Source organism: Lethenteron reissneri, chromosome 10, assembly GCF_015708825.2.
Source record: "Lethenteron reissneri isolate LAM-NWPU_2019-01 chromosome 10, ASM1570882v1, whole genome shotgun sequence".
Classification (NCBI taxonomy): Eukaryota; Metazoa; Chordata; class Hyperoartia; order Petromyzontiformes; family Petromyzontidae; genus Lethenteron; species Lethenteron reissneri.
The window spans coordinates 6221470-6292562 of record NC_083788.1 but is presented as its reverse complement, the minus strand read 5'-3'; the positions used below and the strand labels follow the sequence as shown (position 1 = coordinate 6292562).

Genomic DNA, 71093 nt, shown 5'->3' with positions numbered 1-71093 from the left:
GGTATGTGTCTAGGTGTGACTGCAAAGTTTAGTCCTTTAGCTAAAACGGATTTCAAACCTTCAGAAATAGGACTGTTACTGCGATTAATTACGACTTTGTTAACATCTAGCTTTTCAATGTGTGGGTCCGGTTTCTTGTTTGAGAGGCGGTTGAATTTGGAAATCAAGTTGTCCTTACATTTAGTCGACATAGCGGCAGCTGAAGAGGCAGTCATTTTTTCCACATGTTCCCAATCCGATGTGGACATTGTTACACTCAAAGATAAGTGTGATTTGTAGAGTGTCTTGTCTAACTGATCTAGTTCGGTGCGCGTAAGTCTGATTTTCTCTGAGATAAGAGCTAAACTAGTTCTAGACAGAATTTGTTTCGTATTAGAAGAAGTTACAGCAGCAGATGTTAGTGTAAATGCGTTTGGTATTACCTTAGAGTCGCGGCATCTCTTCAGAAAGGTGAGAGACTCGATTAGCTGAGCCTTCTTATCCCGGAGCTTGTTGAAGGATCTCAAAGTTATGTGGAAACCCTCCCCGTAGAGGCGGTTAAATTTCGATTTAAAGCTTTCGTGACTGCAGGGATTCATCTTCTTGGTTCTTTCGGTAAAGTCACGTAGAAGGGAAGTAATAAAATAATAAAAATAAAACATAATAAAACAATTCTCACGACGTTTCGGCCACAACGCAAGCAGCCGTCCTCAGGTGAAAACCAGGTCCGTCGAGGCGACAGAGTCTGAATGAAACAGCACACGAGCTTGGAGCATATATATAAGCTGGGCGCATTGACAAAGGAATTTGCATATCAAAAGGAATTTAGCATATTTATGGGAAATGCAGGAATGTGATTAGTACTGCATATGCATGTGCATTATGCAGGATTAACAGCATCAAAGGGAGCTGCAGTTACTGCTGCTGCAGCAGTTGCTGCTGCTGCTGCAGTTTCTGCTGCTGCTGCAGTTGCTGCTGCTGCTGCACTTGCTGCTGCTGCTGCAGTTGCTGCCTTATCCATTTTAATATAACACTATGTATTATTCTACCCACCCTAATGTGTATCATACTGCTATATGTTTACTGTACAATTACGACACCATACATTATTTCAACCGCCTCTCAAACAAGAAACCGGACCCACACATTGAAAAGCTAGATGTTAACAAAGTCGTAATTAATCGCAGTAACAGTCCTATTTCTGAAGGTTTGAAATCCGTTTTAGCTAAAGGACTAAACTTTGCAGTCACACCTAGACACATACCAGTTAATGATATAATTGCTCGAGTAGATGTAGCTCTCAGGGGCTTGAGTCACATCGCTGCAGACGTAGCAAGATCTGAAATCTCTGTAACCCTAAAAAAACGCTAAGATGCCAGCTAGCAACATCAGCAAAGATGAGCGTTTTGAATTAGCTCAATTAAAAAAGAGGGATGACATTGTCATCCTCTCAGCCGACAGAGGCAATGCCACTGTCATCATGGACAAAATAGAATACAACAACAAAATTCAAGAACTACTCAACGATGGCAGCTATACAAAAATAAAAAGAGACCCCACCAACAGCCTCGTCTCCAAAACCAACAGCATCATTTCTGCTTCAACCGCATTAATTGATCAGACCAAACAGTTCTCGTTGAAACCTTCTGCAGCCAGGCCACCAAGATTGTACGGCTTGCCAAAGATACATAAAGAAGATACACCTCTTCGTCCCATTGTCTCTACTATCAACTCCCCCACTTACAAACTGGCTCGTTTTTTGTCCGAAATCCTACGGCCTTTCACTGGAAAAACCACCTCTGCAGTACTAAACTCTACTGACCTGGTATCGACAATCAAGGGGATTGCCCTGTCCCCAGACGACCTGCTTGTCAGTTTTGATGTGGTTTCCTTGTTCACCAAGGTGCCTGTGCCTGACACCATCGCAATCATTGAAGACTTGGTTCATCAAGGACTGAATGCTGGGGTACCCCCCCTGGTGAGACACTGCTTAACCAATACATACTTCACCTGGAATGGAACCTTCTACAAGCAAATTGAGGGCACCCCAATGGGCTCTCCCCTATCTCCGGTTGTAGCCAACATCTTCATGGAGAAATTTGAGACGGACGCCATCCAGACTGCCACTCTACGCCCGACCTTATGGAAGAGGTACGTAGACGACACTTTTGTCATCTGGCCACATGGCCGGCCTGCTCTAGACCAATTTCTCGACCACATCAATTCCATACACCCAGCCATCAGATTCACCATGGAAGTCGAAAATGATGGCAAGCTACCCTTTTTGGATGTCCTAATCAAAAGGAGACCTGATGGTTCAATGAGCCACTCTGTCTACAGGAAAGCCACCCACACGGATGCTTATCTAAAACCGGATTCCCACCACCATCCATCCCAGAAGAATTCCCTCATCAAGACTCTATATCATAGAGCCCAATGCATCTCCGACCATGAACACATTTCCAGTGAACTCAAACACGTACGCCAAGCTCTTAAGGCTAATGGTTACTCCGACTACACAATCCGCAAAGCCATCACTCCAACCATCAAGAAGGATCCTGTTGAGGAGCCTTTCAAGACCATCACCTTACCCTACATTGCTGGGGTCACAAAAAAGATCTCCAAAATCCTGATTAAACACAAGATCCAGGTCCGATTCAACACAGTACATAAAATCCGTGATCTGGTCCCGTCTGTAAAAGATGTGGTTCCAGACATACAGTACCCTGGCGTCTACAAACTAAGTTTCCTCTGTGGTAGCAGTTACATTGGAGAAACCAAACGACATGTCTCGGACCGCATCCGTGAACATAAGGCAGACCTGAAACACGGTAGGACAAACACCTCAGCCGTGGCAGATCACTGTTACAATTCAGTGGGCTCACATGACATTGACTTCTCCAAGACAGAGGTTCTCTGCAAGCCATCTGGCTATCATGAGAGATTCGTTCATGAGGCGATCCACATATACAAACACAGAGACAATTTCAACCGAGAAGATGGATTCTGGCTTAGCAATCATTGGAAGGACGTAATAAACCATTTCGGATCTTAACTGATTGTGTTCACGTTTACGGTGACTTTCAGACCATGTTCCACTCACTGGCATGGTGCAGTGTGCAGAGTAATGTATGGTGTCGTAATTGTACAGTAAACATATAGCAGTATGATACACATTAGGGTGGGTAGAATAATACATAGTGTTATATTAAAATGGATAAGGCAGCAACTGCAGCAGCAACAGCAAGTGCAGCAGCAGCAGCAAGTGCAGCAGCAGCAGCAACTGCAGCAGCAGCAACTGCAGCAGCAGCAGAAACTGCAGCAGCAGCAGCAACTGCTGCAGCAGCAGTAACTGCAGCTCCCTTTGATGCTGTTAATCCTGCATAATGCACATGCATATGCAGTACTAATCACATTCCTGCATTTCCCATAAATATGCTAAATTCCTTTTGATATGCAAATTCCTTTGTCAATGCGCCCAGCTTATATATATGCTCCAAGCTCGTGTGCTGTTTCATTCAGACTCTGTCGCCTCGACGGACCTGGTTTTCACCTGAGGACGGCTGCTTGCGTTGTGGCCGAAACGTCGTGAGAATTGTTTTATTATGTTTTATTTGTATTATTTTATTACTTCCCTTCTACGTGACTTTACCGAAAGAACCAAGAAGATAGTAAGTGTTATTTTTTAATTGGTTATGCCTAAAGAGTAGAGAAAATGGCTATTTCGATTTAAAGCTTTCGTGACTGAAGGGATTCATCTTCTTGGTTCTTTCGGTAAAGTCATCACGTAGAATGGAAAGTAATATTTTATTATGTTTTATTTTATTTCATTATTTCCGTTCCACGTGACTTTACCGAAAGAACCAAGAAAATGGCTATTATTTCCCACAAACTTTGCTTTTGCGACCAAGACTTTATGTGAAGGAATAGCAGAAATTCACATGTTTTCTCATTGAAAATATGTCAATTTCAAAATATCACTGTCCTGGTCACAAAATAAAAGTTTGTGGGGAATAATAGCCATTTTCTGTACTATTGAGGCATAAGCAATTAGGAAATAACACTTACTACCCAGGGTCAAAAACAAATTGTTACACAGTGTTATCACATCATTGGTTTTTTTACCCTTTTATCTGGCAACAAAACTGACACCTTTTTTATGAAGAGTCATCTTTGCATTGACCACAATACCTGCAGTCGGAATGCAAACAAAAAACATAACTCTGATAATGTATGCACTGTTGTTGTTGCCAGTTAAAAAGGGTAAAAAACCAATTATCATATTTTATTACTGGCAAATGAGGTTCCAATAGTGTTATCACAGTTGGTTAAGTACGGTGCGAAAACAGTTCAAGATACATACATTTGCCAACATGTAGAGAAAATGGCAGCTGCACGCTACCCACAATGAGGTTACTGGGAGCAAATCAATAATGAAAGTAAGGCGATGCACGGTTATTGATGAATGCGTTGAGTTTTTCTTTTTAAAAATGTTTAGATTTATCAACTAGCACTGCACACGCATTGTCGCGGGATACACGGGCCCGGGGCACAGGGAGGCGTGACGTCGGCCCGATGCACGAAACCCGCGCAAAGCTGTGGGACGCAAACTTTCCCGCACGGCCGCCAGCCAGCCAGCAAAACTTTTTTCTTCTAATACCGCGTGTAAGGAGGTCGGATATGTGAACATCGATGTATCACCATGCGCGGATACTGCAACTGGGTGCAGGCGGTTAAATGGTTCGGGCGGATGTGTGGTGCGTAGTACTGTTTTTAAGTTGTGATTTTGTTTGTTTTCGTTGTGTCCTAGGCTCGATTCAAGTGACGCGGGTGGTGGCGCTAATCTTCATTCGCGACTCTGAGCGCGTGGTGGAAATTCCACATTCGCAAGACAGGAGCACGTCCATCGATCAGCCGATTTACTGTTGTTGTTGTTGTTGTTGTCTCAAAGTAGTAATCATTTGTGTATATCTCTATATATATCAAAGGCAAAGTTGTGAATATGTGTGTTTGTTCAAAATGTTTAGCGTACTTCCCGACATGCAACGAACTGGAAATTTGCCATGTGGGTACTTTCCAAACTGTACATCATGCAAACATTATGAAAATACACTTTTGCATTTTTTTTGCACAGCAAGTGAGCTGTGACGTCAGATCTGTCACGTGACCCGCGCACGTGGCAGCGTCACGCATTGTAGTGTAGCGGGTAGCGCGCCGCGCTACGAACCCGGCGACCCGAGTTCGATTCCCGCTCACGGCCACCACCGGTGACGATTATTTAAACCGCTCCTGGGCCCTCCCCTCGGTCGACTCAGCCTCAAGCGAGTAACTGGTGTGGTGTGTGAACATCGCCACTGGGGAGACAAAGGCGGCCGGGCGTGGTGAATCCAAGTCCCGGGCTGAAGCTGGGTAGGAAAGCTCGTATACAAATAAAGATATGTTTTAATGATTCCTTTGTCAATCCACTGCTGGATGAATCATGCCTCCCCACACACACCATTGCCTGTCATTGGAGTTGCTTGACCATAATTCAACACGCAGCTCAGTTCGGCTTGGAGCCTCTTAGATGATGGGCAGGCATGGAGGCGGCCCTTAGAAAAAAAATATCTGTTGAGCTCAGTTGGGCTCAACTCCATGAACACAATTCGAGATTTGAAGTTTTCGTGACTGCAAGGGTCCATACTCTTTGGTTTTTTTTCGGTAAAGTCACGTGGGTTAAAAGAAAACAAATCAATTAAATCACGACGTTTCGGAGGCAACACAAGCTTCCGTCTTCAGCAAAATTACTGTGCCAAGCGAAGAGGGCTCTAAGAGACACGGACCTAAAAGGACGGAAGCTTGTGTTGCCTCCGAAACGTCGTGATTTAAATTTATTTATTTTCTTTTCACCTACGTGACTTTACCGAAAACAAACAAATATCATCCATCAACGCAGTCTGGGTCTAAGAAGGCGGAGGGTGGGCCAGAACTCGGTTAAGATATCAAGAGCCACTGAGGTTAGCCGTGGAATCGAACTCTGTGTCCGGGTTCACAGAGCAGTATGCAAACCACGTGCGTGCGCTTGTGTGCATTGCTGCTCGCTAACAGCACTTGCTCTAACAGTCTGTTTAAGGCTACACGGGCGACCTTTGTGAGTGTGTCCGTCGGGAAAGCGGTGTTCGTGTCCAACTCACGGCTACTAACAGCACCGCCGATTATCTGAACCGGTCCTGGGCTTCCCCGAGGTAGACTCAGCCTTAAATGAGTAGCTGTTTGCGGTGTGTAAAAATCGTCACGAGTGAGACAAAGGTGGCCGGGCGTGGTGCTGGCCAGCTCCACCACCTTGTACTCAATAACCGTGATTTAAAAAAAAAAAAAAGATGCCTTCAAACAAGAACACTGTGTTGTTGTTGTCTACACGGTGTGGTTTGCATACGCCGTCACATTATGCGTCTGTGTGTGTGTTCGTCTACATGTGTTCAGAGTGTGCGTGTGTCTGTGTGTCTGCTGTAGAGGGAGCGGTGGCGTAGCAGTTAGCGCGCTGCGCTATGAACCCGGCGACCCGAGTTTGATTTCCGCTCACGGCCACGAACATCAGTGACGATTATCTTCACCGATCCTAGACCTCCCCCTAGGTCCACTCAGCCCCAATTGAGCACGTGGTGCCATGTGCAAACATCGCCGCAAGGGAGACAAAGGCGGCCGGGCGTGGTGCTGGCCACCCACCCCCTCGTGTGCCGCGCCGGCCTTCATAGGTGCTCGCTAACAGCACTTGCCCCAACAGTCTGGTAAGGCTACACGGGGGATCTTTGTCTTTATTATTGTGTGTGTGCAACCTCGACACCAACGTGGGTGAGATCTCAAGCCCCCCCACCCCCTTCCCCCCCACCCCTTCCCCCCACCCCCTTCCCCCCACCCCCTTCCCCCCACCCCCTTCCCCCCACCCCCTTCTCCCCACCCCCTTCTCCCCACCCCCTTCCTCCCCACCCCCTTCCCCCCCACCCCCTTCCCCCCACCCCCTTCCTCCCCACCCCCTTCCCCCCACCCCCTTCCCCCCCACCCCCTTCCCCCCACCCCCTTCCCCCCACCCCCTTCCTCCCCACCCCCTTCCCCCCACCCCCTTCCCCCCACCCCCTTCCCCCCACCCCCTTCCCCCCACCCCCTTCCCCCCACCCCGCTGTCTCCCACGTCGTTTCCAGTAAGTGATGTGACTCTGAAGCAGCCGTCACGTGATCACTGAGGTGGAGGGGGGGGGGGCATGCCCCTCCCCCTCCACCCCCCCCCCCACCAGGTGTCCTCCCCAATCTGGCCCCGCCCCTCAGCCGTGAACTCCAAATCTATTCCATAGCGGCCTCTAGCGGTGTTCTGAAACTAATCAACTATCCGTGATAGAGAGGTTTTTTTTCTTTGTGTTGGGTTAAATCGCGTAATTATAAATGTGTCGGTAAACCCGCCACCACCCGACACGGCCAATTAGCAAGGTTTAGTGTCACGTGAACAGGACGTGCCAATTCGTCACTAGTACAGCACTAGTGTATAGTGTAGTATACTAGTACAGCACTAGTGTGTAGTGTATAGTGTAGTATACTAGTACAGCACTAGTGTGTAGTGTGTAGTGTATAGTGTAGTGTATAGTGTAGTGTATAGTGCAATATACTAGTACAGCACTAGTGTGTAGTGTAGTATACTAGTACAGCACTAGTGTGTAGTGTATAGTGTAGTGTATAGTGTAGTGTATAGTGCAATATACTAGTACAGCACTAGTGTGTAGTGTAGTATACTAGTACAGCACTAGTGTGTAGTGTATAGTAGTGTAGTGCATAGTGTAGTGTATAGTGTAGTGTATAGTGTAGTGTATAGTGTAGTATACTAGTACAGCACTAGTGTGTAGTGTATAGTAGTGTAGTGTATAGTAGTGTAGTGTATAGTGTAGTGTATAGAGTAGTATACTAGTACAGCACTAGTGTGTAGTGTAGTGTATAGTGTAGTATACTAGTACAGCACTAACCGGTTTTGTGTTGGAGAGCAAATCCACAACATTTGCAATCCGAGTACGACGTTTCGCCAGTAATTACAACTAGCTTCATCAGGCGGCAGCTGGATTTGTGGAGAAATCCTCCGGTTTCGCTCCTTAATTTAGAAGGATAGATGTGATCACGTCACTTGTTTTTATTTGAACAGGTAAGGCACCCACTGAGATGCACGTAAATGATAGCTCAACGAAGTGGGTTATCATCGCGTGGAAATTTACAGCCGCCAAATACTCTAAACGCGTGGATGTTGAGTCGAAATGTGGAGGGAAAAACCGAAGGGTCTGGAGAAACATCCACGCGACCACGAGGAGAGAGAGAGAGACGCAAACTCCAGATATACAGCAGCAGGCGTCAGGGTCGGGATCGAACCCACAAATTCCTGTATAGCAGGCGAGGTAGTTAACATCTCCCCATCGCGGCGCCCCATTTACAAAACAGTACTGCACGTTGGTCATGGAATTAAAAGACTCAAAAACGCCAGCGACAAACGGCACTGGTGCACGAGATAAGGGTGAATACGTTTTTTTGGGTCTTTCGGGGAAAAACACGTAGATAGGTTCAAAGAAAATAACACAAAACTACGACGTTTTGATCACAACACAAGCGATCGTCATTAGGAGGCAAAAAAAAGAGGGGGAAAGATTTTTTTTGCCTCCTTTTTAAGACATGGGTCCTAGTTTGACGCAAAACTATAAAACGCATGACTCAAAGTCAGGTACATATGTTGAAATCATTTAAAACCGTAGGTAGCCAACTGTTCTCATGGGAGGTGCGGGGGGAAGAACAAGAAACGAAAAACAAAAATGAGTTCTCAAGAAATCCGTTTTCCATCTAGACCAGGGGTCGGGAACCTTTTTGACTGGGAGAGCCATAAAAGCCAAATATTTCTAACTATATTTCATTGAGAGCCATATAGTATTTTTAACGTATAATAAATTAAATATGTCTTACTTTTAATGTGACTTCTGGTCACGGGATCCGTGACCCGAGAAATGTAATCTTCAAAACTAATTTCTGTTTACTTTAAAATGACACAGTATTATTAAGCAATATCACAAGTATTTTAAAATCAGTTCCAAACTGATTTTATTTTTAGTTTTTTATTATTCAACTCAAATTTGTCTGGGAGCCATATGCCGTCACCGGAAGAGCCATATATGGCTCGCGAGCCATAGGTTCCCGACCGCTGATCTAGACGATGATTTAAGAGTGCATAGCTGCAGTGGCTTCCCAACATCGGAAGGAAGAGCGTTCCAGACGGCCGCGGAAGCGCATCTGAAAGCGCGCGATGCGGTCACCGTCTTCGTTCAATGGGCAGCCAAAAGCCACCACTGCGAGGATGACCAGAGAGCGGAGTTCGTGTGATGGTTCAAGCTCATTTTTTTCATATGATTTTTATTACAACCAAACGCGACTCCGACGACAACACGCTGAAATATTCCGGTGACGGGGTTACATCAAATGCGCGATAATCCATTCCTGCGCGACGGAATCACACGATAGGGGGAGGAGAGAATGGATAGAGGAACTCCTGCTGCCCCAACCAAATGGGGACCTCGCGTTGGGAGAAAGATGAAGATTTCAATGGGGAGGAGAAAAAGTGGGGGGGGGGGGGGGATAACCAACACGCTCAGGGGAGACCAAGGGAAGAGGGGGACGTATGGGGGGAGGGAAAGAAGATGGGGGCCCCGCCCCCTCCCCCCTCCCGATACGTTCTACGTAGCACTTCGTGCCTTCTTTTAGCTCTGCCCCCATCCCTCCCGATACGTTCCATTCATTGGCTACCACATTCTGATAAGCTGCCCCCCCCCCCTCTCCTCCCCCCTCAACTTGCATTTAAGGGCTTACATCTTGAATCCTTGCCTCACTTGATGCAGCAAATCTGGCTGTGACGGTCCCACCTGATGACGGAGAATTGTGTTGCCTCCGAAACGTCGTGATTTTTTGTTTTTTATTGTTTTATTTTTATTCATTTTTATTTCATTTTTTTACCTACGTGACTTTACCGAAAGAACTAAGAGTATGAATCCTTGCAGTCACGAAAGCTTCAAATACAAACCGTAGAAATCAAATAACATACATGCAGCGAGTGGGCTTACAAGGAGGCCTTCCACCGTTCCTAAGTCTGCTCCCGCTTGACCACTGAAGGGGCTCTCTGCCCCATCGAGTAATGAGGAGCGTCGTGGCTATGAGATGTTAACTACCTCGCCTGGTATACAGGATGGTCGTGGGTTCGATCCCGATCCCGACCCTGACGCCTGCTGCATATTTGGAGTTTGCGTGTCTCTCTCTCATCATCATCATCATCACGGTGGCTATGAGATGTTAACTACCTCGCCTGGTGTGCAGGAGGTCGTGGGTTCGATCCCGACCCTGACGCCTGCTGCTGTATATTTGTAATTCGCGTGTTCTCTCTCCCCGTGGTTGCTTGGATGTTTTTTCTCCGGGTCCTCCGGTTTTTCCCTCCACATTTAGAAACATGCCATTGGAGTTATTTGGCTGCTATACATTGCCACGTAAGCTACTTCATTGGGTTATCATTTGTGGCTAGGTCGCTTATGAAAAAATTAACCCGTAAAAACAAAGTTTTTCACTATAAATCCCTTATATGCGTGTTCAATGGGCCACAACCCAGCCCACATTGGTCTTTGAAACGGGCGGCTCGAGTCCTCTTGTCCTCTGGCTTGAGATGGCTGCCACCTATGGGTCAGATGATTGCCTGCCACCATTAAGCAATTGGTAATTAAATATTTTTGTTTTTTTACCTAAAAAGTTTAAAATTTTGGAGAAAAAATTTCACGAAAAGAAATTATCACGCACAACGAGTCTGTGTGCAAAATGTCAGCTCGATTGGATCACGGGAAGTGGGTTAAAAAAACGACCGAAAGATTTGCACGGTCGTAAGCGCGCAAGCAAGTGAACTTACAGTAATATAAAGGATTTAAAAAGAGCTATGTAGCTCAGTGGGCCTTATCTGGTAAAATAAAAAAAAATGTAAAAAGTTCGTTTGTTTCGCGACAACGCTCACTCTTGTCGAGGCAACGCGGTACAGCTCTCCCCTGCCCCCTGGTGGTGCGTGCAGAGAGTTACGCCTGCACGTGGCCACTCGGATTTCGCGATGCCGTACTTCAAATGTGCGCAGGGTTTCCCTCGAACTCCGTTCCTCGCGACCCAACCACGCTACATCTTTCCGCCAGAAGGCGGTACAAGCAAGTGTGGACTAATCTCCATCTGTTGTGCTGTCCGTACGGGGACAGAGTGATGTCCTACCAACTTTTTTTTTTTTACCGTGCGGTCAATTTACTCCGAAAGAAACGCGTTCTTATAGCACCAATGTCACAGCGGTAAAATGTTAAATTTACTCTTTGGTTCTTTCGGTAAAGCCACGTAGAAATGTATACGTGGCTTTACCGAAAGAACCAAAGAGTAATTCCTGCAGTCACGAAAGCTCCAAATCATGTTAAACTTAATGTCATCGTGTTTGTGATGTCCTACCCTCTCACGCGCGTGGGTTTCCTGCTTGTGCAGTGCTCCGGCAGGTTGAAAACATCTTACAATAAAAAAAACCCAGTGTAACTGAACCCTCCTCGTAAAAAAAGAGTAATTCGACACAGTCTGGTATTCCTTGATTGGACGCAGTCTGGCATTCCTTGATTAATAAGCAATGATAGTTATTATATCAGCCATGGCCCTCCGTCGTTGCCGGAGGGCGCCTGCCTCCGACTACCCCAGTAGCAGCGTCCTTCACGAGCCTCCCTTCTCCTCCACAGAGGCCGATCTTGAACACTGCTGGTGGCAATCATTTACTTGATACAGCTGTCGTGGCTGTGACGGTAGCACCTGAAGACGGAGACTTGTGTTGCCTCCGAACCGTCGTGATTTTATTGTTTTATTTTTATGAATTTTTATTTCATTTTCTACCTACGTGACTTTACCGACAGAACTAAGAGTATGAATCCTTGCAGTCACGAAAGCTTCAAATCTAGAATCGTTGAAGAGTCCACTCAGCTCCCCCACCCCCCACTCCCCCCCCCCCCACACGCACCACGTGCCTCACTCCCAACCAATTGCGTGCAAGCAGCGCATATATAAGGACCCCCCCCCCCATCAGTCCCACACGGCAGAGAGCAACTTAGGATACACACGGGTTTGTTGTCGAGTGTCGGCAGCGGCTAAAACATCGCTCCTCGCAATTTGAAATTAATAAAGCCAATTACACCGATTCGCAATGCTCAAATCCGGCGTTCGGCTCGGTCTCTGGACGGCGAAGCGACCGGCCGTAACAAAACTCGATTTGACCCGGGACCCCGGGTCGGGCCTACGGTGCTACGCGCGGCTCCTGCGGGAAGAGGCGCACGTCGGCGGGCAGTGGGTTCCATCCGAGGGCGGCGCCTCGTTCGAGGTGGACGACCCGGCCACGGGGCGTCGCGTGGCGCGAGTGGCCGACTGCGGGATGGTGGAGGCGACGCGGGCCGTGGAGGCGGCTCACACAGCGTTCCACACGTGGAAGAAAACCACGGCCAAGGTTGGTTGATGTTGTGTGTGTGTGTGGTGGTGAGTGGTGTGTGTAGTTGGAGGCAGTCGCCCTCACAACAACAACGGAGGGTAGAGGAGCGACGCTCACAACAACGAGCGGAGAGCCGGGTGGATAAAACACAGCAAGTTGACACAGTAGGGGGGGGCACAGGTGGTGCATCAGCCAGTCGTCTCGGTCAGTCGACCCGTGGCACCTGCTGGGTCTGCCCCGTGACCTACTGCCGGCGGGCGTTCGACACTTCACGTGGCAGCCTCAAGGTGCACCTAGCCTGGCACAAGCGTCGTGGTGATGTCACCGCCACTTAGTGGCGAATGGCGGTTGTTGTTGTGTGCGTGATGAGTGTAGGGTCGGTGATGCGTTGTGCATGTTGATGGGTGTATGTGATGTGTGTTTGTGTATTGAGGTGTGTGTTCATGTGGTGAGCGTGTGATGGTTCATGTGAGCTTCCCAGTTAATGTGCAACATTAACCCAACGTTGCACGTGTACTGGTGGTGCGGTGTGTACATGTACTTGTGAGTACTGTATTGTGGGGAGCGGTGGTGCAGCGGTTAGCGCTACGCTGCGCTATGAACCCAGCGACCCGGGTTCGATTCCCGCTCCCAGGGACGATTATCTGAGCCGGTCCCGGGCCTCCCCTTAGGTCGACTCGGCCTCAAATGAGTACCTGTCGCCGTGTGTAAACATCACCACCGGGGAGACAAAGGCGGTCGGGCGTGGTGCTTGCCACCCACCCACTCGTGTACCGTTCAGGCCTTAATAGGTGCTCGCTAACAGCTCTTGCCCCTACAGTCTCTTAAGGCTATGCGGGGGAACTTTGTCTTTGTGAGTACTGTATGCATGTGTTTTAGATGTGTGCGACGTGATGATAGGTGTAGGGGAGCATGCGTGTCAGTCGATATGCATACACATTCCTGTGCACAATCGTACAAATGGTTGATAAACATGTATGCACTCCTTGTACACATGGAAGCACTGAGAGAAAGCACACATACCGTCGCATATGCAGTTGCACTTGGATGACACTTATACAAATGGAAATAGACAAAGACCCTCCTATAGTTTCGATTTAAAGCTTTCGTGACTGCAGGGATTCATCTTCTTGGTTCTTTCGGTAAAGTCACGTAGAAGGGAAATAATAAAATAAGATTGGAGAGTATATTTAGTATATCGATGATACTGATGTAGTTTAGATTTTAGTTTTTTACGTGGTGGTTTAGCTGCTGCAGCTCCTTACTATTAAAATTCCTTCCCTCTTACTGCTAACCCGACTCCCTCCCTTTGATGCTGCTAATCCTGCATACTGCATAATGCACGGGCTTTGACCCCCCCACCTCCTACGCATTCCACAAGTAGTGACTAATCCCATATCTACATTTTGCCATAAATATGCTTAATTCCTCTTGATATGCAAATTCCTTTGTCAAGGCGCCCTTCCCCCTCCAACCCAGCTTACATATACGCTGCCAAGCCTGGTTGGTGTTCATTCAGACGCTGTCTTTCTGACAGACCTGTTCTTCACCTGAGGACGGCTGCTTGCGTTGTGGCCGAAACGTCGTGAGAATTATTTAAATTTTTTTATTTTTATTATTTTATTATTTCCCTTCTACGTGACTTTACCGAAAGAACCAAGAAGATGAATCCTCCAATAGTCTTTCGCAGGCTGTTGGCAATCACCTGCGGACGGCCATAAGGGAACATGCCCGTCCAGAGCACGTCTGCCGCGGAGATGGAGATATGAAAATCATCCCTCGTGCATGGCGAGACCGTGACATGGCGATGGCTTGTTGGTGATGGTGGGCGTGTGGATGCCTTCATCCAGCAGTGGATGGATCATGGCTGATAATGACGATGACATGCATGCTCACGCATGTAAACTGCGCAAGGAGGTGGGGTGGGGGGTTAAGGAATGAGCAAAGAGGTGACTGCACATCTCTGAATGACATACGGTAACACTGTGGCCTTAAACATAAAGGGTTAATACAATTATGTAATGCCCTGTCTGGTGCTACTATTCACAGCACATGCGGGGGTGGGGAACCTTTTTTCTGCCAAGGGCCATTTGGATATTTATAACACCAAACAAAATTATCAACTTAAAAATGTGCCTGTTATATTTGGGCAAACATTTAAACACATTCCTGCGGAGGGAGCTGGTAGGAACGTTGGGTTGCTCGGTCAATGGCCAGGGTCAATGAACGTGGTGTATTCCGCAAATATGCCCGACTGTGAGGGCGGGCACAAGCCGGCGTGAGTAGGTTAAACGTTGAGTTTTATAAGGGCACCACGGGGTGACCAGCCCCTCCCCACCCAGCCCCACCCAGCCCCGCCCTCCCCACCCAGCCCCTCCCCACCCAGCCCCTCCCTGCACGACGGACGAACGGACACCATAATCCCCTGTGGGCTGGTGTAACCAGGAGGTTCCAACCAGTATTAACTCGCCCCTAATGTGATGGCTGGAACAGACCAAATGATTTCGCGGGCCTTATATGGCCCGCGGGCTGGGCGTTCCCGTCGTCATAGAGACCAGAGCAATGTTGCTTCCCGCCTCGACCAACCCGCACTGACAAGCGTGGTGAAGTATGGTCGAACTACCGTCACGACCCGCATAAGCTTGGTGAGACGCTCATCCAGCAGTGGACTGAAAAATGTCCGCACGTATTTATGTTGAACTTCTTACGCACCGTACGTAGCCAACCGTGCTAATCGGAGGTGCGGGGGAAGGACAACGAGCGGTACATGTGCTCCACATGCCTCTCGTACCAAGCGAAACCCGAGAGCGTTCTTGTTGGTTTGGTTTGCCAGTGGTCTGCTCGCCTGGTTAGAGTTTCAGTTTGGGGTCAGAGTTTTGTTTTGAGCAAAGGTTAAGTACATGTGCATGTTCAAAAAAAATGTACGTGTATGGTAGATGATCTTGCCCTATGAGCCCAGCGACCCGAATTACATTCCTGACGATGGTCAACACCAGGGACGATTATCTGAACCGGTCCTAGGCATCCCCTAGATGGCCTAGATCAGGGGTCGGCAACCTACGGCTCCGGAGTCGCATGCGGCTCTTTACGGGCTGCTTCGTGACGATATGTACGTATGTACAGTATGTACTCAGATGCATTGCGGCTCTTGAAATACTGAATTTTGTACCGAATTGGAAAGAAATGGCTCTTCTTGTTATTTTGGTTGCCGACCCCTGGCCTAGATCAATGCATCCTCAAATGAGTACCTGGTGCGACGTGTCAAACATTGCTACTAGAAGACAAAGGTGTGGTATTTTCCAACCACCTCGTGTGCCTTGCTGGACTTCATACGTGCGGTGTGAAAGAAGTTCAACATACATAGGGTGCTCGTTAACAGCCCTTGCCCCAACAGTCTTCTAAGGCTATATGGGGGATCTTTGTTCGTAGAATCATAGGCATGTCATAAACAAGCCTTTCCTCCCACGCTATGAGTCCATGATTATAAAACATCTTTTCCCTAAATTATATCCCGATTGTGTTTATGGGTGTCACGTTACGAGATGTAGAACCCACGTGCGGAAATCTCAGAGGTGCAACACCTTCATTGTTTGAGAACGGACCACGGAAGTAGATTTCACAGACCTACATCTCAGATCCCTATAAGTTGACCTCTGGTTTATAGGGAAGGGGGGAGGGGCATCACTTTCCCAACCATTCTGCTGCCAAGAGTAATGTTCGTCGAATGACCGTCTCTTGTGGGTGCGTGGTGTCACCCTTCCCGTGTTAGCCAATGATGTAAGATGCTCTGGTTAATTCTATAACTTCTCTACATGGTCAGCCTGGCTTTCATGTGTTGCCAGCTCAGCAGGTTTTCTCCCCCATAGCTAGCTTGCGCTGTTAATTCTTAACCCAGTATTTATCTCCAATTCCACGGGCCCGGCCACCCGATGTGGTGCCGAATGTGGGCGAAATGTTTGCGTGCCAAACGAATGACGCATCCATCCGTAGGCTCTCTGACGCAGCCATTATGGACCGGCCCCATAGGGGGGGAGCAACACAGACCCCGACCCAGAAAGCTTTGACCTTAGTGGTGCTCGCTCAGCGTTTCTGACACAGCCATGGAGAGTGTGGAGTTACCAGAGAAAATCAACCAAGAATACATGGGGTAAAACTCAAAGCTCTACACAGATGGAAACAAAAATGCATTCTTGTATTGCTGTGATGACCACATCACAGGCAAAAAAGATACAACACCTTGTAATCCTGGGCTGTCTCCCATCCAAGTACTCTACTAACCAGACTAAATCCTGCTTGGCGTTCGAGCTCCAGCTAGATCTAATGCATTCGGGAAGAATTTGGTTGTAATAAAATCATCATCATCATCATCATCCCTGAGTAATCTACTGCTGGATGAAGGCCTTACCAAGCCTCCATCACCTCTCATGATCCTGTGATGTAACAATCCAGCTGGCATCACGTGTAGGAAAATATATTGCTTTGATCAACATTCATTTTGCCGAAGTTATAGTTAGCTGTGCCAGTGCACTCCATTTAAGTGCTAATGTTGTGGGTGGCTTGAGTGTTTTATGTGGCTGCGTGCACAGATTTGCAATTGGTAAATGCTGGAAGCTGGGTTTGTGAGGTTGTGTTTTGAAAGTGTGGAATCTGTTCCAAAGTGGAGACGTTCTCCGTCACGTGACTGGTTAATTGCAAATCATTGTCGTCATTCGTCCTGATTTATTCACTGCTAAATGAAAGCCTCCACAACACTGTTGCCATGCCTCACAGCCCTGCGACTTCACGATGTCAGCGTTCCATCTCCGCAGCGGTTGCCTTCTCCATCTCGGCGTGTTCCCTCCTCGGTAGTGAATGGGGTCAGCTGCAGACTCCTGTCACACATTGCCTCCCCCCCCCCCCTGACCGGACTCTATGGTGGACTTTGGGCCCTCCCTCCATGTGTTGCTGTTGAAGCTGCTGTCGCCTGGCACTGCAAGATGAGCCTACAATAATTATAATTATTGTTGTAGTGCTCAAACAAAGCACATATTTGACAACGCATGTAACACGCACAGTGCACAACAGCAGCAGTAGCAGCAGCAAGCCCCCATTCGCCACGGAGTGGCGGTGACGACCACACGGCGCTTGTGCAAAGCCCTGTGCACTCTTAGGCCTTGACACACCTTTGGTACCAGTCTTTGGCAAGTCAACTTGGCTCCACATCCTCCCGAACAGCATCAGCACCATCTCTTCTGCACGGTGGCCACGCAGAGCCCACACCCTGTGCCCACACACAATGCGTGTAACACACGCTATCATTGTCACCCCGTCCCGCACACAGGAGCGAGGGGCTCTGCTCAAGAGATGGTACGAGGTCATCCTGCAGAACCGCCAGGAGCTGGCGCAGCTCATCACAGCTGAGAGCGTGAGTCGTGGTCCTCCCCGTGTCTCCTCTCACCTCCCCGTGGCTCCCTGTGGCTCCCCGTGTCTCCTCTCCATCTCCCCGTGTCTCCTCTCCGCATCTCCTCTCACCTCCCTGTGCCTCCGCGCGCTTCTTTCCTGCGCGTGCGTCAGGGCAAGCCGCAGCAGGAGTCTCTGGGGGAGGTGTCGTATGGCGCGGCATTCCTCGAGTGGTTCGGCGAGGAGGCGCGACGCGCGTACGGACAGATCATCCCCTCGGCTGCGCCCGACCGCCGCATGTTCTCCATCTACCAGCCCGTCGGTGTCGCCGCCATGATCACTCCAGTGAGCCCGCGTCGCTAACCGCCACCACGGGCCGCTAGCCTCGGTCTCTGCTCCTCTAGCCTGGGTCTCTGCTCCTCTAGCCTGGGTCTCTACTCCTCTAGTCTGGGTCTCTACTCCTCTAGTCTGGGTCTCTACTCCTCTAGTCTGGGCCTCTACTCCTCTAGTCTGGGCCTCTACTCCTCTAGTCTGGGTCTCTACTCCTCTAGTCTGGGTCTCTACTCCTCTAGTCTGGGTCTCTACTCCTCTAGTCTGGGTCTCTACTCCTCTAGCCTGGGCCTCTACTCCTCTAGTCTGGGTCTCTACTCCTCTAGTCTGGGTCTCTACTCCTCTAGTCTGGGTCTCTACTCCTCTAGTTTGGGTCTCTACTCCTCTAGCCTGGGTCTCTACTCCTCTAGCCTGGGTCTCTACTCCTCTAGCCTGGGTCTCTACTCCTCTAGCCTGGGTCTCTACTCCTCTAGCCTGGGTCTCTACTCCTCTAGCCTGGGTCTCTACTCCTTTAGTCTGGGTCTCTACTCCTCTAGCCTGGGTCTCTACTCCTCTAGTCTGGGTCTCTACTCCTCTAGTCTGGGTCTCTACTCCTCTAGCCTGGGTCTCTACTCCTCTAGTCTGGGTCTCTACTCCTCTAGCCTGGGTCTCTACTCCTCTAGTCTGGGTCTCTACTCCTCTAGCCTGGGTCTCTACTCCTTTAGTCTGGGTCTCTACTCCTCTAGCCTGGGTCTCTACTCCTCTAGTCTGGGTCTCTACTCCTCTAGTCTGGGTCTCTACTCCTCTAGCCTGGGTCTCTACTCCTCTAGCCTGGGTCTCTACTCCTCTAGTCTGGGTCTCTACTCCTCTAGTCCTGGGTCTCTACCTCCTCTAGTCCTGGGTCTCTACTCCTCTAGTCTGGGTCTCTACTCCTCTAGTCTGGGTCTCTACTCCTCTAGTCTGGGTCTCTACTCCTCTAGCTGGGTCTCTACTCCTCTAGCCTGGGTCTCTACTCCTCTAGCTGGGTCCTCTACTCCTCTAGTCTGGGTCTCTACCTCTAGCTGGTCTCTACTCCTCTAGCCTGGGTCTCTACTCCTCTAGCCTGGGCCTCTACTCCTCTAGTCTGGGTCTCTACTCCTCTAGCCTGGGTCTCTACTCCTCTAGCCTGGGTCTCTACTCCTCTAGTCTGGGTCTCTACTCCTCTAGTCTGGGTCTCTACTCCTCTAGCCTGGGTCTCTACTCCTCTAGTCTGGGTCTCTACTCCTCTAGTCTGGGTCTCTACTCCTCTAGCCTGGGTCTCTACTCCTCTAGTCTGGGTCTCTACTCCTCTAGTCTGGGTCTCTTCTCCTCTAGCCTGGGTCTCTACTCCTCTAGTCTGGGTCTCTTCTCCTCTAGCCTGGGCCTCTACTCCTCTAGTCTGGGTCTCTACTCCTCTAGTCTGGGTCTCTACTCCTCTAGTCTGGGCCTCTACTCCTCTAGCCTGGGTCTCTACTCCTCTAGCCTGGGTCTCTACTCCTCTAGTCTGGGTCTCTACTCCTCTAGTCTGGGTCTCTACTCCTCTAGCCTGGGTCTCTACTCCTCTAGCCTGGGTCTCTACTCCTCTAGCCTGGGTCTCTACTCCTCTAGTCTGGGTCTCTACTCCTCTAGCCTGGGTCTCTACTCCTCTAGTCTGGGTCTCTTCTCCTCTAGCCTGGGTCTCTACTCCTCTAGTCTGGGTCTCTTCTCCTCTAGCCTGGGCCTCTACTCCTCTAGTCTGGGTCTCTACTCCTCTAGTCTGGGTCTCTACTCCTCTAGTCTGGGCCTCTACTCCTCTAGCCTGGGTCTCTACTCCTCTAGTCTGGGTCTCTACTCCTCTAGCCTGGGTCTCTACTCCTTTAGTCTGGGTCTCTACTCCTCTATCCTGGGTCTCTACTCCTCTAGTCTGGGTCTCTACTCCTCTAGCCTGGGTTCTACTCTACTACTCCTCTAGTCTGGGTCTCTACTCCTCTAGTCCTGGGTCTCTACTCCTCTAAGTCTGGGTCTCTACGCCTCTAGCCTGGGTCTCTACTCCTCTAGCCTGGGTCTCTACTCCTCTAGCCTGGGTCTCTACTCCTCTAGCCTGGGTCTCTACTCCTCTATACCGGGTCCTCTACTCCGCTAGTCTGGGTCTCTATCTACTCCTCTAGCTGGGTTCTCTACTCCTCTAGTCTGGGCCTCTACTCCTCTAGCCTGGGTCCTCTACTCCTCTAGTCCTGGTCTCTACTCCTCTAGCTGGGTACTCTACTCCTCTAGTCTGGGTCTCTACTCCTCTAGTCTGGGTCTCTACTACTCCTCTAGTCTGGGTCTCTACTCCTCTAGTCTGGGTCTCTACTCTCCTCTAGTCTGGGTCTCTACTTCCTCTAGTCTGGGTCTCTACTCCTCTAGTCTGGGGTCCTACGCCTCTACTCCTCTAGTCTGGGTCTCTACTCCTCTAGTCTGGGGTCTCTACTCCTCTAGTCTGGGTCTCTACTTCTCTACTCTCTAGTCTGGGTCTCTACTCCTCTAGCCTGGGTCTCTACTCCTCTAGTCTGGGTCTCTACTCCTCTAGTCTGGGTCTCTACTCCTCTAGTCTGGGTCTCTACTCCTCTAGTCTGGGTCTCTACTCCTCTAGTCTGGGTCTCTACTCCTCTAGCCTGGGTCTCTACTCCTCTAGCCTGGGTCTCTACTCCTCTAGTCTGGGTCTCTACTCCTCTAGTCTGGGCCTCTACTCCTCTAGTCTGGGTCTCTACTCCTCTAGTCTGGGTCTCTACTCCTCTAGTCTGGGTCTCTACTCCTCTAGTCCTGGGTCTCTACTCCTCTAGTCCTGGGTCTCTACTCCTCTAGCCTGGGTCCTCTACTCCTCTAGTCTGGGTCTCTACTCCTCTAGTCTGGGTCTCTACTCCTCTAGTCCTGGGTCTCTACTCCTCTAGTCTGGGTCTCTACTCCTCTAGTCTGGGTCTCTACTCCTCTAGTCTGGGTCTCTACTCCTCTAGTCTGGGTCTCTCTCTACTCCTCTAGTCTGGGTCTCTACTCCTCTAGCCTGGGCCTCTACTCCTCTAGCCTGGGTCTCTACTCCTCTAGCCTGGGTCTCTACTCCTCTAGCCTGGGTCTCTACTCCTCTAGTCTGGGTCTCTACTCCTCTAGTCTGGGTCTCTACTCCTCTAGTCTGGGTCTCTACTCCTCTAGCCTGGGTCTCTACTCCTCTAGCCTGGGTCTCTACTCCTCTAGTCTGGGTCTCTACTCCTCTAGTCTGGGTCTCTACTCCTCTAGTCTGGGTCTCTACTCCTCTAGTCTGGGTCTCTACTCCTCTAGTCTGGGTCTCTACTCCTCTAGCCTGGGTCTCTACTCCTCTAGTCTGGGTCTCTACTCCTCTAGCCTGGGCCTCTACTCCTCTAGCCTGGGTCTCTACTCCTCTAGTCTGGGTCTCTACTCCTCTAGCCTGGGCTGCTCTGACTCATCAGCTAGCGCAGGCTGCTAACCCACGAGTACAAGTGATGAAATAGGTTCGCAGACAATGCATCTCCTTGATGGTGCTGCCTCTCCACATCATAAAGAGTAGTTCTAATCAACCCAGAGGCCCTAGGGCCCCTGTACCCGGTGCGGTGTACGCGTACATCGGCGCTGGGGAGTCAAATGGCCTGGAAAACCACCCCCTCATGTGCCACTGCCGGCCTTCATGCTCGCTAGCAGCACTCTCCCCAACAGTCTGTTACGGTTGATGGTGTGGGGTGATCTTTGTATGCGAGTACATGTGAATGGGTGTGTGGGTACGTTTTTTGGAGGCAGTCGTCCTCCAATAACAAGGGAGGGCACAGGAGCGACGCTCGCAACGAGCCGGGCGCCGGGAGGCTAAAATGCATAAAGTTGGCACAGTAGGGAGCACAGGTGGTGCAGCATCTGCCAGTCACCTCAGTCGGTCAACGCATGGCACCTGGGTCTGTCTCGTTACCTCATGTCAGCGAGCCTTCGACACTTGACGTGGCTTCCGAGTGCACCTAGCATGGCACAAGCGCCGTGGGGCACGTCACCGCCACCCTGGTGGCAAATGGCGGCTCTTAATGTTGAAGAGTTGCATGAGTGTTTCATTATGCGTGTGTGCACTCATTTTTCCATGCGAGTTTACATGTGTGTGTGTGTGTGTGCAGGTAGGTTTGTGCGTAACCACGATATTCGCATCGTGGAAGGAATGCACTGTATGTCCCTGCTGCTATATATATGCCACCCACCTTCATCCCAGCACTGACCAGCGCTGGGATGGTGGCGAATTGGTCTGTGCTTGACACGGCAGCCTTCTGGGGTAAACACCGAGTGAGATTGTGCAATAGCGCTCGGCATAATTGCGTGCATCTGTGTGCATCGTTTCATGTGTCTGCATGCGTGTTTACGTGTGTCTGCCCCCCCCCCGTGTGTCTGCGTGTGTTCAATTCCTGCTCGTGGCCAACACCAGTGATGATTTTCTGAATCGGTCCTGGGTCTTCCCGAGGTCGACTCGGCGTCAAATGAGTGCCTGGTACGGCGTGTAAACATCACCACGAGGCAGACAAAGCCAATCACCCTTGTGTACCGTTCCAGTGTTGGTTAAAAGCACTTGTCCCAAAAGTCTGTTAAAGCTATACTGGGGATCTTTGTCTTTGTTTGCGTGTCTGCGTGTGTGTGCGAGTGTGTCTGCGTCTATCTTTGTGTCTCTGTGTCTGCGTGTGTGCATGTCTGCGCGCGTGTATCTGCCATGTGCGTGTTTGCCTCTGCCTCTGTGCGTGTGTCTGCTTGTGTCTTTGTGCGTGCGTGCGCGTGTCTGTGCAGTGGAATTTTCCTGTGGCGATGATCACACGGAAGGTGGGCGCTGCGCTCGCCGCGGGCTGCACGGCCGTGGTGAAGCCGGCGGAGGACACGCCGCTCAGCGCCCTCGCGCTCGCACAGGTGCCGCTCGTCCACACCGCGTGCCGCTCGTCCACACCGCGTGCCAGAGGTCGCAAACGGGTTTTGATTCCTTACCCGTACCCGTACCCAGCCGCACCAGGGTCGCAAACGGGTACCCGTACCCGGCCGTACCCTACCCGTACCCGGCCGGGTACGGGTAGGGTATGGGTATCGGGTACCTGATTGCGACCTCTGGGATGAAGACATGTTGCAGGCGCGGGTTGGTTGATTCTAGGAACTTGAATTGTGAGAAGAGACAAGACGTTGGGAAATGAGTGACAAACGGTGACTCACCAGTGACTCACGGTTTACCCGTACCCGGCCGCACCAGGGTTGCAAACGGCTACCCGTACCCGGCCGTGTACGAGTAGCCGGGTATCGGTAGGGTACGGGTATCGAGTATCCGGTTGCGACCTCTGCCGCGTGCCGCTTGTCCACCCCGGACCCGTCGCGTCCTTTCCCACCGTTTGTAACGCGCCACAACATGAGCTTGCAAAAAGAACGCACGGAACGCACGCGCGAGAATAATTTGGAGAGAGTTGAAGAGGAGGCGTGAGAGTGACGGAAGTGACGACGCCGATGTGTGGCGCGATGAGAGGATGAGGCGGTGAACACTCCCGACGGCCGGAGCTATGACAGGGTCTCTGTGCGAGTCTGCATCCCTGTGTGATTCTGGGTCTCTGTAGGAGGAGTGGGGGGAGGAGGAGGAGGAGGGGGGGGAGGGGGAGGAGGGGGGGGGAGGAGGAGGAAGGGGGGAGGAGGAGGAAGGGGGGAGGAGGAGGAAGGGGGGAGGAGGAGGAAGGGGGGAGGAGGAGGAGGGGGGGGAGGAGGAAGGGGGGGAGGAGGGAGAGAAGGGGGGGGGGGATCGTACAATAAGACGAAGGCGGCTATCCAGGCTGGTCGAGCCGGCGTGTGAGCGCTTTGTAACGGAGAATCCGAATCGGAATCTTTCTACTGGAGGAATCAAATGAGCTACGAAGCTCGTTTTCACAAATGTCCAGTTGGGGTGGGTCAAGAAAATCAGGTCGGCCTGCGTCTAAGAGCGTTGTCCACAACATTGTAGGTATTGAAGAAATCAGGGCAGGCCGTTTGAAGCACAAGGCCGACATCCACATTATCAATATTCCCGCACCGACCGGAGTAGTGACGGCTTAGACCAGGGGTCGGGAACCTTTTTGACTGGGAGAGCCATAAAAGCCAAATATTTCTAAATATATTTCATTGAGAGCCATATAGTATTTTTAACGTATAATAAATTAAATATGTCTTACTTTTAATGTGACTTCTGGTCACGGGACCCGTGACCCGAGAAATTTTATCTTCAAAACTAATTTCTGTTTACTTTAAAATGACACAGTATTATTAAGCAATATCACAAGTATTTTAAAATCCGTTCCAAACTGATTTTTTTTTAATTATTTTTTTCAACTCAAAATTGTCTGGGAGCCATATGCCATCACCGGAAGAGCCATATATGGCTCGCGAGCCATAGGTTCCCGACCGCTGGCTTAGACGGCCCTCATGATTTCCGTGAAGGCATTGGGAGTCCTTCGTCCAGCAGTGGATCGAGAACGGCTCAAGCGGAGTGGTGAGTGCACCACACTATGAACCTAGCGACCGAGTTCGATTTCATTCTCGCAGCAAACGTCGGCGACGAATACTTCGATCAGTCCTGGGCTTCCCCGAGGTCGACTCGGCCTGAAATGAGAGTCAAAGGTGGCCGGGCGTGATGCTGGCTACATCACCGCCTCGTGCATCGTGGCAGCCGTCGCAGGTGTTCAATTAACAGCACTTGCCTAAACCGCCAGTGTGGGGTGCCACGGGAGATCTTTATACCTTTGTACATATATATGTGTGTGTGTGTGTGTGTCATTTGGCACAGTAGGGGGCACAGGTGGTGCATCTGCCAGTCATATCAGTCAGTCAACCCATGGCACCTTGGTCTTTCGCGTGACCTCTTGCCAGCAGCGAGCCTTCGACACGTCACGTGGCCTCGGTGCACCTGGCCTGGCACAGGCGCCGTGGTGACATCACCGCCGCTTAGCGGTGAATGGCAGGTGGTGTTGTTGTTGTGTCTATCCCGTGACCTCCCACCGGCAACGAGCCTTGCCCACCTCCACGTGACGGCTCTCAAAGTGTGCGCCTGGCACAAGCAAGCGTAGCGACGTCACTGCCAGCAGTTGGTGGCGAATGTCGGCTGTTGTTTATTTGTTTGTTGTTTGCTGCTGCTGCGTGTTGGGTCGCCCAGCTCGCCGTGGAGGCCGGGTTACCCCCAGGCGTGCTCAACGTGGTGCCTTGTTCGCGGGGCAACGTGGCGGCCGTGGGCGAGCTCCTGTGCACCCACCCCTTCGTCTCCAAGATCTCCTTCACGGGCTCCACCGCCACTGGCAAGGTGCCACCGCCACGACCACCACCGCCACCGCCACCACGCGCACGCACCGCGTGTGATGCGGTCGTGCTCGTTGCGCACAAAGTGCTTGCCACGAATGAACCACGACACGTTGGAGCATAAACATCACGCTCTTTGTGTTTAGTGTGTGGTTCTTCCCCCGCACACCTCCGATTAGCACATTTGGCTACGTACGATGCGAAAGAAGTTCAACAAGCGTTCGAACGGTCGGGTAATTCCATCGACGAGCGTCGTCGTTGTATCCTGCGTCGTGAACGCATCGTGCGGGCGGTTGGGCAGGCCTCGTGCTGTATTACGTGGTCTCGCGCGTCGCATCCAGAGCGTCGCGCCGTCCGTCGTCCCCGCGCCAGGTGCTGATGGCGCATTCCGTGGGCACGGTGAAACGCGTGTCCATGGAGCTGGGCGGACACGCACCGTTCATCGTCTTCGAGAGCGCCGATCTGGACGCAGCCGTGCGCGGCCTCCTCACCTCCAAGTTCCGCTTCTCTGGACAGGTGGGGTGGGGCCACCGGGGGGGAGATGCGGGGGACACGCACTGGTGGGGGGGGGGCAGGGAGATGCGGGGACATGCACCGGGGGGGGGGGGGGTAGTGGGGGGGATACAAGGAGGGGATACAGGGAGAGGGAGACAATTCACTCACTCGCTCACCTACCCACTCTCATAACCCTACTCGTACATTCGCTCAAAAATCATGCACACACTCGCTCACACTCCCACTATTTCGCCCGCTTATTCATTCACTCACCCCCCCCCCCACACTCACTCCCTTGATCACTTGTTAATTCGTACACATCTTCGCACATTCACGCTGTAATCCGTGTGTGCGCCCATTTTTGTGCGTGCGCGCGTGCAGACGTGCGTGTGCCCTAACCGCATGCTGGTGCAGGAGAGCGTGCACGACGCGTTTGTGTCGCGCCTCGCCCATGCTGTGTCGACGCAGCTCCGCGTGGGGCCCGGCACGGACACGGGGAACACGCTGGGGCCACTCATCAACGAGCGCGCCCTCCAGAAGGTGGGGGGGGGGGGGTGCCTCCTTCGTCCCCGCCCGTCCGTCTGCCCGCGAGCGTGTGTCTTTGTGAGTGTGTGGGGAGCCTAGCGACCCGAGTTTGATTCCCGCTCATGGCCACCCAACACCGGTGACGATGATCTGAACCAGGCCTCGGCCTCTCCTTTGTTGACTCTGCCTCAAATGGGTACCTGGTGCGATGCGTAAAGATCGCCACTCGGAAAACAAAGGCGGCTGGGCGTGGTGGTGGCCACCCGCCCCCTCGTTTGCCGTACCGGCCTTCATAGGTGCTCGACCTGTGTGTGTGTGTTCTAGCCTGTGTGTGTGTGTGTGCGCGACCCGTGGCACCTGGGTCTGCCCCGTGACTTCCTGCCAGCGGGCGTTCGACACTTCACGTGGCCTCAAGGTGCACATGGCCTGGCACAAGCTTCGTGGTGACGTCACCGCCACTTAGTGGCGAATGGCGGTTGTTGTTGTTGTTGTGTGTACGCGACTTGTGTGTGTACGCGACTTGTGTGTGTACGCAACTTGTGTGTGTGTGTACGCAACGTGTGTGTGTGTGTGTACGCAACCTGTGTGCGTGTGTACGCAACCTGTGTGTGTGTGTGTGTACGCAACCTGTGTGTGTGTGTGTGTACGCAACCTGTGTGTGTGTGCGCACAACAACCTGTGTGTGTGTGTGTGTACGCAACCTGTGTGTGTGTGTGCGCACACAACACAACCTGTGTGTGTGGTTTGCACAAACCTGTGTGTGTGTGTGCGCAACCTGTGTGTGTGTGTGTGCACGCAACCTGTTTGTGTTTGTGACGCAACCTGTGTTGTGTGTGTGTACGCAACCTGTGTGTGTGTGTGTGTACGCAACCTGTGTGTGTGTGTGTACGCAACCTGTGTGTGTGTGGGTACGCAACCTGTGTGTGTGTGTGTACGCAACCTGTGTGTGTGTGTGTGTACGCAACCTGTGTGTGTGTGTGTACGCAACCTGTGTTGTGTGTGTGTACGCACCTGTGTGTGTGTGTGTACGCAACCTGTGTGTGGTGTGTACGCAACCTGTGTGGTGGTTACCGCAAAACCTGTGGTGTGTGGGTACGCAACCTGTGTGTTGTGTGTGTGTACGCCACCTGGTGTGTGGTGTGTGTACGCAACCTGTGGTGTGTGTGTGTGTACGCAACCTGTGTGTGTGTGTTGTGTGTACGCAACCTGTGTGTGTGTGTGTGTGTGTACGCAACCTGTGTGTGTGTGTGTGTGTGTACGCAACCTGTGTGTGTGTGTGTGTGTACGCAACCTGTGTGTGTGTGTGTGTGTACGCAACCTGTGTGTGTGTGTGTGTGTGTACGCAACCTGTGTGTGTGTGTGTGTGTGTACGCAACCTGTGTGTGTGTGTGTGTGTGTACGCAACCTGTGTGTGTGTGTGTGTGTGTACGCAACCTGTGTGTGTGTGTGTGTGTGTACGCAACCTGTGTGTGTGTGTGTGTGTGTACGCAACCTGTGTGTGTGTGTGTGTGTGTACGCAACCTGTGTGTGTGTGTGTGTGTACGCAACCTGTGTGTGTGTGTGTGTGTACGCAACCTGTGTGTGTGTGTGTGTGTGTACGCAACCTGTGTGTGTGTGTGTGTGTGTACGCAACCTGTGTGTGTGTGTGTGTGTGTACGCAACCTGTGTGTTGTGTGTGTGTGTACGCAACCTGTGTGTGTGTGTGTGTGTGTACGCAACCTGTGTGTGTGTGTGTGTGTGTACGCAACCTGTGTGTGTGTGTGTGTGGTACGCAACCTGTGTGTGTGTGTGTGTGTACGCAACCTGTGTGTGTGTGTGTGTGTGTACGCAACCTGTGTGTGTGTGTTGTGTGTACGCAACCTGTGTGTGTGTGTGTGTGTGTACGCAACCTGTGTGTGTGTGTGTGTGTACGCAACCTGTGTGTGTGTGTGTGTGTACGCAACCTGTGTGTGTGTGTGTGTACGCAACCTGTGTGTGTGTGTGTGTGTACGCAACCTGTGTGTGTGTGTGTGTGTACGCAACCTGGTGTGTGTGTGTGTGTGTACGCAACCTGTGTGTGTGTGTGTGTGTGTACGCAACCTGTGTGTGTGTGTGTGTGTGTACGCAACCTGTGTGTGTGTGTGTGTGTACGCAACCTGTGTGTGTGTGTGTGTGTGTACGCAACCTGTGTGTGTGTGTGTGTGTGTACGCAACCTGTGTGTGTGTGTGTGTGTACGCAACCTGTGTGTGTGTGTGTGTGTACGCAACCTGTGTGTGTGTGTGTGTGTGTACGCAACCTGTGTGTGTGTGTGTACGCAACCTGTGTGTGTGTGTGTGTACGCAACCTGTTGTGTGTGTGTGTGTACGCAACCTGTGTGTGTTGTGTGTGTGTACGCAACCTGTGTGTGGTGTGTGTGTGTACGCAACCTGTGTGTGTGTGTGTACGCAACCTGTGTGTGTGTGTGTGTGTACGCAACCTGTGTGTGTGTGTGTGTGTGTACGCAACCTGTGTGTGTGTGTGTGTGTGTACGCAACCTGTTGTGTGTGTGTGTACGCAACCTGTGTGTGTGTGTGTGTACGCAACCTGTGTGTGTGTGTGTTACGCAACCTGTGTGTGTGTGTGTGTACGCAACCTGTGTGTGTGTGTGTGTGTACGCAACCTGTGTGTGTGTGTGTGTGTACGCAACCTGTGTGTGTGTGTGTGCACGCAACCCGTGTGTGTGCGTACGCAACCTGTGTGTGTGTGTGTGCGCACGCAACCTGTGTGTGTGTGCACGCAACCCGTGTGTGTGTGTGTGTGCACAGGTGGAGCGGCACGTGGTGGATGCGGTCTCGCAGGGCGCGCGTGTCGTGGTGGGCGGTGCGCGCCACGCGCTCGGAGGGAGCTTCTTCCAGCCCACGGTGCTCGCCGACGTGACTCCCAGCATGCTGTGCGCTCGCGAGGAGACCTTCGGGCCCCTGGCTCCCGTCATCAAGTAAAGCCGCCCCCCTTCCACTTGACCTCGCCCTTGATCGTAACCCTGATAATGAGCAGATGCTTCCGAATGAAAGTTTCACTCTGACCTTGACTCCCAAGTATTATCATACCTAATTGATGTGTGGTTCAATTGGTAATGTTTGTATACATGTGTAAATACGACTTGGACGCACTTGTCTTGAGATGGTTTATTTCGATTTAAAGCTTTCGTGACTGCAGGGATTCATCTTCTTGATTCTTTCGGTAAAGTCACGTAGAAGGGAAATAATAAAATAATAAAAATAAAACATAATAAAATAATTCTCACGACGTTTCGGCCACAATGCAAGCAGCCATCCTCCCCGACAGACCTGGTCTTCACCTGAACCAAGAAGATGGTTTCTTTATTAAGGAGCCACGTGCTCGCACTCGGACAGGCGGAGACCCTCCACTGCAACATCCCCGAGTCTCCCGCGCATCTCCCCCTTGTCTACGGTCCCAGGCCACGCCCCCATTCCGGAACCTTCTCGCTGGTCCTAGACCGCTCGCTCCACCGGCAGACGACTGTCCTCTTCCGTCCTCTGGCCACGCTGCTGTTCTCGATCATTCCCGTAGCCACCAGTCCACTCGCACTGCAGGCTGACTCCCCGGTCATTACCGCCCGTGGCCACTAGTCTACTCACACCGAAGGTTGACTCGACCGTCATTACATATGTATGTATGTTGAACATACTCTTAGTTTTTTTGGTAAAGTCACGTAGGTAGAAAATGAAATTTAAAAAATTATAATAATAAAATACATAATATTAATGAATAAATAGGCCCTGTGACGGTCCCACCATGATGACGGAGACTTGTGTTGCCTCCGCAACGTCGTGATTTATTATTTTTTATTATTATTATTTTATTAATACATTATTATTATTTTATTTTTATTAATTTAAATTTCATTTTCTACCTACGTGACTTTACCGAAAAAACTAAGAGTATGAATCCCTGCAGTCACGAAAGCTTCAAATCTAGAATTATGTTGAACATCTTTCGCACCCATACATAGCCAACCGTGCTAATCAGAGGTGATGACCCAGGTCACTGGCACAGGACGACCAAGTACTCGGTAGCTCTCGGACCTGCCCATTATAAACCTCGACGACGTTTGTGTCTTTGCCAGGTTCAAGACTGAAGAGGAGGCGGTTGCTCTTGCGAATTCCACAACCATGGGGCTGGCTGGTGAGGAAAGGACACACGCACGCATGTGTAGACACACGCACAAAGACAAAGATCCCCCGTGTAGTATTCGACAGGCTGTTGGGCCAAGTGCTGTTAACGAGCAGCTACGAAGACCCATGCTGCACACGTGGGGGAGGTGTGGCTAGAAGCACACCCGCCACCTTTTACTCCAGTACTCATTGAAGGAGAGGTAGGCCTAGGATTGGTTAAGATATTCAACATTGATGTTAACCAGAAGCAGGAATCATTTGGGTCACCGGGTTCGTAGCGCAGTGCGCTAACTACTGCGCCAACATTCTCCGCGCGCACACAACAACACCAACAATAACAGTCGCAATTGACCACTGAGTGGCGACGATGTCACCGCTGCATCTATAGCCGTGCTATAGATGCACCTTGAAGCTATCACTTGAAGTGTGGAAGCCTCCGCTTCTTGCAGGAAGATATGGGGACAGACCCAGGCGCTCACGGGTTGGCTGACTTAGTGTGGTCTGTAAATATCAGCACTGGGGAGACAAAGGCAGCCGGGCATTGTGTTAGCCACTCGCGCAATCACGAGGCATGTCAGCTGCCGGCATAGGGTGCTACTCGCCAACACCACTTGCTCCAACAGTCTGTTAACGCGATACGGGGGATCTTTGTCTTTGACCTCCCCCCCCGTCACGCCGGCAGGCTACTTCTTCTCGCGGGACGTGGCGCAGGTGTGGCGCGTGAGCGAGGCGCTCGAGGTTGGCATGGTGGGCGCCAACGAGGGCCTCCTGTCAGCCGTCGAGGCCCCGTTTGGCGGCATCAAGCAGTCTGGCCTGGGCCGCGAGGGTGCCCAGCAGGGCATGCTGGAGTACATGCACGTCAAGTACGTGTGCCTCGGAGGCCTGGGCGGGGGGCTCTAGAGAGAGAGAGGGAGAGAGGGTCAGGGACGGAGTCGAGGCGAGAGAGTGAGAGGAAGGAGAGGGGACAAGCAGGGGGGGAAGAAAGGGCGCCACGGTGGCGAGTTGTCAACTCCCTCGCCCGGTATGCAGGAGGACGCGAGTTTGATCTTGACCCTGATGATGCCTGTATATTTATAGTTTGCGGTGTCTCTCCCTCTCCCCGTGGCCGCATGGATTTTGCTCTGGGTCTTCCGTTTTTTTCCCCCCTACACATTTAGATTTAATGTGCATTTAGAGTATTCGGTTCCTATAAATTTCCACGCGATAAGCCACTTGGTTGAGCGGTCATTTGTTAGCACGTCGCTTCTGACAAACTGCAGTGCGCCTCACCTGGTGGTTGTGGTTCTAGCCACAACCTCCCCGTTGCTCACAGTATTGGGAGAAAGAAGGGGTGGAGGAGAAGCAGAGAGAGAAATAAGTATAACCCGTAAAAACAAAGTTTTTCACTATAAATCCTTTATATGCGTGGCAGCTAGAGTCCTCTCGTCCTCTGGCTTGAGATGGCTGCCACCTATGGGTCAGATGATTGTCTGCCAGTATTAAGCAATTGGTAATTAAATATTTAATTTGTTTTCCCTAAACAGTGTAAAATTTTTGAAAAAAAATTTTCACGAACATTAATTGTCTCGCACAACGAGTCTGTGTGCAAAATGTCAGCTCGATTGGATCACGGGAAGTGGGTTAAAAAACGACCGAAAGATTTGCACGGTCGTAAGCAAGCAAGCACGCAAGCAAGCAAGCAAGCGAACTTAATATAAAGGATTTAAAAAGAGAGATTGAGTCGGTGGATCAAACTCTACGTATTTAACATTGCGCCCTTCTCAATAAAATAGTCACGGATCGATTCACATCTAATTTAACAACATCACATCGATACAATTTTAGTTATGCAAAACAATAAGTAGTACACACATTAGTTAAAAATATTCAAGAGATTATGAATTCGTCTTTAGCCTGATTTTAAAAACTGCAACGCATTCCTGATCCAGATTCTTGGTGCACTGCACATGAACAGAATTCCGACCAGCATGCTGCAATATTGAACACCTTACACGCTGCATCGTGAACAACCCTACACACACTGCACCTTAAACGCCCGACACGCAGAGGCACGCGACCACAACACTGGACTGGGCATCCTCAAACTTGGACTACGAACCCATGAACCTCAATTAACAACCCAATAAAAACTCTCTGCCAACCAAAAAACCCAGAACTGTGAACTTAACGATCCCGGACTAGGAAGTCAATGAACCCGAACTAGGACCTCGTTGAATCCGGATTAACGAACCTGGATTATGTACCCACTCCCAAAAGCGAAAGCAGGCCCCGCAAACCAACGATGAAGGAGTTGCGTTCCACCGAATAGATGGGTCTTCAGCAACCTTTTCAATCTGCATAAACCACCAGCCTCTCTGTCAATTGGGAGGCCATTCCACAACCTGGGAGTCAAACAATGGAATGAGCCCTCCTAAAGTAACCCCTAAACCGAGGAACTGCGGAGAGGATCTGTGTCCCGGATCTGCGACTTTTGGTCTGAACACATCGGTCCAATAGTTCAGAGCTTAACCGGACGTATCCATCCCGCACTAATCGGAGGCGCGCCTGCCATGGAACAAGGCTCAAAGGCCACTTCACACAAAGTTGACATAAAACAAAACATTTGCGCAAACAGACTTAAAAACGTTGAGAAAATAAACGGACGTACAGAGAGAGAGAGATGGGAAGTATAAATAAAGTACTTGTAATAATCGTGCGATGCCAGGATTGAATCGAAAGTATACGTTGTTATTATTATATAGAAATGCGCCTCAAGCCTTCAGTGTCAAAATAGCCGATGAGGGCGAAGTACTTGCTGTGACGCGATTGGGCAGAAGGAGGATCCCGCGGTCGTAGAGCACCGACACAGAAAGGCCCCACCTCTCCTTTTCATTTAATTTTATAAAAATCTTATTCCAAAATCCGCACAACATTCAACACGACTTCATTTGACCGCTTGGTCAATTCATCATTCCGGACTACTAGCGTCGCCTCGTGGCGCGTGGCAGTCGCCCGTTCCAAGCGCAATCCTGGCTCAGATCTGACGAGATCTGGGGATGGGGTGGTCGAAGGGGGGGGGGGCAGCGCATTCTGAGTGGTTCATCGGGGCATCGGCCGGGCAAGACACGGGTTGAGCGAAGCGGCGTTTTAACGGGCACGCCGCGATTCTTTACAAAATGATTACAATTGCCGCGCACAGCTGTTAAATCTGTCGCACTTGTGCCAATGTGAGTGATTTACGATGATTTTATGATTAATTCTTTTGGAGAATTCTGCCACTTGATGATCTGGCCAAATTTGTGTCGTCAAGACCCTTCACCAACCGACATTCTTCATTGGCGCTCTGCCCTGACAGCAGCTCCTTGACTGGCGTCTTCTCCGTCCTTCTCAGTTCTCTGCCCTCCACTTCATTTCCACAAATGGATCCCTTCCTTCGGCTCGTCCAAAATCCCCAAACTCTTCGGCAGTGTGCGACACTGGTCATTCAGAGCATACAACAAATAACAACGCAACGCCCGATCCACAGACACACTCCGCTAACGCCTGACGCGGTTGTCTGGCTTGACCGCCTGAAGGTGGTTTTGTCGTTGTTGCTCTGCATCTACATCTGCCATATGAACCTCATGGCGGGACCCCGGGGTCCCATAAGCCCCCCGGCTCTCGCATGAACTGCGTTGCGACGTCATTTTATGTCTGTTGAAGGAGAAACGACACTGCGATCTATTTCTCTCGACGAGCTCTACGCGATGCGCTAGTCAATATTGCAAAGTTTTGTTTCTTCTGCGCATTCGTCCTCGCTGCTGCGCTTGGACGATATGGCAACAGAATGATCCGTACCAGGTGGGTCGCGGCGTTTGTGTGTGCGGTGGGACGGAGTCGCCAAAAATAAACTACGATTTTGACTTCCGTTTATTCGGGACCCCGCGATCCCACCATAGGATGCATATGAAAGAAGAAGATATTTAGCATTCCACCTTGGAATTTTACCATCCAAACCAGGCACAGATAAACATTGTCACATGGTGTACGAGCATTGTAGCGTGCCAAATATCGGAGAATAATCTTCACAACCACACGAAGCAATTGCGACGTGGTTTGGGATACGGTGTTTCACTTGAAACTTGCTTCAAAACATCTTCAGGACATAGCCCACGAAGTTGGGATGACCCGCTAAAACCCTCGTATGCGCGAAAATTGATATTTGACTGTGTCGGGTGGTGGAGGGTCTTGACGACACAGGTTTGGCCGGATCATAACGAGGTGCCCTAACACAAAAAATAACTGTGAATCGTTTAACATTGCTTTCGTAAACCAATTGATGATATGTTTTAAGTGATGAATGAATTGGTGTAATTGTATATTTTTTTTACCTGCATGGCTTTGTGAATGTGTGCTGTACTCGGTGTCAGATGAACCCCTCCCAACCAGGGCTGGATTTAGGATTTAGTTTTGGGGGGTCCAGGTGGAGAGGGAAATGGGGGGGCCAACACAGGATATTTGTCCAGACACCAAAAACTTAAACCGTTTTAAGTGTGTTTTTTTTGGATAAAGTAAGGACTGTATTTGTATTATTTAAATTTTCACTACTTTTTTTTATTGTTCGTTAACTGCCGACCTCTGCTTTCGTTCCGCTAACCCATAACCCTCGTCAGCGACGAGTAATGAGTTTGTGTACCGTATTGCCTTTTTGCGTTGAACAGAGTCCCCCCCCCCCCTTCACCCGTGGTTTATGACGGAGTTCCCTTGCCAATGGCATCTGGTGGCAGCCAGAGGTCGCAAACGGGTTTTGACTCCTTACCCGTACCCGGCCGCACCAGGGTCGCAAACGGGTACCCGTACCCGGCCGGGTACAGGTAGCCGGGTATCGGGTAGGGTATGGGTATCGGGTACCCGATTGCGACCTCTGGCGGCAAGCCCAGCAGCATTTGTTTAAACAAGCCTGCCTGCCTGCCTGTCTGCCTGCCTGCCTGTCTGCCTACTGATGAATCCAAGAAGGACTAATCCGGTGCAGGTGTTTTGCTTTGCTTAATCAAACGCTTCTTTAGATGATGCTGGTCTGAAGAGCCAGTAGGCCGGCCCATGAATGAAAAACGCACGTGTTCATTCGTGTGTGCAGACAGAACTGAGTAGTGCTTTAAAGAAGGCCCATTGCCCGAAACGTCTCCTATGTATATATTTTCTTCTTTCAAGATAATGCAGTGTCGATGGCAAGTTGGCCTGAGTTTTGTTAACGGTGCTTGTGCACCACTGCCAACGCAGCATCAGCACCACCAGACCGTGCTCTCGCTCACTCACACTGCTGTACGGCAACACGTACCGAGTTCGTGCAAGGTGTCTTATCCGTTTGTTTTAATTGCATTCTCCAATCTGCCCATGTGCTGCCCCCTCCCACCGGTTCTAAATCAGTTTAAGCGAGGCGGCGATGGCTACGATCAGCACAGTTGGCGGTCTACGTATGGTGCGACAAAAAATCAACATGCGTACACACGAGGTTGCCTGCAATCCTTGCATGTACGCGTGTTGAACTTCTTTTGCTCCGTACGTAGTCAACCCGGAGCCTAATCGGACGACTATGGGCCGCGCGTGTTCTTACTGTGCACGTGCGCTGGTTAGCGCACCACGTGACGAACACGGGGGGGGGGGGGACCCGAGTTCGATTCTCGCTTGCAGCCAACATCGGTCCCGAATATCTGAACCGGTGTTGGGCCTCTCCTAGGTCGACTCGGGCGTAAATGATTAGCTGGTGCGGCGTGTGCAACATCAGCACTGCCGCGGTGTTGGCCACCTACCCCCTCGTGTGTTGTCCTGGACTTTCTAGGTGCTCGCCAATTCTTTGGTTCTGTCGGTAAAGTCACGGACTGTTGGGGCACTTTCCCCAACAATCTGTTAAAGGGGACATCCATAAAAGACGTCACGCACCTGGGGGGGGGGGGGGGGTCAGACATTTGTGACGATGTGTGACGATGGGGGGGGGGGGGGGGTTTGAGAAATGTGACGTCACATCAAAATGCGCAACTTTAAATAAATATAGACAACACGTTCTACTTAATGAAATATACTTTTTTAATAAATGTTTTCTCCTACAACATCAGAGTGCAGCGCCACATTAAATACGCACTACAATGACAATAGTTTAAAGCGATTTGAAGCATGTTTTATTTTTTGGGGAGAGGGTGGGCAGAGCTTTGTGATGTCATATTTGAGGGGGGGGGGTGTCTGACTTTATGTGACGAAGGGAGTGGGGGGTAAAAAAATCGTCCAAAATCGCGTGACGTCATTTATGGACGGCCCCTAAAGACTGTCCATGGGGGGGTGAAAGTCGGGGTGTTGGTGGACAGCGATAAAGGGAATGATCCCTTCCATCTCTGGTGTCCCTTGGGACCAAGGTTCCTAAATCCGGCCCTGGAGCCTCTCATCATTGGTATTGGGGTTTCATTTGTTCTCATTGCTGATCGTTGTTTTATACAAATGAAATAGGAAATAATGGGACATTTAAACATTTTGAAATAAAATATTCTTGAAGTCTTTATCGATTGTGAACTGGTTGATTTTGTGGGAGGGGGGTGAGGATTTTCATGGCTGTCGGTGACCCACGGTTGGAAACGCGGTTTCAATCGGCCAGAAATTAAAAGTGCTCTCTAATGAATGCACAAAATAAGCCATCAAACTTTTTCTCGTGACTTAATTGTCATCATCAGTCATGGTCAATCCACTGCTGGATGAAGCCCCCCCCCCTAAACCATCACCATTTCAGGTGATCCTGCCATCAAATGAGCATTCTCTCTCTTAAAGACAGAGTGCAATCTGCGCAGAACGTGACTTTTAATTTTACCAGGTAAGGCCCACTGAGCTATACAGCGGTTCTTCAGAAGCATCCTGGCCACAAACGAGAGCTCAACAAAGTGGCTGTGGAAGTTTCTAGCAGCCAAATACTCAAAAACAAGTAAACACACACTTTTAATATTTTAGTCGTGGCTTAATTTTAAATATTTCCAAAAAGTGTTTGGAACCCACAACTTTCTTCATGTCTCGGCATCTCCATGGTGCCACCTCTGCCCTCATTAAAAACTGACCCTGCGAATAAAATCAGTAAAGTTTAAGTGTGAATGTAATTTTATTTTTTGTTGTTCTGGAATGCTGTGATGTCTGCCGGCCGAGTCGCCCTTCCAAAAGAGCATCTTAGCTCAAAGGGCTTTACTCGATTGGGAATGAGCTTCTTTAGAATAATTGGCAGCTCCAAATGTCCACGTGATAATAAGCCACTTCGTTGAGCTATCATTTGTGGCCAGGTCGCTTCTGGAAAAGAGCTATGTAGCTCAGTGGACTTTACCTGGTAAAAATATAAAGTTTTCCAGTTACCTTCTGATTCTTGAGGCCGAGGTAGCGGTGCCCCCTAGAGACGAGAACCCGCCAGCCCCGCTGTGCGTGAGCGACACGCGGGGTAGACAGCGCTCCCCCTGCCGACGGAAAGAGGCAAAAGCCGAGAACTAAAAGCCTACAACACCTGGTATTCCCAGGCGGTCTCCCATCCAAGTACTAACCAGGCGGGTGTTGTGCACTGCCCACTGCAGAGGGGATAGTGGGGAATTAGAGTTGGCGTCTTGCACTTATTTACACCACGAGACCTGATAAGAATAACACGTTATAAACTATGCATTTTGATGACCATTTTTTTTGTTGGCGGAAGAACAGTTTAATTATTAGTTGCCATTGAGTCACATCCTTTAATCAATCAAAAATTATGGCTACTAAATCATACTAATTTATATTTAAAGTAAAATGATGAAATTATCTTGGCACCGGCGAAAATGCATTGAGCAGCGCGAAATCCAGAAAATAAAATAATTTCTTTACATATCCCATCAGCCAAGCGACCTGAGAGTGAATCGTTTCATTAGCAAAGGTTGACCACAGGAACAAACTCTGGGCTGGTTTTGACAATCAGTGTCTCACCAACAGAGTGAGTGAACGCTGGTGAACTGCGGGACGTTCATATGCAAGGGCCCCTCTGTAAGCTGTGGGTCCTAGTGGAGCACAAAACTCTACAATGCACGACACGGAATGACCAGGCGAGGAATCGGTGCAGCTCGAGGCCGAGGTAGCGGTGCCCCCGAGAGACGAGAACCCGCCAGCCCCGCTGTGCGTGAGCGACACGCGGGGTAGACAGCGCTCCCCCTGCCGACGGAAAGAGGCAAAAGCCGAGAACAAAAAGCCTACAACACCTGGTATTCCCAGGCGGTCTCCCATCCAAGTACTAACCAGGCTCGACCCTGCTTAGCTTCCGAGATCGGACGAGATCGGGCGTATTCAGGGTGATATGGTCGTAGGCGGAAGCTGAAAGGAGATTTAGTAAACTTATCTCGAACACCAACTCTTCCGGCTGATATGGCTGATGATATTTTCACAGCGAGTAAATGTTACCCACAAAACTCGTGATCACCACCAGCTACAGATCGCGAGCCCAGAGCTCACTTCTGCCACTGTCAAGACCACAGCCCTTAGGGCGCCGTGGCTCTCAGCGTCACGGTGCAGTGAAGCTGCCGAGCTGAGTTAGAATCCCGGGTACGGCTAACATCGGTGGTGTCGAGTGATATCCGAACCAGGTCAGCCTCTCTCCACCCCCACCACTTCACCACCAACCCGCACCGTCCACCAGCGTGGTGAAGTATGCTCAATCAACCCCCAGGACAGGGATTCGTCCATCAGTGGATGAACAAAGTGTGTACGTCATGGTTTAAATACACACGAATACTGTATATAAATATGATCACAACTCTGAGATAGATGCTCAACTGGGAGGCTGCTGCTGCTCCAGAGATGAGACCACTTGGCTTTGCACCGAGACGTCTTGAGTTGAACTCCACCGTTCATGCGAGGATGACTGCAGGCGGTGTCTTCACACTATGGGGAAGTTGAACAATTTTATTCCAAAATGAGTACCGGTACATTAGAGATGAATTTACTGAATCTTCACAGAGCTTTCGCCTACGACCATATCACCCTGAATACGCCCGATCTCGTCCGATCTCGGAAGCTAAGCAGGGTCGAGCCTGGTTAGTACTTGGATGGGAGACCGCCTGGGAATACCAGGTGTTGTAGGCTTTTAGAAAGTTTTTGCGTTTTCGTGTCTCCAGGGGGCGCTGTTTACTCCACGTTTCACACACACGAAGCCGAACTGGCGTTTCAATGTCTACAGAGGGCACTGCCTGTTCAGGGTCAAACTCGTGACTACTTGGGATTCAGAATTGGAATTAATCAGGTTTTTGTTTGCTTAGAGTTCTATGTTAAATTGCATAACCACGATGAACATGACAGTGGCTTGTGGGGAGGTTTTCATCCGGCAGTGGATTGACCAAGAGCTTTTCGATCTAAAGCTTTCGTGACTGCAGGGATTCGTATTCTTGGTTCTTTCGGTAAAGTCACGTAGAAGGGAAATAATAAAATGAAATGAAAAAATTCTCACAACGTTTCGATTGCAACACAATCAATCATCATCAGGTGTGAAAACCACAGCAAGACATTTTGTTGAAAAAAGTGGCGATTTAAAAAAGATAAATTGTTGTTGTGGTTTTCACACCTGATGATGATTGCTTGTGTTGCAATCGAAACGTCGTGAGAATTTTATTGCTGAATGTATTTTATTTCATTCATTCACTTCTACGTGACTTTACCGAAAGAACCACGAATATGACGAAGAGCTGTTAAACAATTGGAACAGGCTCACCCCGAGTTGGCAGAGCTCCCCACAGACTTCAATATGCAAGTTCCACTCTGTGCGTGTCGCTCACGCACAGCGGGGCTGGCGGGTTCTCGTCCCTAGGGGGCACCGCTACCTCGGCCTCGAGCTGACGACAGCTTCGTTTTACTGCCTTTGTGCTTCCACTGCTGGATGAAAGTCTGCCAAAACCACGTCGGATATAGTTTTTGTTAACCGTGTATCGCCACGCTGGTCAGGTTTTTGGGTTTGCGACCTGACTTTTATTCCTGGCGCACGGCTAAAACATTTATTTACAGCTGCCTCATTGAACGTTCACAACCCTCTGTCAATCCACTGCTGGATGAGGGCCTCCACATGCCGAGTGGGTAATGGGGCTTATTTGACCGCGCGTCCACGCTGGTCCCTGGGGTTAGTGAGGGCGGGGATCTCTGTACATAGAAGTGGGGTGCAACAAGCGGGTGTTGTGCACTGCCCACTGCAGAGGGGATAGTGGGGAATTAGAGTTGGCGTCTTGCACTTATTTACACCACGAGACCTGATAAGAATAACACGTTATAAACTATGCATTTTGATGACCATTTTTTTTGTTGGCGGAAGAACAGTTTAATTATTAGTTGCCATTGAGTCACATCCTTTAATCAATCAAAAATTATGGCTACTAAATCATACTAATTTATATTTAAAGTAAAATGATGAAATTATCTTGGCACCGGCGAAAATGCATTGAGCAGCGCGAAATCCAGAAAATAAAATAATTTCTTTACATATCCCATCAGCCAAGCGACCTGAGAGTGAATCGTTTCATTAGCAAAGGTTGACCACAGGAACAAACTCTGGGCTGGTTTTGACAATCAGTGTCTCACCAACAGAGTGAGTGAACGCTGGTGAACTGCGGGACGTTCATATGCAAGGGCCCCTCTGTAAGCTGTGGGTCCTAGTGGAGCACAAAACTCTACAATGCACGACACGGAATGACCAGGCGAGGAATCGGTGCAGCTCGAGGCCGAGGTAGCGGTGCCCCCGAGAGACGAGAACCCGCCAGCCCCGCTGTGCGTGAGCGACACGCGGGGTAGACAGCGCTCCCCCTGCCGACGGAAAGAGGCAAAAGCCGAGAACAAAAAGCCTACAACACCTGGTATTCCCAGGCGGTCTCCCATCCAAGTACTAACCAGGCTCGACCCTGCTTAGCTTCCGAGATCGGACGAGATCGGGCGTATTCAGGGTGATATGGTCGTAGGCGAAAGCTGAAAGGAGATTTAGTAAACTTATCTCCAACGTGAACTCTTCCGGTTGAAATGGCTGATGACATTTCCACAGCGAGTAAATGTTACCTACAAAACTCGTGTTCACCACCAGCTGCAGATCGCGAGCCCAGAGCTCACTTCTGCCACTGTCAAGACCACAGCCCTTAGGGCGCCGTGGCTCTCAGCGTCACGGTGCAGTGAAGCTGCTGAGCTGAGTTAGAATCCCGGGCACGGCTAACATCGGTGGTGTCGAGTGATATCCGAACCAGGTCAGCCTCTCTCCACCCCCACCACTTCCCCACCAACCCGCACCGTCCACCAGCGTGGTGAAGTATGCTCAATCAACCCCCAGGACAGGGATTCATCCATCAGTGGATGAACAAAGTGTGTACGTCATGGTTTAAATACACACGAATACTGTATATAAATATGATCACAACTCTGAGATAGATGCTCAACTGGGAGGCTGCTGCTGCTCCAGAGACGAGACCACTTGGCTTTGCACCGAGACGTCTTGAGTTGAACTCCACCGTGAATGCGAGGATGACTGCAGGCGGTGTCTTCACACTATGGGGAAGTTGAACAATTTTATTCCAAAATGAGTACCGGTACATTAGAGATGAATTTACTGAATCTACACAGAGCTTTCGCCTACGACCATATCACCCTGAATACGCCCGATCTCGTCCGATCTCGGAAGCTAAGCAGGGTCGAGCCTGGTTAGTACTTGGATGGGAGACCGCCTGGGAATACCAGGTGTTGTAGGCTTTTAGAAACTTTTTGCGTTTTCGTGTCTCCAGGGGGCGCTGTTTACTCCACGTTTCACGCGCACGAAGCCGAACTGGCGTTTCAATGTCTACAGGGGGCACTGCCACTCGGGGTCAAACTCTTGACTACTTGGGATTCCGAATTGGAATTCACCAGGTTTTTGTTGGTTTAGAGTTTTATGTTAAATTGCATAACCACGATAAACATGACAGTGGCTTGTGGGGAGGCCTTCATCCGGCAGTGGATTGACCAAGAGCTTTTCGATTTAAAGCTTTCGTGACTGCAGGGATCCATATTCTTGGTTCTTTCGGTAAAAGTCACGTAGAAGGGAAATAATAAAATAATAAAAATTAAACAATTAAATTATCACGACGTTTCGATTGCAACACAAGAAATCATCGTCGGGTGTGAAAACCACAGCAAGACATTTTTTTTTACAAGTGGCGATTTAGAAAATAAAAATTCTTGCTGTGGTTTTTTACACCTGATGATGATTGATTGTGTTGCAATCGAAACGTCGTGATAATTTTTATTGTTGAATGTATGTTATTTTAATATTTCCCTTTTACGTGACTTTACCGAAAGAACCAAGAATATGACCAAGAGCTGTTAAACAAATGGAACACGCTCACCCAGAGTTGGAAGAGCTCCCCACAGACTTAAATATGCAAGTTCCACTCTGTGCGTGCCGCTCACGCACAGCGGAGCTGGCGGGTTCTCGTCTCTAGGGGGCACCGCTACCTCGGCCTCGAGCTGCACCGACTACGCGCCTGGTCATTCCGTGTCGTGCATTGCAGACTTTTGTGCTCCACTGGGACCCACAGCTCACAGAGGGGCCCTTGCACGTGAACGTCCCGCCGTTCACCAGAAATCACTCTGTTGATGAGACACTGATTGTCAAAACCAGCCCAGAGTTTGTTCCTGTGGTCAACCATTGCTAATGAAACGATTCACTCTCAGGTCGCCTGGCTGATGGGATGTGTAAAAAAAATACTTTTATTTTGTGGATTTCGCGCTGCTAAGTGGATTATTTCTGGTTCTAGCATGAAAGCATTCTCCTACATTGCATTGTGCCAAATGAGAGCTCAACAAAGTGGATGTGGAAGTTTCTAGAAGCCAAATACTCAAAAACAAGTAAACACACACTTTTAATATTTTAGTCGTGGTTTAATTATAATTATTTATAAGTCTAGGAATTAAATAGTTTTGTTTGCCCTCTTTAAGCCGTTCAGTGTCAGTATCAATTTGGATCAAAGCATTTAAGGTAGCTGCCGCAAAGTGTTTGGAACCACCAAGTTTATATTTAGTTTTTTCACATCGGTTTATTGTATGGTAGGAAGGTATTTGCAGTTCTTTAGAAACTCATAATGCACTATAGCTTGATATGCGGTGGTTTGGCTGCTGCAGTTCTTTATTATAAAAAAATTCCCTTCCTTTATTACTGCTAATCCTACATAATACACGAGCACAATATGACTTTGAGACCCCCCCCCCACCACCTACACATTCCACAAGGAGTTACTAACCCCATATCTGCATTTGTCATCAACATGCTAAATTCCTCTGTTGATATGTAAACTCCTTTGTCAAGGCTCTCTCGTCCTCCGACCCAGCTTAAAAATACGCTGCCAAGCTTAGCGGTGTTCATTGGGACGCTGTCTTTCCGACAGCTCTGTTCTTCACCTGAGGACGGCTGCTTGCGTTGTGGCCGAAACGTCGTGAGAATTGTATTTTATTATGTTTTATTTTTATTATTCAGAATAATTTGCTGCTAGAAATGTCCACGCGATAATAAGCCACTTCGTTGAGCTATCATTTGTGGCCAGGTCGCTTCTGAAAAAGAGCTATGTAGCTCAGTGGGCCTTACCTGGTAAAATATAAATATAGTTTTCCAGTTACCTTCTGATTCTTCAGGCCGAGGTAGCGGTGCCCCCTAGAGACGAGAACCCGCCAGCCCCGCTGTGCGTGAGCGACACGCGGGGTAGACAGCGCTCCCCCTGCCGACGGGAAGAGGCAAAAGCCGAGAACAAAAAGCCTACAACACCTGGTATTCCCAGGCGGTCTCCCATCCAAGTACTAACCAGGCTCGAACCTGCTTAGCTTCCGAGATCGGACGTATTCAGGGTGATATGGTCGTAGGCGAAAGCTCAGTGAAGATTCAGTAAATTCATCTCTAACTTGATCAGGATTCTGCTGATGTTATTTTCACAGCGAATGAGCGTTTCCCATGAAACTCGTGTTCACCACCAGCTACAGATGGCGAGCCCAGAGCTCACTTCTGCCACTGTCAAGACCACAGCCCTTAGGGCGCCGTGGCTCTCAGCGTCACGGTGCAGTGAAGCTGCCGAGCTGAGTTAGAATCCCGGGCACGGCTAACATCGGTGGTGTCGAGTGATATCCGAACCAGGTCAGCCTCTCTCCACCCCCACCACTTCCGCACCAACCCGCACCGTCCACCAGCGTGGTGAAGAATGCTCAATCAACCCCCGGGACAGGACAGACACGGTTTATGGAGGTCTTCATCCATCAGCGGATGAACAAAGTCTGTACGTTTTGGTTTAAACACACACACACGTATTGTACGTAAATATGGTGACAACTTTTACTCTGAGATAGCTGCTCAGAACTGAGATGTTGCTCCAGAGCTGAGACCACCACTTGGGTTTGCACCGAGACGTCTTGAGTTGAACTCCACTGTGAATGCGAGGATGATTGCAGGCAGTGTCTTCACATAAGAAGTTAAATCACTTTGTCCAAACGTGGGTCACAACTAAGTTAGAGATGAATTTACTGAATCTTCTCTGAGCTTTTGCCTACGACCATATCACCCTGAATACGCCCGATCTCGTCCGATCTCGGAAGCTAAGCAGGGTCGAGCCTGGTTAGTACTTGGATGGGAGACCGCCTGGGAATACCAGGTGTTGTAGGCTTTTAGAAAGTTTTTGCGTTTTCGTGTCTCCAGGGGGCGCTGTTTACTCCACGTTTCACACGCACGAAGCCGAACTGGCGTTTCAATGTCTACAGGGGGCACTGCCTGTTCAGGGTCAAACTCTTGACTACTTGGGATTCAGAATTGGAATTAATCAGGTTTTTGTTTGCTTAGAGTTCTATGTTAAATTGCATAACCACGATATGCATGACAGTGGCTTGTGGGGAGGTTTTCATCCGGCAGTGGATTGACCAAGAGCTTTTCGATCTAAAGCTTTCGTGACTGCAGGGATTCATATTCTTGGTTCTTTCGGTAAAAGTCACGTAGAAGGGAAATAATAAAATAATACAAATTAAAAAATAAAATTCTCACGACGTTTCGATTGCAACACAAGCAATCATCATCAGATGTGAAAACCACAGCAAGACATTTTATTTTTTATAAGTTGCGATTAAAAAAAAAATTCTTGCCGTGGTTTTCACACCTGATGATGATTGCTTGTGTTGCAATCGAAACATCGTGATAATTTTATTGTTGAATGTATTTTATTTCATTATTTCCCTTCTACGTGACTTTACCGAAAGAACCAAGAATATGACCAAGAGCTGTTAAACAAATGTAACAGGCTCACCCCGAATTGGCAGAGCTCCCCACAGACTTCAATACGCAAGCTCCACTCTGTGCGTGTCGCTCACGCACAGCGGGGCTGGCGGGTTCTCGTCTCTAGGGGGCACCGCTACCTCCGCCTCGAGCTGACGACAGCTTCGTTTTACTGCCTTTGTGCTTCCACTGCTGGATGAAAGCCTGCCAAAACCACGTCGGATATAGTTTTTGTTAACCGTGTATCGCCACGCTGGTCAGTTTTTGGGTTTGCGACCTGACTTTTATTCCTGGCGCACGGCTAAAACATTTATTTACAGCTCATTGAACGTTCACAGCCCTCTGTCAATCCACTGCTGGATGAGGGCCTCCACATGCCGAGTGGGTAATGGGGCTTATTTGACCGCGCGTCCAAGCTGGTCCCTGGGGTTAGTGAGGGCGGGGATCTCTGTACATAGAAGTGGGGTGCAACAAGCGGGTGTTGTGCACTGCCCACTGAAGAGGGGATGGTGGGGAATTAGAGTTGGCGTCTTGCACTTATTTACACCATGGGACCTGAAGAGAATGACACGTTAAAACTTTTAATTTTGATGACCAGTTTTTTTGTTGGCGGAAGAACAGTTTAACTATTAGTTGCCATTGAGTCGCATCCTTTAATCAATCAAAAATTACGGCTACTAAATCATACTAATTTATATTTAAAGTAAAATGATGAAATTCTCTTGGCACAAGGCATTGCAGGAGAATGCTTTCCTGTCAGCACCGGCGATAATGCATTGAGCAGCGCGAAATCCAGAAAATAAAATAATTTATTTACACATCCCATCAGCCAGGTGACCTGGGAGTGAATCGTTTCATTGGCATTTGTTGACCACAGGAACAAACTGTGGGCTGGTTTTGACAATCAATGTCTCACCAACAGAGTGAGTGAACGCTGGTGAACTGCGGGACGTTCATATGCAAGGGCCCCTCTGTAAGCTGTGGGTCCTAGTGGAGCACAAAACTCTACAATGCACGACACGGAATGACCAGGCGAGGAATCGGTGCAGCTCGAGGCCGAGGTAGCGGTACCCCCGAGAGACGAGAACCCGCCAGCCCCGCTGTGCGTGAGCGACACGCGGGGAAGACAGCGCTCCTCCTGACCAAGGGAAAGAGGCAAAAGCCGAGAACAAAAAGCCTACAACACCTGGTATTCCCAGGCGGTCTCCCATCCAAGTACTAACCAGGGTCGACCCTGCTTAGCTTCCGAGATCGGACGAGATCGGGCGTATTCAGGGTGATATGGTCGTAGGCGAAAGCTGAAAGGAGATTTAGTAAACTTATCTCCAACGTGAACTCTTCCGGTTGAAATGGCTGATGACATTTCCACAGCGAGTAAATGTTACCTACAAAACTCGTGTTCACCACCAGCTGCAGATCGCGAGCCCAGAGCTCACTTCTGCCACTGTCAAGACCACAGCCCTTAGGGCTCCGTGGCTCTCAGCGTCACGGTGCAGTGAAGCTGCTGAGCTGAGTTAGAATCCCGGGCACGGCTAACATCGGTGGTGTCGAGTGATATCCGAACCAGGTCAGCCTCTCTCCACCCCCACCACTTCCCCACCAACCCGCACCGTCCACCAGCGTGGTGAAGTATGCTCAATCAACCCCCAGGACAGGGATTCATCCATCAGTGGATGAACAAAGTGTGTACGTCATGGTTTAAATACACACGAATACTGTATATAAATATGATCACAACTCTGAGATAGATGCTCAACTGGGAGGCTGCTGCTGCTCCAGAGACGAGACCACTTGGCTTTGCACCGAGACGTCTTGAGTTGAACTCCACCGTGAATGCGAGGATGACTGCAGGCGGTGTCTTCACACTATGGGGAAGTTGAACAATTTTATTCCAAAATGAGTACCGGTACATTAGAGATGAATTTACTGAATCTACACAGAGCTTTCGCCTACGACCATATCACCCTGAATACGCCCGATCTCGGAAGCTAAGCAGGGTCGAGCCTGGTTAGTACTTGGATGGGAGACCGCCTGGGAATACCAGGTGTTGTAGGCTTTTAGAAACTTTTTGCGTTTTCGTGTCTCCAGGGGGCGCTGTTTACTCCACGTTTCACGCGCACGAAGCCGAACTGGCGTTTCAATGTCTACAGGGGGCACTGCCACTCGGGGTCAAACTCTTGACTACTTGGGATTCCGAATTGGAATTCACCAGGTTTTTGTTGGTTTAGAGTTTTATGTTAAATTGCATAACCACGATAAACATGACAGTGGCTTGTGGGGAGGCCTTCATCCGGCAGTGGATTGACCAAGAGCTTTTCGATTTAAAGCTTTCGTGACTGCAGGGATTCATATTCTTGGTTCTTTCGGTAAAAGTCACGTAGAAGGGAAATAATAAAATAATAAAAATTAAACAATTAAATTATCACGACGTTTCGATTGCAACACAAGAAATCATCGTCGGGTGTGAAAACCACAGCAAGACATTTTTTTTTACAAGTGGCGATTTAGAAAATAAAAATTCTTGCTGTGGTTTTTTACACCTGATGATGATTGATTGTGTTGCAATCGAAACGTCGTGATAATTTTTATTGTTGAATGTATGTTATTTTAATATTTCCCTTTTACGTGACTTTACCGAAAGAACCAAGAATATGACCAAGAGCTGTTAAACAAATGGAACACGCTCACCCAGAGTTGGAAGAGCTCCCCACAGACTTAAATATGCAAGTTCCACTCTGTGCGTGCCGCTCACGCACAGCGGAGCTGGCGGGTTCTCGTCTCTAGGGGGCACCGCTACCTCGGCCTCGAGCTGCACCGACTACGCGCCTGGTCATTCCGTGTCGTGCATTGCAGACTTTTGTGCTCCACTGGGACCCACAGCTCACAGAGGGGCCCTTGCACGTGAACGTCCCGCCGTTCACCAGAAATCACTCTGTTGATGAGACACTGATTGTCAAAACCAGCCCAGAGTTTGTTCCTGTGGTCAACCATTGCTAATGAAACGATTCACTCTCAGGTCGCCTGGCTGATGGGATGTGTAAAAAAAATACTTTTATTTTGTGGATTTCGCGCTGCTAAGTGGATTATTTCTGGTTCTAGCATGAAAGCATTCTCCTACATTGCATTGTGCCAAATGAGAGCTCAACAAAGTGGATGTGGAAGTTTCTAGAAGCCAAATACTCAAAAACAAGTAAACACACACTTTTAATATTTTAGTCGTGGTTTAATTATAATTATTTATAAGTCTAGGAATTAAATAGTTTTGTTTGCCCTCTTTAAGCCGTTCAGTGTCAGTATCAATTTGGATCAAAGCATTTAAGGTAGCTGCCGCAAAGTGTTTGGAACCACCAAGTTTATATTTAGTTTTTTCACATCGGTTTATTGTATGGTAGGAAGGTATTTGCAGTTCTTTAGAAACTCATAATGCACTATAGCTTGATATGCGGTGGTTTGGCTGCTGCAGTTCTTTATTATAAAAAAATTCCCTTCCTTTATTACTGCTAATCCTACATAATACACGAGCACAATATGACTTTGAGACCCCCCCCCCCACCACCTACACATTCCACAAGGAGTTACTAACCCCATATCTGCATTTGTCATCAACATGCTAAATTCCTCTGTTGATATGTAAACTCCTTTGTCAAGGCTCTCTCGTCCTCCGACCCAGCTTAAAAATACGCTGCCAAGCTTAGCGGTGTTCATTGGGACGCTGTCTTTCCGACAGCTCTGTTCTTCACCTGAGGACGGCTGCTTGCGTTGTGGCCGAAACGTCGTGAGAATTGTATTTTATTATGTTTTATTTTTATTATTCAGAATAATTTGCTGCTAGAAATGTCCACGCGATAATAAGCCACTTCGTTGAGCTATCATTTGTGGCCAGGTCGCTTCTGAAAAAGAGCTATGTAGCTCAGTGGGCCTTACCTGGTAAAATATAAATATAGTTTTCCAGTTACCTTCTGATTCTTCAGGCCGAGGTAGCGGTGCCCCCTAGAGACGAGAACCCGCCAGCCCCGCTGTGCGTGAGCGACACGCGGGGTAGACAGCGCTCCCCCTGCCGACGGGAAGAGGCAAAAGCCGAGAACAAAAAGCCTACAACACCTGGTATTCCCAGGCGGTCTCCCATCCAAGTACTAACCAGGCTCGAACCTGCTTAGCTTCCGAGATCGGACGTATTCAGGGTGATATGGTCGTAGGCGAAAGCTCAGTGAAGATTCAGTAAATTCATCTCTAACTTGATCAGGATTCTGCTGATGTTATTTTCACAGCGAATGAGCGTTTCCCATGAAACTCGTGTTCACCACCAGCTACAGATGGCGAGCCCAGAGCTCACTTCTGCCACTGTCAAGACCACAGCCCTTAGGGCGCCGTGGCTCTCAGCGTCACGGTGCAGTGAAGCTGCCGAGCTGAGTTAGAATCCCGGGCACGGCTAACATCGGTGGTGTCGAGTGATATCCGAACCAGGTCAGCCTCTCTCCACCCCCACCACTTCCGCACCAACCCGCACCGTCCACCAGCGTGGTGAAGAATGCTCAATCAACCCCCAGGACAGGACAGACACGGCGTGTTGTAGGGCTTCATCCATCAGTGGATGAACAAAGTGTGTACGTCATGGTTTAAATACACACGAATACTGTATATAAATATGATCACAACTCTTCTCCTGAGATAGATGCTCAACTGGGAGGCTGCAGCTGCTGCTCCAGAGATGAGACCACTTGGCTTTGCACCGAGACGTCTTGAGTTTAACTCCACCGTGAATGCGAGGATGACTGCAGGCGGTGTCTTCACACTATGGGGAAGTTGAACAATTTTATTCCAAGGTGAGTACCGGTACATTAGAGATGAATTTACTGAATCTTCACTGAGCTCTCGCCTACGACCATATCACCCTGAATACGCCCGATCTCGTCCGATCTCGGAAGCTAAGCAGGGTCGAGCCTGGTTAGTACTTGGATGGGAGACCGCCTGGGAATACCAGGTGTTGTAGGCTTTTAGAAAGTTTTTGCGTTTTCGTGTCTCCAGGGGGCGCTGTTTACTCCACGTTTCACACGCACGAAGCCGAACTGGCGTTTCAATGTCTACAGGGGGCACTGCCTGTTCAGGGTCAAACTCTTGACTACTTGGGATTCAGAATTGGAATTAATCAGGTTTTTGTTTGCTTAGAGTTCTATGTTAAATTGCATAACCACGATATGCATGACAGTGGCTTGTGGGGAGGTTTTCATCCGGCAGTGGATTGACCAAGAGCTTTTCGATCTAAAGCTTTCGTGACTGCAGGGATTCATATTCTTGGTTCTTTCGGTAAAAGTCACGTAGAAGGGAAATAATAAAATAATACAAATTAAAAAATAAAATTCTCACGACGTTTCGATTGCAACACAAGCAATCATCATCAGATGTGAAAACCACAGCAAGACATTTTTTTTTTATAAGTTGCGATTAAAAAAAAAATTCTTGCCGTGGTTTTCACACCTGATGATGATTGCTTGTGTTGCAATCGAAACATCGTGATAATTTTATTGTTGAATGTATTTTATTTCATTATTTCCCTTCTACGTGACTTTACCGAAAGAACCAAGAATATGACCAAGAGCTGTTAAACAAATGTAACAGGCTCACCCCGAATTGGCAGAGCTCCCCACAGACTTCAAGACGCAAGTTCCACTCTGTGCGTGTCGCTCACGCACAGCGGGGCTGACGGTTTATCGTCTCTAGAGGGCACCGCTACCTCGGCCTCGAGCTGATGACAGCTTCGTTTTACTGCCTTTGTGCTTCCACTGCTGGATGAAAGTCTGCCAAAACCACGTCGGATATAGTTGTTGTTAACCGTGTATCGCCACGCTGGTCAGTTTTGGGGTTTACGACGTGACTTTAATTTCTGGCGCACGGCTAAAACATTGATTTAGAGCTGCCTCATTGAACGTTCACAGCCCTCTGTCAATCCACTGCTGGATGAGGGCCTCCACATGCCGAGTGGGTAATGGGGCTTATTTGACCGCGCGTCCACGCTGGTCCCTGGGGGTTCGTGAGGGCGGGGATCTCTGTACATAGAAGTGGGGTGCAACAAGCGGGTGTTGTGCACTGCCCACTGAAGAGGGGATAGTGGGGAATTAGAGTTGGCGTCTTGCACTTATTTACACCATGGGACCTGATGAGAATGACACGTTAAAAACTATGAAATTTGATGACCATTTTTTTGTTGGCGGAAGAACAGTTTAACTATTAGTTGCCATTGAGTCACATCCTTTAATCAATCAAAAATTACGGCTACTAAATCATACTTATTTATATTTAAAGTAAAATGATGAAATTCTCTTGGCACAATGGTATTGTAAGAGAATGCTTTCCTGTCAGCACCGGCGAAAATGCATTGAGCAGCGCGAAATCCAGAAAATAAAATAATTTCTTTACACATCCCATCAACCAAGCGACCTGGGAGTGAATAGTTTCATTGGCATTTGTTGACAACAGGAACAAACTCTGCGCTGGTTTTGACAAGCAGTGTCTCACCAACAGAGTGAGTGAACGCTGGTGAACTGCGGGACGTTCATATGCAAGGGCCCCTCTGTGAGCTGTGGGTCCTAGTGGAGCAAAAAACTCTACAATGCACGACACGGAATGCGACACGCGGGGTAGACAGCGCTTCCCCTGCCGACGGAAAGAGGCAAAAGCCGAGAACTAAAAGCCTACAACACCTGGTATTCCCAGGCGGTCTCCCATCCAAGTACTAACCAGGCTCGACCCTGCTTAGCTTCCGAGATCGGACGAGATCGGGCGTATTCAGGGTGATATGGTCGTAGGCGAGAGCTCAGTGAAGATTCAGTAAATTCATCTCTAATGTACCGGTACTCACCTTGGAATAAAATTGTTCAACTTCCCCATAGTGTGAAGACACCGCCTGCAGTCATCCTCGCATTCACGGTGGAGTTAAACTCAAGACGTCTCGGTGCAAAGCCAAGTGGTCTCATCTCTGGAGCAGCAGCTGCAGCCTCCCAGTTGAGCATCTATCTCAGGAGAAGAGTTGTGATCATATTTATATACAGTATTCGTGTGTATTTAAACCATGACGTACACACTTTGTTCATCCACTGATGGATGAAGCCCTACAACACGCCGTGTCTGTCCTGTCCTGGGGGTTGATTGAGCATACTTCACCACGCTGGTGGACGGTGCGTGTTGGTGGTGAAGTGGTGGGGGTGGAGAGAGGCTGACCTGGTTCGAATATCACTCGACACCACCGATGTTAGCCGTGCCCGGGATTCTAACTCAGCTCAGCAGCTTCACTGCACCGTGACGCTGAGAGCCACGGCGCCCTAAGGGCTGTGGTCTTGACAATGGCAGAAGTGAGCTCTGGGCTCGCCATCTGTAGCTGGTGGTGAACACGAGTTTCATAGGAATCGCTCATTCGCTGTGAAAATAGCATCAGAGAAACCTGATAACGTTAGAGATGAATTTACTAAATCTTCACTGAGCTCTCGCCTACGACCATATCACCCTGAATACGCCCGATCTCGTCCGATCTCGGAAGCTAAGCAGGGTCGAGCCTGGTTAGTACTTGGATGGGAGACCGCCTGGGAATACCAGGTGTTGTAGGCTTTTTGTTCTCGGCTTTTGCCTCTCTCCGTCGGCAGGGGGAGCGCTGTCTACCCCACGTGTCGCTCACGCACAGCGGGGCTGGCGGGTTCTCGTCTCTCGGGGGCACCGCTACCTCGGCCTGAAGAATCAGAAGGTAACTGGAAAACTTTATTTATATTTTTTACCAGGAAAGGCCCACTGAGCTACATAGCTCTTTTTCAGAAGCGACCTGGCCACAAATAATAGCTCAACGAAGTGGCTCATCATCGTGTGGACATTGATTGCAGCCAAATGCTCTCAACGTACATTGATTATAATTCATGTGCAAGGGGAAACCGGAGGACCCGATGAAAATCCAAACCTGCACGGAAATGCCAAATATACAGCAGGCGTCACCTACCTATGACCATCCCGCAGTTCACCAGCGTTGACTGACGCTGATGATGAGACACTGCGTGTTGAAACTGTCTAAAACCAGTCATCGCCAAGCCTCATTACTGATGATGCACTCAATGTCGAAAACCGATCCAGAGTGTTGCTTGTGCAAAAACTAAAAAGAAAAATATACATTTTGCACACTACCAAAATGCCATGCGGCTGATGGTATGTGTAAAAAAATAATTACAGAAAATGTTACATTGCTATGCAAATATAGGATACAACATTAATAAGGAAATATATTATTTCGTTGCTGATGAATTTGTGTGAGCTCGTTTGCACCCCTATATGATCAATCCACTGCTGGATGAAGGCCTCCCCAAACCACGTCGCTCATAGCATCATATATATTACCATACTGCGAGTGATATGTTCACCATCCAGAATGTTCTAACTCTAGCTCAAAATCTACACCACACCTCACCCATTCACACACTCATCGATCCACACACTCACCCGACCACACACCCACCCACTCACCCATCCACCCAAGTATTCAGTCAAACATCATCACACTTACCGCTCACCTAATCGCACGGTAACCCATCCTCTTATCCATCGGCTTGTCCACTCACACATCCACGCACTCACCTATCTACTCACCCATCCACTCACCTACCTTCTCATACACCCATTCACATGCCCATGCACACACTCACCCATCCACTCACCTACCCACTTACCAATGCACATTCACCCATACAATCACATACCCATCCATTCACCCATCCACTCACCTACCCACTCACCCATTCACCCACTCACCCATCCACTCACCTACCCACGTACCAATGCACATTCACCAATACAATCACATACCCATCCATTCACCCATCCACTCACCTACTCACTCACCCATCCATCCACACACTCACCCAACCACTCACCTACTCACTCACTCACCCATCCACACACTCACCCATCCACTCACCTACTCGCTCACCGACCTACTCACTCACCCATCCAACCACACACTCACCCATCCATCCACACACTCACCCATCCACTCACCTACTCACCGACCTACTCACCCATCCATCCACACACTCACCCATCCATCCACACACTCACCCATCCACACACCCATCCACTCACCTACTCGCTCATCGACCTACTCACTCACCCATCCAACCACACACTCACCCATCCATCCACACACTCACCCATCCACTCACCTACTCGCTCACCGACCTACTCACTCACCCATCCATCCACACACTCACCCATCCATCCACACACTCACCCATCCACTCACCTACTCGCTCACCGACCTACTCACTCACCCATCCAACCACACACTCACCCATCCATCCACACACTCACCCATCCACTCACCTACTCGCTCACCGACCTACTCACTCACCCATCCATCCACACACTCACCCATCCACACACTCACCCATCCACTCACCTACTCGCTCACCGACCTACTCACTCACCCATCCATCCACACACTCACCCATCCACACACTCACCCACCCGCTCACCTATTCACTCACCCATCCATCCACACACTCACCCAACCACTCACCTACTCACTCACTCACCCATCCACACACTCACCCATCCACTCACCTACTCGCTCACTGACCTACTCACTCACCCATCCAACCACACACTCACCCATTCATCCACACACTCACCCATCCACTCACCTACTCACTCACCCATCCACACACTCACCCATCCACTCACCTACTCACTCACCGACCTACTCACTCACCCATCCAACCACACACTCACCCATCCACACACTCACCCATCCACTCACCTACTCACTCACCCACCCACACACTCACCCATCCACTCACCTACTCGCTCACCGACCTACTCACTCACCCATCCAACCACACACTCACTCACCCATCCACACACTCACCCATCCACTCACCTACTCGCTCACCGACCTACTCACTCACCCATCCAACCACACACTCACTCACCCATCCACACACTCACCCATCCACTCACCTACTCGCTCACCGACCTACTCACTCACCCATCCAACCACACACTCACTCACCCATCCACACACTCACCCATCCACTCACCTACTCGCTCACCCATCCACACACTCACCCATCCACTCACCTACTCGCTCACCGACCTACTCACTCACCCATCCAACCACACACTCACCCATCCATCCACACACTCACCCATCCACTCACCTACTCGCTCACCGACCTACTCACTCACCCATCCATCCACACACTCACCCATCCACACACTCACCCATCCACTCACCTACTCGCTCACCGACCTACTCACTCACCCATCCATCCACACACTCACCCATCCACACACTCACCCACCCGCTCACCTATTCACTCACCCATCCATCCACACACTCACCCAACCACTCACCTACTCACTCACTCACCCATCCACACACTCACCCATCCACTCACCTACTCGCTCACTGACCTACTCACTCACCCATCCAACCACACACTCACCCATTCATCCACACACTCACCCATCCACTCACCTACTCGCTCACCGACCTACTCACTCACCCATCCAACCACACACTCACTCACCCATCCACACACTCACCCATCCACTCACCTACTCGCTCACCGACCTACTCACTCACCCATCCAACCACACACTCACTCACCCATCCACACACTCACCCATCCACTCACCTACTCGCTCACCCATCCACACACTCACCCATCCACTCACCTACTCGCTCACCGACCTACTCACTCACCCATCCAACCACACACTCACCCATTCATCCACACACTCACCCATCCACTCACCTACTCACCGACCTACTCACCCATCCATCCACCCACACACTCACCCATCCACTCACCTACTCGCTCACCCACCCACACACTCACCCATCCACTCACCTACTCGCTCACCGACCTACTCACTCACCCATCCAACCACACACTCATCCATCCACACACTCACCCATCCACTCACCTACTCACTCACCGACCTACTCACTCACCCATCCACACACTCACCCATCCACACACTCACCCATCCACACACTCACCCATCCACTCACCTACTCACTCACCCATCCACACACTCACCCATCCACTCACCTACTCACTCACCGACCTACTCACCCATCCATCCACACGCTCACCCATCCACTCACCTACTCACTCACCCATCCATCCACACACTCACCCATCCACTCACCTACTCACTAACCGACCTACTCACTCACCCATCCACACATTCACCCATCCACTCACCTACTCACTCACCCATCCACACACTCACCCATCCACTCACCTACTCACTCACCGACCTACTCACCCATCCATCCACACACTCACGCATCCACTCACCTACTCACTCACCCATCCATCCACACACTCACCCATCCACTCACCTACTCACTCACCGACCTACTCACCCATCCATCCACACACTCACCCACCCGCTCGTGCTGCCTAGGCGATCAACTCGGCTTTAAATCCAGTTCGTGTTTTATCCCCAGCCCGGATTAGGGTTCTTATCGGAGTTTGCCAGGCCGGGGATTATAGCCGGCACGGGGAGGCGAGACGGGGTGAGAGACGGGGAGAGACAGGGGGAGATGGGAAAGGATGACAGAAAGAGACGGCCGAGACGGAGGGAGACAGCCACGGGGCATTGTCTAGACCAGGGGTCGGCAACCAAAATAACAAGAAGAGGCAGGTTTGTTCGAATTCAGAAGAAAAAAACCCGCCATATTTCAGGAGCCGCAATGCACTGTGGTGAATACGAGACAATGGTCATTTTTTTTCTTCTTGGTTCTTTCGGTAAAGTCACGTAGAAGGGAAATAATAAAATAATAAAAATAAAACATAATAAAATAATTCTCACGACGTTTCGGCCACAGCGCAAGCAGCCGTCCTCAGGTGAAGAACATGTCTGCGCTGTTTTTGAGTTGTACGCCTTTTGGCGTCATCTGGTCCAACACCAATGGAGACTAGGCTCTAAGAAAAGCTGTCTCGGGTGTGGACCAATCAACTTCAAGGACAGTGCATATCATTACCATTATCAGAGTTGTTTCTTTTTGTTTGCATTTTTGACTGCTTGTGTTGTGGTTATTGCAAACATGATGCCTTGTATAAAGGTGTCAGTTTTGTACCAGTTGAAAGGGTAAAAACCTATTACCCCCTACCCTTGTAACGTGAATCCGGCCCTGCCCGTGTCACAGCGCTCGGCCATAGGCCAGTGTTCTTCACGAATATTCAGAGAGGGCCCATTTTCGTTGATGAGACATCAGTGTGTGAGGGTCCGCGACACATTTGAAACCGTTGTGGTTTGACGGCACGATGGTGAGGGGGGGTGGTTTCACTATTTGTGGATTCATATTCTTGGTTCTTTCGGTAAAGTCACGTAGAAGGGAAATAATAAAATAATATTAATATAAAACAATACAAATTCTCACGACGTTTCGTGTATAAATTTTCTTGCTGTGGATTTCACACCTGATGATGATTGCTTGTGTTGCAGTCGAAACGTCGTGAGAATTTTTTATTGTTTTATATTTTTCTTATTTTATTATTTCCCTTCTACGTGACTTTACCGAAAAAACAAAGAATATGAATCCCTGCAGTCACGAAAGCTTTAAATCGAAATTTAATCTCAACCTTTGTTTACCAGTATATCATGTGTGCACTGTCCTTGAAATTGATTGGTCCACACCCGAGACAGCTGTGAGACTAGGCTCTAAAGAAAGTTGTCTCGGGTGTGGACCAATCAATTTCAATACTGTAAAATATTTTTAACTGTTTTATTTTATTATTTTATTATTTCCCTTCTACGTGACTTTACCGAAAGAACCAAGAATATGAATCCCTGCAGTCACGAAAGCTTTAAAACGGAATTTATTTGTGTATTGTCGGGTGCCGCACTAAAGGCCATCAGGGGTCTTGCAATGAACAACGCTGCCATAAGCCATCCCCCTTCGCCGGTATTTCTCCTGTCACAGTCGCAGAGGTCGCAATCGGGTACCCGATACTCGTACCCTACCCGATACCCGGCTACCCGTACCCGGCCGGGTACGGGTACCCGTTTGCGACCCTGGTGCGGCCAGGTACGGGTAAGGAATCAAAACCCGTTTGCGACCTCTGCACAGTGGCCACCACCGCTCCACGCATCTCCTCGTGTCTCCCCTGGCCAGGTGGTTGACTGATGAGGATGATGATGATGATCATCATCATTATTCGTGGATTATTATCATCATTACATCGCATTGCAAGTGAGAGATGGTGGAGTCTTGCGGAGGATAGACCATGGCTGACGACGCGCATGAAATGTGTCCGGAATTACACACACGTTTCACATCAATGATACTAATAATTAACTCGTAGATTTTACATTTTCTAACTTGTGAACATTAAAAACAATTGATATATATCCGTGATTCTACTGCTGCTGCGTTGGCAGCGGTGCACAAGCACAGTTAACAACGAACACTCAACTCGTTCCATGTCAATAACAACACGTGTGTCTGTGTGGCCTTAAAAGCAATACATTTAAGGCGACGTTTCGGGAGATGGCCCTTTTGATATGGTCCGATTTATGCGTTATAAAGAATGGCCATTTGCCCGAAAGGTCGCCTGTTATATATTTTACAGTTTAAGGCCACACAAGGTGTTATTCGCGAAGGTTGAGTATTTTTTTTTATTAAAACATACAACGGCCGTCTTAAATATTTCGTGGAATTGGGGGTACAACTCTGCCCCCCCCCCCAAATCGACCCATCATGCAGCCCCTCTCTGCCTACGACCTCTAGAATGTTTGTCTCTCCCTCCGTCTCCCCTCTTTGTCTCTCTCCCTCCCACCCTCTCTCCTCTCTCTCTGTGTGAATCCACTTTTACCAAATTGCTCAATTTTCCGCCAATTTTTTTCCTTGAGGAAGCAGCCACGATGCCCCTGATTGCGGGAACTGCGCTGCGTCACCATGGCTACGGGGCCCGTACGACAACCCCCTAATTACACCCCCCCCCCCCTTAATAGCCCCCTCACCCACCTCCTCTACCCCTCCCCTCACCACCCATCCACCTCCTCTGCCCCTCCCCTCACCACCCATTCAACTCCTCTGCCCCTCCCCTCACCACCCAGTCAACTCCTCTGCCCCTCCCCTCACCACCCATTCAACTCCTCTGCCCCTCCCCTAACCACCCATCCACCTCCTCTGCCCCTCCCCTCACCACCCATTCAACTCCTCTGCCCCTCCCCTCACCACCCATCCACCTCCTCTGCCCCTCCCCTCACCACCCATCCACCTCCTCTGCCCCTCCCCTCACCACCCATTCAACTCCTCTGCCCCTCCCCTCACCACCCATCCACCTCCTCTGCCCCTCCCCTCACCACCCATTCAACTCCTCTGCCCCTCCCCTAACCACCCATTCAACTCCTCTGCCCCTCCCCTCACCACCCATCCACCTCCTCTGCCCCTCCCCTCACCACCCATCCACCTCCTCTGCCCCTCCCCTCACCACCCATTCAACTCCTCTGCCCCTCCCCTCACCACCCATTCAACTCCTCTGCCCCTCCCCTAACCACCCATCCACCTCCTCTGCCCCTCCCCTCACCACCCATCCACCTCCTCTACCCCGCCCCTCACCACCCATCCACCTCCTCTGCCCCTCCCCTCACCACCCATTCAACTCCTCTGCCCCTCCCCTCACCACCCATCCACCTCCTCTGCCCCTCCCCTCACCACCCATCAACCTCCTCTGCCCCTCCCCTCACCACCCATCCACCTCCTCTGCCCCTCCCCTCACCACCCATCCACCTCCTCTGCCCCTCCCCTCACCACCCATCCACCTCCTCTGCCCCTCCCCTCACCCATTCAACTCCTCTGCCCCTCCCCTCACCACCCATCCACCTCCTCTGCCCCTCCCCTCACCACCCATCCAACTCCTCTGCCCCTCCCCTCACCACCCATCCACCTCCTCTGCCCCTCCCCTCCTCACCCATTCAACTCCTCTGCCCCTCCCCTCATCACCCATCCACCTCCTCTGCCCCTCCCCTCACCACCCATCCACCTCCTCTGCCCCTCCCCTCACCACCCATCCGACTCCTCTGCCCCTCCCCTCACCCCCCATCCACCTCCTCTGCCCCTCCCCTCACCACCCATCCACCTCCTCTGCCCCTCCCCTCACCACCCATTCAACTCCTCTGCCCCTCCCCTCACCACCCATTCAACTCCTCTGCCCCTCCCCTAACCACCCATTCAACTCCTCTGCCCCTCCCCTCACCACCCATCCACCTCCTCTGGCCCCTCCCCTCACCACCCATCCACCTCCTCTGCCCCTCCCCTCACCCCCCATCCACCTCCTCTGCCCCTCCCCTCCTCACCCATCCACCTCCTCTGCCCCTCCCCTCACCACCCATTCAACTCCTCTGCCCCTCCCCTCACCACCCATCCACCTCCTCTGCCCCTCCCCTCCTCACCCATCCACCTCCTCTGCCCCTCCCCTCACCACCCATCCACCTCCTCTGCCCCTCCCCTCACCACCCATTCAACTCCTCTGCCCCTCCCCTCACCACCCATCCACCCCCTCTACCCCGCCCCTCACCACCCATCAACCTCCTCTGCCCCTCCCCTCACCACCCATCCACCTCCTCTGCCCCTCCCCTCACCACCCATCCACCTCCTCTGCCCCTTCCCTCACCACCCATCCACCTCCTCTGCCCCTCCCCTCACCACCCATCCACCTCCTCTGCCCCTCCCCTCACCACCCATCCACCTCCTCTGCCCCTCCCCTCCCCACCCATCCACCTCCGCTGCCCCTCCCCTCACCGCCCATCCGCCTCCTCTGCCCCTCCCCTCACCACCCATCCACCTCCTCTGCCCCGCCCCTCACCACCCATTCAACTCCTCTGCCCCTCCCTTCACCACCCATTTACCTCCTCTGCCCCTCCCCTCACCACCCATCCACCTCCTCTGCCCCTCCCCTCACCACCCATCTACCTCCTCTGCCCCTCCCCTCACCACCCATCCACCTCCTCTGCCCCTCCCCTCACCACCCATCCACCTCCTCTGCCCCTCCCCTCACCACCCATCCACCTCCTCTGCCCCGCCCCTCACCACCCATCTACCTCCTCTGCCCCTCCCCTCACCACCCATCCACCTCCTCTGCCCCTCCCCTCACCACCCATCCACCTCCTCTGCCCCTCACCACCCATCCACCTCCTCTGCCCCGCCCCTCACCACCCATCAACCTCCTCTGCCCCTCCCCTCACCACCCATCCACCTCCTCTGCCCCTCCCCTCACCACCCATCCACCTCCTCTGCCCCTCCCCTCACCACCCATCCACCTCCTCTGCCCCGCCCCTCACCACCCATCAACCTCCTCTGCCCCTCCCCTCACCACCCATCCACCTCCTCTGCCCCTCCCCTCACCACCCATTCAACTCCTCTGCCCCTCCCCTCACCACCCATCCACCTCCTCTGCCCCTCCCCTCACCACCCATCCACCTCCTCTGCCCCGCCCCTCACCACCCATCCACCTCCTCTGCCCCTCCCCTCACCATCCATCCAACTCCTCTGCCCCTCCCCTCACCATCCATCCAACTCCTCTGCCCATCCCCTCACCACCCATCCACCTCCTCTGCCCCTCCCCTCTTCACCATTCAACTCCTCTGCCCCTCCCCTCACCACCCATCCACCTCCTCTGCCCCTCCCCTCACCACCCATTCAACTCCTCTGCCCCTCCCCTCACCACCCATCCACCTCCTCTGCCCCTCCCCTCACCACCCATCCACCTCCTCTGCCCCTCCCCTCACCATCCATCCAACTCCTCTGCCCCTCCCCTCACCACCCATCCACCTCCTCTGCCCCTCCCCTCCTCACCATTCAACTCCTCTGCCCCTCCCCTCACCACCCATCCACCTCCTCTGCCCCTCCCCTCACCACCCATCCACCTCCTCTGCCCCTCCCCTCACCACCCATCCACCTCCTCTGCCCCTCCCCTCACCACCCATCCACCTCCTCTGCCCCTCCCCTCACCACTCATCCACCTCCTCTGCCCCTCCCCTCACCACCCATCCACCTCCTCTGCCCCTCCCCTCACCACCCATCCACCTCCTCTGCCCCTCCCCTCACCACCCATCCACCTCATCTGCCCCTCCCCTCACCACCCATTCAACTCCTCTGCCCCTCCCCTCACCACCCATCCACCTCCTCTGCCCCTCCCCTCACCACCCATCCACCTCCTCTGCCCCTCCCCTCACCACCCATCCACCTCCTCTGCCCCTCCCCTCACCACCCATCCACCTCCTCTGCCCCTCCCCTCACCACCCATCCACCTCCTCTGCCCCTCCCCTCACCACCCATCCATCTCCTCTGCCCCTCCCCTCACCACCCATCCACCACCTCTGCCCCTCCCCTCACCACCCATCCAACTCCTCTGCCCCTCCCCTCACCACCCATTCAACTCCTCTGCCCCTCCCCTCACCACCCATCCACCTCCTCTGCCCCTCCCCTCACCACCCATCCAACTCCTCTGCCCCTCCCCTCACCACCCATCCACCTCCTCTGCCCCTCCCCTCCTCACCCATTCAACTCCTCTGCCCCTCCCCTCACCACCCATCCAACTCCTCTGCCCCTCCCCTCACCACCCATCCAACTCCTCTGCCCCTCCCCTCACCACCCATCCACCTCCTCTGCCCCTCCCCTCATCACCCATCCACCTCCTCTGCCCCTCCCCTCACCACCCATCCACCTCCTCTGCCCCTCCCCTCGAAACAACACATCCCCCGCCCCCCGCAACACCCACCCCCCCCCCCGACCCCCTCCCATCATCGTCATTATTATCAGTCGTGGTCTATCCACTGCTGACTTAAGGTCTCCCCTCGACGACATCATCATCATGAGCCACGGTCATTCTACTGCTGGATGAAGGCCTCAGCCACGCCGTGTCGGTCATGATAATAAATTGACCATACTTCACCACTTTGGTTAACATAATCACAGCTCCCCCCTCCCCTCCCCACCAGCCTCTCCTTCATTCAAATTCTCAACCTGCTCCCACCGCCCCCTCCCCCTTCCTCCAATTAGTGTCACGCCCAACAATCATCCCGCCCCGCCCCTCAACCAATTAGAGTGATAATTAGGTCACGTGCTCACTGTCACACTCACACCTGGCCCGGTACAAGACTATTTTTTTGGGTTGGCCATGTTTGTTTGTTGTAGTACAGAGTTAGACTGATGGCCTTAATCTAAGTTGTCTTGTGGTTGTTGTTGTTTGACTTGCATCCCACTGGGATTTTTGCACACAGCGTTGGTGTACGGTGCTTTTTCTGCAATATTTTGTCGTCTTTTCTTTGATTTTCTGTTTGCACAAAGTCACATATTCACTTTAAGATGTTTTCTTGTTCATGTTTTTGTTTTTTTGTTTTTTGCGGTTGCACCCGATTCAAGAGCCGAATGGCTCACAGGGCTATATACCTAATACATTAAACTGAAATGAAACTGAATGTGGCCACGTGGTTGGACCATTCCAAACCCTCGTATCCGAACAAGAAGATGATGAAGAGACACACGAATGTGTAGCGAAGGTGACCGGCTGGCTCACGTGTGTAGTATGTATGTTGAACTTCTTTCGCACCGTACGTAGCTAACCATCATACGACTCGGGGGTGCGGGGGTAAGGACAACAAACTAAACGCAAAAAGCCGTTCTAAATAAGTTCATTATCAATTTCGATTTAAAGCTATCGTGACTGCAGGGATTCATCTTCTTGGTTCTTTCGGTAAAGTCACGTAGAAGGGAAGTAATAAAATAATAAAAAATAATACAAATAAAACATAATAAAATAATTCTCACGACGTTTCGGCCACAACGCTGTCTCCCCGACAGACCTGGTCTTCACCTGAGGACGGCTGCTTGCGTTGTGGCCGAAACGTCGTGAGAATTATTTTATTATGTTTTATTTTTATTATTTTATTACTTCCCTTCTACGTGACTTTACCGAAAGAACCAAGAAGATTCGTTATCAATCTAGATGATGATTTAAAAGTGCGATAGCTCCAGTGGCGTCCTAATATCGGAGGGAAGAGGGTTTTCAGACGACCGCAGAAGCACATCTGAAAGCAATTGTTGAAAAGTTGGGATAATAATGGTTAATACATTTCTCAATGTAGCGTAATCCCCCCAAGGCAATCAAAGCGCTTTGCATGAAGCTTAAGTGACGGAGGAAGCAGGGTGAGTTTGAAGACGCGATTTGAAAAGTGTCACGAACTCAAGATCCACGAATGGACCGAGGAAGGAAGGGGGATTCCACAATCGTGGAGCGTGGCTGCAAAAAGAATGCATCCTGTCTTCTGCCATCGAACAAAGTGTGGTTTTTTTGGAATCCTAGTGACTTTAGAGCAGAATCGGCAGATTTTATAAAACTTCATGAGATCGGTGATTGTTTTCGGAGCCAACTCATTCAAGGCCTTAAACATGAGAAGTTGAATAATTTTTATTTAAAGCTTTCGTGACTGCAGGGATTCATATTCTTGGTTCTTTCGGTAAAGTCACGTAGAAGGGAAATAATAAAATAATAAAATAATAGAAATAAAACATAATAAAATCATTATTTTACTTTACCGAAAGAACCAAGAAGATATCTCCAAATGCTACGGGCCCCGCAACATTCAAGGGCCCCGTGCTAAATGCTTTCAAGCTATCAATTCCGGTTCAGTGATTCTGCACTTGCTCTATTACTATAGTACTATACACCCTTCAACTTTTATGAACGACTGGGTGTTTATGGTTAGCGATTTGTCGTATTATCCGGCTGTATAGCAAATGACAAATTACAATTACTTTATTATGCAAGTACAAAAATGTGTGTGTTTTAATATTTATGCTTTATGTTTATGTGAGGCTCCTTTCTAACATATGCTACAGGCCCTGCACTATCTTAATCCGGCACGGAGTACAGGGTGGAAAGAACAAGAGTCGTATGGTGACACGATTCTGATCCGGTTAAAATCCGGGCAGTTGAGTTTTGAATATAATTATAATTGTGTTTGTAGGGAACCCGGCGAGTCGAGTTCAATTCCTGCTCACGGCTGCCAACACCAGTGACGATTATCTGAACCGAACCCGAGCCTCCCCTAGATCAACTCAGCCTAAAATGAGTACCTGGTTCGGTGTATGTAAAAATCCCCAATGGGAAGACAAAGGCGGTCGGCCGCGGTGCTAGTCGCTAACATAACTTGCGCGATTATTCTTACAGGCTATACGGGGGGGCTTTGTCTTTGGTGTGTATGTGTGTGGAAGGGCGGTCATATGGTGTGTCTGTGTGTCTGTGTGTGGAAGGGCGGTCATATGGTGTGTTTGTGTGTCTGTGTGTGTGTCTCTGTGTGTGTGTCTGTGTGTGTGTGTCTGTGTGTGTAGCGGTTAGCGCGCTGCGCTATGAACCTGGCGACCCCGATTCGAGTCCCGCTCACGGCTAACACCGCTAGTGACGATTATCTGAACCGGTTCTGGGCCTCCCCTAGGTCGACCCAGCCTTAAATGAGTACAAGGCACGGTGTGTATAAACATCGCCACTGGGGAGACAAAGGCGGTCGGGCGTGGTGCTGGCCACCCACCCCCTCGCGTACCGTTCCGGCCTTCATAGGTGCTCGCTAACAGCACTTGCCCCTACAGCCTGTTAAGGCTACACGGGGGATCTTTGTGTGTGTCTGTGTGTGTGGACGGGCTGTCACGTGTCGATAAAGGCTGCCCGCGATAACGGCGCTAATCGCGTGGCGCACGCGCCGCGCTCTGATTGATCGCGCGTGACCGGGGGCCAAAGCAATTATGAGCGCATTCACACAGCCCCCCCCCCCCCACCGGCTCGACCCACACACACGGGACACCCCTGCCCCCCACGGTGCGTGAGTATATATGTTAGTGGGGGGGTGGGGGGCGGTGACGCAGGGGTGAGCGTACTGCGCTACGGACCTGGCGACCCCCCCCCCCCCCCAGTTCCATTCTAAAAATAAGCAAATGGCTCAGTGGGTCTTACCGAGTGAGGTTTTTTTGAAAAACATTTTATTTGTATATATTTTAAAGTGCTTTGTTTACCTTGCCTATATGGTTTGTATTCCTTTCGTGCGTTTGTATCCGTTGTAACGTTCTGACCCGCCCCTCCTGGGACATCTGGGACAAAGAGCTTTCTAGCTCATCGGATTCCTTCAGTATAAATTAATATTCAGATTCTCGCTCACGGCCACCAACACCGATGACGATTGTCTGCACTCGCCCCCCCCCCTGGGGCGACTCCATCTCAAATGGTTATAGTAGTAAACATCGGCGAAGGGGAGACAAAGGCGGTCGGGCGTGGTGCCGTGACGACCATCATCGGTGCTACTCGCCAACAGCACTTGCCCCAAGTCTGTTCAGCCTATGCGGGTGATCTTTGTCATTGTGAGTGTATGTCCAGTACATTTAGATAGCCCTCGTGGATGCCAAATACAAAGCGTCGTGGCTCTGCTGATGAGGCCCAGAAGGTCGAACCCGCTTGATATGAAGCGGTGTTCTCCACTGAGCTATTAGCTTCCTTTTCAGAAGCGCCCTGGCCACAAATGATAGCTCCACGAAGTGGCTTATCACGTGGAAAATTAGAACGGTAAAATAAGCTAAAGCGGTGTTCTTCACAGCAAGGCCCGCGGGTCACTGGTGGCGCCTGGTGGCCCCTGGTGGCCCCTGGTGGCCCCTGGTGGCCCCTGGTGGCTCCTGGTAGCCCCTGGTGGCCCCTGGTGGCCCCTGGTGGCCCCTGGTGGCCCCTGGTGGCCCCTGGTGGCCTTTAGGGCGGCCCCCTGACGTGCTGCCCCCGACAAAACACAACGAATGTGAAAACACCGCCCCCATCATCATCGTCATCATCGTGCTACTGTCAAGCCCACAATGGTTTCAAATGTGTGACGGCCCCTCACACCGATGATGTCTTATCGGCGAAGGTGCCCCCCCGCCCTCCCCCCCCCCGGCCCCTCCCTCTGAAAATGAGTAAATAACACAGATATCAACTCTAGATTTGAAGCTTTTGTGACTTTAGGTAAAAAATGAAATAAAAATTAATTATTATTTTATTTTTATTAATTTTAATTTCATTTTTTACCTACGTGACTTTACCGACAAAAACTAGGAGTACTGATATCAACCTTGCTGCCGGATCGTATTAGCCTACAATGCCAATAGCTCGGCCGAATAACGAATATATATTTAAATACAGATACAGAAAGGAGTTGCAAATTGTAGTGGCTTTATGGAGGTGCAATAAGGACCATTGCCTCAAAAAGTCGCCTATTATCTGTGTATACATTGTCGTTTTCAGGCCACGCAAGTGGTGTTATTGCACCGCCGATTAGCACGGTCGGCTGTGTACGGTGCGAAAGAAGCCCACCGTGCATACGGCACCATTGACGAATGCTGTCACGGTTGTGTTGTTGTCGCTGTGAATTGCCGTTGTGCCACCACTGACAACGCAACAGCAGCGGCAGCAGCGGCGTCGTGAAATCATTCACCAAGTAATAAAGTGTTTGATTTGAAACAAACGCCAGGTGGGGGGGGGGGGGGGTCTCTGTGACGCTCAGTTGATCGATTTCGCTGCGGTTCGGGCAAAAACATTGAGCGCTTGAATATGCTGTGAATGCATTCCAGAAGTTGATATGCGGCTGAAATTGCAGTTTTCGTCTCATTTTGCATCGATTAATATTGTTAATATATTTTTGTTAGTTTTCTACAGAATGTACTCTTTCAATCAGTGTGTGTAAATATAGCATAGTGCATGCATTTCCTGTATAGTGTAGTTATGTGTGTGTGTGTGTGTATATGCCTCTTGTATGTGTTTGGGGAGCGGTCGTGCAGCGGTTAGCGCTCTCCAGCCACGAAACCGGCCACCCGAGTTCGATTCCCGCTCACGGCCACGAACACCGGTTCAGATTACCTGTACCGTTCTTGGGTCTCCCATCGGTAGACTCAGCCTTAAATGAGTACCTGGTGCGGTATGTAAACATCGCCACTGGGGAGACAAAGGCGGCCGGGACGTGGTGCTGGCCACCCACCCCCTCGTGTGCCGCGCCGGCCTTCATAGGTGTTCGCTAACAGCACTTGCCCCAACAGTCTGTTAAGGCTATACGGGGGATCTTTATCTTTATATTCATATGCGTTAGAAGTGTGTGTATATACATTGTATGTGTCTACATGGATGTGTGTATACATTGTATATGTGTATACATTGTATACGTGTAGGTTTGTATGTATGTTGAACTTCTTTCGCGCCGTACCTATCCAACCGTGCTAATCGCAGGTGTATCCACACAATGTACACACACCTACATTATATATATATGTGTCGACATTGTGTGCATGCAATGCATGCGTCTATACATTCTGTACGCGTGTGCATTGCGTACATGTACACGTGTATATGCGTCAACACGGCACGTGTGCGTACACTGTGTCCGTGTGTGTATCCACGTTGCATCTGTATGAACGCGTCGTCGGCGTCATCGTCGTCCGTGCGACACGTTGCAGACACGCGGTGGACGCGAGTCGCGGGGCAACGACAAGGATGCGATCCGATCTCCTGCGAGCTTCCCGTAGGACCTCCTCCTCCACCTCCTCCACCCTCCATCTCCCCTTGACCCCCCCTCACCCCGCATCCCCTCCGGGTACCCCCCCCCTCCACCCCCACCCTCACCCCCTCCACACCCCCCCCCCATCCTCACCCCCTCCACACCCCCCCATCCTCACCTCCTCCACACCCCCCCCCCATCCTCACCCCCTCCACACCCCCATCCTCACCCCCTCCACACCCCCATCCTCACCCCCCCCACACCCCCCCATCCTCACCCCTCCACACCCCCCCCCCTCCACCCCCATCCTCACCCCCTCCACCGTTCCCCCCCCGCGCCCCCCGTGCCGGCACAACAAAGCCCCCCCCCCCCCCCAGTCTGTATAAAGAAGCAGCAGCAGCAGCAGCCTGTCTGGACGCGTTAGCAACAACGTGCCGCGTGCAGGCGTCACTCGCGGCGGCTGCGATAAGAGCACGGGGAGGGTTGGGGGGGTGTTAGTGGGGGGGGGGGGGGGTGTTAGTGGGGGGGGGTGATGTTAGTGGGGGGATGATGTTAGTGGGGGGGGGTGATGTTAAGGGGCGGGGGGTGGGTGATGTTAGTGGGGGGGAGATGTTAGTGGGGGTGGGGGGTGATGTTAGTGGGGGGGGGTGATGTTAGTGGGGGGGGTGATGTTAGTGGGGGGATGATGTTAGTGGGGGGGGGTGATGTTAAGGGGCGGGGGGTGGGTGATGTTAGTGGGGGGGAGATGTTAGTGGGGGTGGGGGGTGATGTTAGTGGGGGGGGGTGATGTTAGTGGGGGGGGTGATGTTAGTGGGGGGGGGTGATGTTAGTGGGGGGGGTGATGTTAGTGGGGGGGGTGTTAGCGGGGGGGGGGTGATGTTAGTGGGGGGGGGGGTGATGTTAGTGGGGGGGGTGATGTTAGTGGGGGGGAGATGTTAGTGGGGGGGGGGTGATGTTAGTGGGGGGGGGGGTGATGTTAGTGGGGTGCGGGTGTAGTGTAGCGGTTAGCGCGTTGCGCTACGAATCCGGCTGCCCGGGTTCGATTCCCGCTCACAGCCACCAACACCAGTGACGATTATGAACCGGTCCTGGGCCTCCCCTAGGTCGACTCAGCATCAACTGAATACCTGGTGCGGTGTGTAAACATCGCCACTGGGGAGACAAAGGCGGCCGGGCGTGGTGCTGGCCACCCACCCCCTCGTGTACCGTTCCGGCCTTCATAGGTGCTCGCTAACAGCACTTGCCCCTACAGTCTGTTAAGGCTACACGGGGGATCTTTGTATGTACAGTAATACCCCACCTGCGATTCGCACGGTTGGCTAGGTACGGTGCGAAAGAAGTTCAACGTACGTGCATCGATGTACGTCTCACCCCCCTCTTACGTCGTTTTACAAATACGTCGTCACCTTACTAAAAGGGTTTTTCCCCTTTTTTTTCTGGCAACAAAACTGACACCTTTTGCAAGGAATCATGCTTACATTAACCACAATACTTGCAGTCAAATGCAAACAAATACACAATACTCTGGTAATTTATGCATTGTCTTTGAAACTGATTGGTCCACGCCAGAGACAGCTTTCTTTATTGCCTAATCTCATATGGTGTTCGATCAGATGACGCCAAAAGGCGCACAGTTCAAAGA

At 50.7% G+C, this 71093-nt stretch overlaps 1 protein-coding gene, 9 non-coding genes and 3 pseudogenes across 10 annotated transcripts; 7 read left to right on the top strand and 6 right to left on the bottom strand.

Moving 5' to 3' along the window:
* Positions 1 to 12121: 12121 nt before the first annotated feature.
* Positions 12122 to 36564, top strand: ALDH5A1 (aldehyde dehydrogenase 5 family member A1). Its single transcript, XM_061549296.1, has 10 exons — positions 12122 to 12516; positions 17819 to 17902; positions 18052 to 18222; positions 22984 to 23100; positions 25349 to 25492; positions 25861 to 26004; positions 26365 to 26523; positions 29293 to 29462; positions 30615 to 30673; positions 31346 to 36564. Exons 1-10 carry the CDS (start codon positions 12220 to 12222, stop codon positions 31561 to 31563), a joined length of 1563 nt encoding a protein of 520 aa, XP_061405280.1. The 5' UTR covers positions 12122 to 12219; the 3' UTR covers positions 31564 to 36564.
* Positions 36565 to 38852: 2288 nt separating this feature from the next.
* LOC133341043 (5S ribosomal RNA) lies at positions 38853 to 38971 on the bottom strand. Its single transcript, XR_009754965.1, has one exon. It is a non-coding gene; the product is annotated as a 5S ribosomal RNA (ribosomal RNA).
* Positions 38972 to 39625: 654 nt separating this feature from the next.
* Positions 39626 to 39744, top strand: LOC133341042 (5S ribosomal RNA). Its single transcript, XR_009754964.1, has one exon. It is a non-coding gene; the product is annotated as a 5S ribosomal RNA (ribosomal RNA).
* Positions 39745 to 41480: 1736 nt separating this feature from the next.
* Positions 41481 to 41599, bottom strand: LOC133341031 (5S ribosomal RNA). The gene has a single exon (XR_009754963.1). It is a non-coding gene; the product is annotated as a 5S ribosomal RNA (ribosomal RNA).
* Positions 41600 to 42253: 654 nt separating this feature from the next.
* LOC133341020 (5S ribosomal RNA) lies at positions 42254 to 42372 on the top strand. The gene has a single exon (XR_009754962.1). It is a non-coding gene; the product is annotated as a 5S ribosomal RNA (ribosomal RNA).
* Positions 42373 to 44404: 2032 nt separating this feature from the next.
* Positions 44405 to 44513, bottom strand: LOC133341041 (5S ribosomal RNA; annotated as a pseudogene).
* A 670-nt stretch (positions 44514 to 45183) lies between these two features.
* LOC133341092 (5S ribosomal RNA) lies at positions 45184 to 45302 on the top strand. The gene has a single exon (XR_009755012.1). It is a non-coding gene; the product is annotated as a 5S ribosomal RNA (ribosomal RNA).
* Positions 45303 to 47075: 1773 nt separating this feature from the next.
* Positions 47076 to 47194, bottom strand: LOC133341014 (5S ribosomal RNA). The gene has a single exon (XR_009754958.1). It is a non-coding gene; the product is annotated as a 5S ribosomal RNA (ribosomal RNA).
* Positions 47195 to 47848: 654 nt separating this feature from the next.
* Positions 47849 to 47957, top strand: LOC133341023 (5S ribosomal RNA; annotated as a pseudogene).
* A 2033-nt stretch (positions 47958 to 49990) lies between these two features.
* LOC133341040 (5S ribosomal RNA) lies at positions 49991 to 50099 on the bottom strand (annotated as a pseudogene).
* Positions 50100 to 50775: 676 nt separating this feature from the next.
* On the top strand, positions 50776 to 50894 carry LOC133341079 (5S ribosomal RNA). Its single transcript, XR_009755001.1, has one exon. It is a non-coding gene; the product is annotated as a 5S ribosomal RNA (ribosomal RNA).
* A 1693-nt stretch (positions 50895 to 52587) lies between these two features.
* Positions 52588 to 52706, bottom strand: LOC133341068 (5S ribosomal RNA). The gene has a single exon (XR_009754990.1). It is a non-coding gene; the product is annotated as a 5S ribosomal RNA (ribosomal RNA).
* Positions 52707 to 53381: 675 nt separating this feature from the next.
* On the top strand, positions 53382 to 53500 carry LOC133341057 (5S ribosomal RNA). Its single transcript, XR_009754979.1, has one exon. It is a non-coding gene; the product is annotated as a 5S ribosomal RNA (ribosomal RNA).
* Positions 53501 to 71093: the final 17593 nt, after the last annotated feature.

Bases quoted from the DNA above. Each gene is read 5' to 3' on its own strand.
- ALDH5A1 (XM_061549296.1), top strand. From the start codon at position 12,220: ATGCTCAAATCCGGCGTTCGGCTCGGTCTCTGGACGGCGAAGCGACCG. The intron at 18,223-22,983 runs GTGAGCCCGCGT...GTGTCTGTGCAG, and splicing joins TCGCCGCCATGATCACTCCA to TGGAATTTTCCTGTGGCGAT. The intron at 30,674-31,345 runs GTGAGGAAAGGA...TCACGCCGGCAG, and splicing joins CACAACCATGGGGCTGGCTG to GCTACTTCTTCTCGCGGGAC.